At 41.7% G+C, this 72,089-nt stretch overlaps 1 protein-coding gene and 1 long non-coding RNA gene across 2 annotated transcripts; both read right to left on the bottom strand.

The window, feature by feature from the left end:
* Positions 1-14,924: 14,924 nt before the first annotated feature.
* Positions 14,925-16,039, bottom strand: LOC306914055. Its single transcript, XR_013788638.1, has 4 exons — positions 15,921-16,039; positions 15,793-15,808; positions 15,594-15,691; positions 14,925-14,978 (listed from the first exon to the last, which is right to left on the bottom strand). It is a non-coding gene; the product is annotated as an uncharacterized lncRNA (long non-coding RNA).
* Positions 16,040-39,589: 23,550 nt separating this feature from the next.
* On the bottom strand, positions 39,590-67,519 carry kcnj10a (potassium inwardly rectifying channel subfamily J member 10a; the record flags this gene model as incomplete). Its single annotated transcript, XM_079491588.1, has 6 exons — positions 67,269-67,519; positions 52,539-52,919; positions 50,786-50,997; positions 49,734-49,865; positions 46,534-46,711; positions 39,590-39,996 (listed from the first exon to the last, which is right to left on the bottom strand). Exons 2-6 carry the CDS (start codon positions 52,915-52,917, stop codon positions 39,590-39,592), a joined length of 1,308 nt encoding a protein of 435 aa, XP_079347714.1. The 5' UTR covers positions 52,918-52,919; positions 67,269-67,519.
* Between the last annotated feature and the right edge of the window lie 4,570 nt (positions 67,520-72,089).

Below are 72,089 nucleotides of genomic sequence, written 5' to 3'. Positions count from 1 at the left end.
TATAATTAGATGTTACCAGCAACATGATTGGTTCAAACACTGACCGTGCTGCAGTGCGCTGTACACATCATCAGGAGACCCACTTTGATTGGTCCTGTGAGCTGTAACTGAGCCCTGATTGGTTGCCTGAGACTGAACCGGTCTGTAATTAAGAGATAATTATATTGAACAGGAATGAAATAGAAAACAAGATGCAAACTATACTGCTGTTGATGAATAAGACAGAGTTAATACTGTACTAACCTGGCACAACATGGAGCTGTAAAAAAAGCAAAAGGCACATACCCGGTAAGTGGTACTGTACAAAAATCATTGATTCTGAATTACTCAGCGATTGTATCTATGCAATACATCTAATAGTATGTCTCACCTTTAGATGTCGTGTATCGACACAGCAGGAGCAGAAGGATGGTCAGCAGAATCCCAACAACAAGTCCTACGATCAACCACACTACATGTTGAGAACTCACTGGAGGTTGAGTAGATCCAGTCACTGGAGGTTTGGACACAGTGAAAAAAACAGTGAAAATGTAATTTGAAAATCCAACTGTTGCTGCGGTGTTCTCCATGTTCCAATGTTTCCTTCCAGAACTTTCTGTTGACAATGTTGTAGCGACTACTTCTTCCTGGGTCGAATCATAGAAGTAGTGCTATGAGGCTGAGCTGTCGGCAGGAACTGTGTGACGCGTTTCAATCAAATCCAGAAGCTTCTTATTGTGGTTAAGGTGATTTATTAAGAAAGTAACAAGGTCCAAAATGTACTGACAAATGTTGATAAATGAAAACGTAGGTATAAACGATCAAAACGTAGATAAACGGTCAACAGAAAATATAGAGCCTAGAGCTCACCCCCATTCTCTCACTGAATGCCACTGCCCAGACACACAGCTGACATAAGTAAAGTGATTAGCAGACACACGGCAGGAGCTCATCAATCAGGTAAGGGAAGTGGAACATCAAAACCAAGCGTGGGGGAAAATAAACAATAAATAGAAACAAACAAACAACAAAATGTATATTTTGGCTCCTACAATAACATTATGACAAAGAATGTCACATGTAAATGCCTACTTTAATTTGCATATTGTTTATTAAATACATGCAATAGTAAATTATGGTAAATTGGTCTACTCACATCTCACTGCCATCCAGGATATAAAATTGAGCGAATACATAAGCATGTTTTTGAATGAGTTCATGGAATGCTGCACTACTTTTAGGTAGTGAATGAAGTAACTGGACTCACCATGTACTGTGATGTTGACCGCATTGCTGTACTCTCCCAATGTAGACTCACACCAGTACACTCCAGTGTCACTCCAGTTTAAAGATATGATCTTCCATGTAAATCCAGTCATTGAAAGTCCAGATGCGATCTCTTCCAATCGATCAGTGTAACTCTTCACTTTCCATTCAGTAGAGTTTCCCTCACAGCTCAGTGAGACAGACTCATAGATGAAGTGTTGAGTTCTGTTAGAACTCACTGTGAGAGAAGCTGAAGAATGGTCTACAACACAACACAACACAGCAGAGGTCAAACAAAGAGCATTGTTACAGTAAACTAAACGTGAGAACATGTTCAGAGAATGTGAAATATATACAAATAGAATGTCCTGTGAGTTTAGAAAACAACCTAGAATATTTAAGAATGATGAATTATGAGTCCCACTCACCACCAGACCACACAAACTGAGGTTCACTGTTCACAGTGTAATAAACTGGATCTCCTCTCCCAGCTTTACACACATATCCTCCTGTGCCTGTAGCACCATGAATGATGTAGGATCCATCTACAGTCCCATTACCAGATAAGAGCTCAAGAGTGTAGGAGTTGTATGATGGTTTAGGAACAGCTCTGTACCAGTCGAACATCCAGCCTGCAGGAGATTCTTTAACCTCACAGCTCAGAGTCACTGAGGCTCCAGGACTCAACCATTGAGGAGACACTATCAGAGCAGCCTTGGGTTTGGCTGTTGGAAAGCACATTTTCTCTGGTTTAAATTTGACATGTTGTGGTTGAAGATATTGTTATTGATGTTTCATGCAACGCCTGGAGGCTGCACAAGATAAACTCAGCAACAAAAGTTTGGAAACTTAACTTTGGTCCATTATTTCTTCTCCACTTTACCTATAGAGGGTATGCGCGTGACATCATCATCATACCCGGAGGTTATGCGGGAACGCCTACTGAGTGGCAAAAACTACTTTCTGGCCTTGACAGCCCATACATCATACCAGAAATGTCCGATCTGATTGGATTAAACGACGTTAAACGACATTAAACTCACTTTACCACTCACTTTGCCACTCGATTTGCCACTCGTTTTTCCATTCACTTTATGCATGCGCATACCCTCTATTGGTATTGAATCATTATAATCGTTGATTGGTCACCTTTACAACAAGGTAGGCTATAGCTTGTAATGATCGGGCGTTCGTGGGATGAGCAACACAGCTAAACGTGTGGGTAGCCTCCACAAATCTTGCCAAAATGACGGTGGTTGGTATTCACCCTTGTTTTGAGTTGCTTAGTGGATTGAATGATTGCACTCTCACACAGTACTAAAAAGCAACACATATTGGCAATTTTTACACTATATTATTTTTACACTCAGTGGCAACTAGCGGGTGGAAGATCCAAACGCAGCCACAACAGCCAACAGCGTACAAGCTATACCTCAGTGACTAATCGACGATTAAAATGATATAAAATACAATACCAATTGGTATTATTAAAGTGGTGAAATAATGGACCAAAGTTAAGTTTCCGATCTTTTGTTACTGAGTTTAGTTGGGGAAGTTCACTCTCCAATTTGCTTGGAATGTTCCCTTAAAACCCTTTATATTAAATGCAGTATATTCTGACTTACCTGACACAGTAAATTTAACAACATCACTCCACGCTGTTGAAGAGAGCAGGTCATCTTTGGGACGGCCTTTACACTTGTAGTCTCCAGTGTGAGACTCAAAGGCAGGGCTGATCTTGAATTCAGCTTGGTTCCATGGACTATATTGAGACGAACTGGTTGTGCTCCATTCATAAATCCAGTCTCTGTCCCCTTTCTCCTGTATCTCACACTTGAGAGTGATGGTCTCTCCACTGAAAATGTGAGACCAATTGGGCTGCAGGATCACAGCAGACCTGCCCACTGTTTACATTAAGAAATCCATATTAGCATCGAACATGATTGATTATACTGCAGATCTCTATGTACTGTATGTCTGTCTCTAGAAGTTTGATTCATTCTAAACTAATGTTGAAACCAGAGCGTAGCAACATTGAGTATAAAACAGTTCAGCCACGCCAACATTACATATATAGTTTCAAAAATCACACCTGTATGAAGTGAGGGGCGCTCCTATCGTCGTACATCATCATGACGTAAAATAGACACTATGTCTATTTGCTCAGACACTATGATGTAAAATTGTCCATTCATTGTCAATGGGAATTTAATGCTTGTGTAGCACAAAGTTTGTGGACACACACCAATGACTGGACATAGGAGGGCCATTATTTATTCGGCTGAGATTTATTTGATGAGATTTAGCCTCTCAAGCCCAAAACTAAAGAATATTTTCTTATTGTCGGATAAGATCTTGTCCACAATTCCAGGCTGTTGGCAAACATTATAACAATTCTTCTACATTCTTTAATTGTGTAGACTTTTTGTAAATTAAGTAATGCAGATGTTTAACAATAATGTAACTCTTGAGTTAACTCAAGAGTTAAAGATCTAGGGTCCATACAAACTCTCCACCATTTAGCTGGGGACCGCCTGGGAACCCCTCAAGGACCACTGGTTCAAAACCACTGCTCTACAGTACAGACGAACACTGTTCTAGATGACGTGGTCTACAGCTATGCCGAAAAATGTATACAAATTAATATTTCAGCCAAATATATATATTTTTCCCAATAACAAAGCAAACTATATTACTCACCAATTGTGTTTATGGTGACTGCATAACTGTATTGGGTGTAGTAAACAGGTTGTCCTCTCCCTCCTCTGCACCTGTACACTCCTCCTTCAGACACACTGATTGGTCCATTAGAGTAAGGCTGCACAATATGGAGAAAATGTCATATCTCTGTATTTATGACAAATATTGCGATATCGATACGATATACAATATTACCTTTAAAAAACATTGAAAACTAAACATTATTAAAGTGTGTTAGTGAGTTCGCTAACGCATTGGACCAGGGCTAAAAAGTATGAAAGAGGGAGAAACTGAGTGGTGGTTTATTTACCGAGGGGCACGGGCTAAAACAGAGGGATGTTGCTGGCTTTAGAAGCGGACGTTATATCGATTAATTGATATATCGACAATATTGCGATACCGTTGTCTTTTTTAGATACTGATTTTGTGCATGTTCATACCTCGATAACGATACGATAACGATATATTGTGCAGCCTTACATTAGAGTGTTGAGCATCAACTTGTATGATCAGTGATTGGTCATGTTGGTACCAGTAGTATCTCCATCCAGATGACTCCTCTACAGAGCAGGTCAGCATAACACTGCCCCCTACTGGTAGCTCTGTTTGATCAGCTGTCAGTTTGGCCTTTGGTTGATCTGCTCAAGAAGAAGACAAAAAATCAGGTTCTTTCTGGAGAAATCTGCAGAGAAGAGGCTATCTGAAAGCTACATTGGGTATACAGTATATAGTCTTTTAGTGGAATGTAGCTTGCTTTAAAACCATAAAGAGACTGACTCAGTAATACCATTTGACAAGAATAACTTACATTTAAAAGCCTATACTGTAGCAGAGATGCAGGGGCTTAATTTAATCAAAAGGGAACAATAATTTAAAACACCATATACACCATAACTTGTTTTCACCATAAATTGTGTGTGTGTGTGTGTGTGTGTGTGTGTGTGTGTGTGTGTGTGTGTGTGTGTGTGTGTGTGTGTGTGTGTGTGTGTGTGTGTGTGTGTGTGTGTGTGTGTGTGTGTGTGTGTGTGTGTGTGTGTGTGTGTGTGTGTGTGTGTGTGTGCATAATCATAGAAAACATCTAAGAATACAGTGAACTGAGCAGTCAACAAGGTGGAAAAATGGAAACAGAAAGAACATAATTGCAATTTTAAACCATCAAAGCTATGCAGAGTATAGCTTTACCTTTAAAAGACAAAGTGATGGTGTTGCTGACTTTAGACCATTGTTGGTCATGCTTGCGTTGTCCAATACACACGTATTGGCCACTGGAATAGATCTCAGAAGGACCTATTACATATTCATGTCCTCTGTAAGTCTTGATGTTGTTACTATCCTTCCCCCATGAGTACACCCAGTCAGAGGCACTTCCTTCATGTATCGTACACCTCAGAGTAACGGTCTCTCCAAGGAATTTCTCGGGCAAGTCAGGGTGTTTGCTGAAAACAGGCACCGGTTGCTCTGTAGAACACACACACACACACACACACACACACACACACACACACACACACACACACACACACACACACACACACACACACACACACACACTTTATTTATGTCCACACAGAGGAAATTGCATACAAGGACATAAATAGTTCAGGTGCAGCAAAGTTACATCAATAACGTCATGCTCAGGACCAGATCAGACCAGACCAGATCCAAAAGGCCACCCTTGGTCCAGAGTATAGACTGGGATCAACAAGTTTAGCAATTTTCTGATCCAGTAGATCCAGAAACAGGAGATACGGATATAGCCTGTGCTTCCAAAAATAATTAGATTTGAAACAAGGGGTGTCTTAGACTAGAGCTTCCCAGTCCGTAGACAGTATAGACACTTCTAAACTTCTGGCCTTTGAGCACAACTTAAACTGGCACCCCAGGACCATAGACCCTACCTCACTGTTTTCGTCTGTGTGTTTTTGAATTTGTTTTTGAATTTGTATTTTAAAGATTTGTTGTGTTAATTTGTTGTATATTTTGCTCTGTTAACTGTTGTTCTTTTGGTCTGTAGGCCTATAGAGCGTCGCTGTCCCGCCCCCTACCAGGGCCCAGGAAATGATTCTCCGTTAATTTTCCTCATAGACATTTCAGAAAGTATTTATTTAAAGACGTTTACGCCACGGACAAAGCCAACTCGAGTCGTGACAAATCATGACAACAAACACAATTTTTTGGGCCGAACAAATAATTAGAAAGAAGAAAAAAACGGCAGGTTACAACACTTTTTTGTTGTTGTTTTTCTTCTTTGTAATTATTTGTTTGGTCCAAAATATTGTGTTTGTTGTCATGAGTTTGTCCGCGGCGTAACCGTCTTTAAATAAATACTTTTTGAAATGTCTATGGGAAAAATGCATTGGGAATCATTTCCTGGGCCTGGCGTCGTCATGAAAGAGGGCGGGACTGCGACGCTCTATAGCACACTGGCTTTCAGCCATGTGGAAAGCCTGGTGATGCGAGGTTAGGTTAAGAGCACTGTCATTAGTATGTCACTACATGTTGTTTGTAGGAGTACATCTACATGTAAACCATACTCAGAAAACGCCACACTCTTGAGGCAGCAGTGCTATCCACTTATCCACTGTTCCATGCACAGAATAACAATGGTTACATTTAGTTAAAATACATGCATAAAACTAAATATATAAAACTAAATTCACATTTGAATTACACAACTAAATGCTGAAGTTGTACAATTTACAATAGGTCAAATATTTGATATTGTCTCAATTACAGGTGTGAGTATAGACCATAACTATGTAAACCCTAGTCCCCCAGGGGTGAATTAGGTCCACTAGAAGATATACAATACAAGCTCGCAACGTGTCACAACTATAGCGATTCTAGGGTTCATGTGGTTAAAACCTTTTAGTTGTTAGTTGTTTCATGATAATCACATTATACAATAGCATATAGTATAACTCACCAGAGACAGAGATATAAACTGTGTTGCTGTAATATGTGTAGTACGGTGGGACTCCTCTCCCTCCGTGACACGAGTAGTCTCCACTCTCCGAAACACTGGAGGGCAACAATGTGTTGGTTGATCCATATGTCATCTTCACTGGATTGCTGCCTCTGGACCAGTAGATGTTCCATGAAGCTGTACTGTCTTCCACAGTACAGGTGAGGGTCACTCGATTTGATGTCATTACACTTGTTCTGTCTGATGTCAGCGTAGTCCTTGGCCTTTCCTCTAATTTGAACAAATTGAACGATGAAACAAAATATTTAACATCGTTTTATCACATCAAGAAATAAAAATGTTCTAAAAAGTGATTTAAAACACACAGCAAAGAGGCAGACTTATACCGTAGAATGCTTTTATAGTTAACAGAACAGACATTAAAAGATGTAAATGTGTAACATTCAGTGGTTTCTTACCAATAACCATCTTTTTCTTATTGCTGTTTGCTGAGGTTGTGGGACGGGACTGCCTCTGACCCAGACACCAGTAGCCATCATCGTCCTGGTCAGAACCTTTCACTTTACTAACGGTGAGGGTGATTCCAGCTATATCTTCGGGTGTCACCCGAGTGTCACCTCTGTACCACGTGTAAGTCCAGTCTCTATAGCCAGGCTGTATGGTACAAGTAAGGGTCACGGTCTCTCCAGTGTAGGCCGGGTCTGGTGAAACCGAGACCGTAGCGGTAGGCAGAGCTGTGGACACAGAGTTGACGCGTTATTTATCAGACAGATGTTTGTCTTTAAAATTGTATAATTGTGCATTTCTCATCGCAACATGGCTGGTGCTGCCTGTACCTTCCACTTTGAGCATGCTCTCTGGTGATTCAGCACTGGCAGGATAGTCAAATTTACACTTGTAGGAGCCTTCATGTAATTCTTTTGACACCATGTTGATGGTCAGCTCTCCTGCTATGGGGGTTGAATCCAGTTCGAGTCCATTTTTGTAGAAAGTCGCACCAGTCTGCTTCCCAGCAGGATCGCGATGCCTACAGCGCAGTGTCACCGTCTCGCGCTCAAACAAGGCAAATGGAGGACTATCAAGGATCACGTCGCCATCTAGCAAAACGGCAACATTGTTATTGTTTTTAGCGATCTGATTGATTAAGACCTGAGACCAGATTCTACTAAATGTCTTCTAAATCATGACAGGTTTTCTGTTAAAGTGGTTAAAAGCTATAATGTGTCACGACAGATGCGTCCTCAGGTCTAAATGAGTTAGGACAGCAATACTGTGTTGACGGGTTGTCTTCCCTCCTTTCATAGACTATTTTTTCCCAGTAGTAATAATGAATACATTGACAACTGTTAGAATTGCATTGTTTGTTGGGTTTTCACTGGAGATACTAACGGTAGGCCTACCTTTTAAAAATAGTGATATTAACGATACACAATCATATCATTTTGGATGTAAATAAACAACTAAACTAACACAAACATCATGGGTATATGGATTTAATATGGAACCTGTACATGTTATGGTTCATAGAAACTCTAACAATTATTATTAATTATTATTATTTTTATTTTTATTTCTTATTATTTTTTTCTGGAAAGGCTCCTCCAGGAGTCTACACAGGAGACAAAAAAATCTAAAATAATTATTAAAAAAAAAAAAACTGTAAATGAAAAACCACGAACCTCTCACATATTAGGACAATATCGGTCACAGGAAAAAAGGGCAGGTATTTTCGAAGAATCTATCATGGTTATAACGGGGTTTGAAGTTACAATGATTTTGTATAGGAAGGGGGCGGGGGCAGCTAAAATGAATATCAAATATCTAAATACTGAATCGAGCAACGTAAAAACTGTCTGGGGTGTTCACATGACATAAGCCTGAGTAGACAATAAAATGACCAAAGAGATTATGGACCATAAAATGGTTTATGTGAGAGTTCTATGATAAAGATCGTAAACATAATGCCAGTGACGATAAAGTGTGTGATGATATGACTTACCTGACACAATCAAAGTGACTTTACTTGCATGTACCTGATGCGCGGTATGCGTTTTCAGATAACCAGTACAATAGTATTCGCCACTGTGAGACACTACCACGTCTTGAAGTTGAATGGTGTTCTGATCAGAGTAAGGGCGAAGGTTATGACCATAGTGGTACATGCTGTACAACCAGTCTGTCTTCTCTCCTTCTCTCATGTCACATGTGAATGTAACAGACTCTCCAGTAAATATCTGGGACCGGTTGGGATCCAGGGTCAGAACAGCTTCTGGTCTCACTGAACAGTCAAACACATAGACCACAAGCACACAAGTATAGGATGATTCCAAATTGCTAGAAACATTCTTATCTCTGGCACTAAATCAGAGTATCAAGCAAGTCGAGTATATACAATACAAAACATGACTTAATATAGCAAACTGATATAAATAATAATATACGTAATAATTGAGAGGATGAAATAAGTGACAGGTGGAAATGTGCTCTTGATTGAGTGAATAAAGAGAACAGATAGTAAATCAATCTTCACCTTGACTGTGTCCATAGGAGAGGAAGCTACTCAGCACTGAAAGAAAGATATTTGATAAAAAGAAATTAAAAAAAATCAAGCAATAACCATAGATTGTATTTTATTACTAATGAACACAACACCAACACGCTACAGTTGACTCAAGTTACTTCAGTGAGAACATAAAACCTAAACAAGCAAAAAAAATGTTATTAATATTAACAGTTCTCAGGAATGCCCTACCAACGCCCTACCACCAGTCATTAAGACATGCAAATCCCTTGACTCCTTCAAAACCGCTCTCAAAGGGCACCTACGGACGGCTGCAATTCGAAACTGGCCCCTGTAAAATCTGAATCCCCCCAACCACCACCCACCCCATTTTCCCCTCACTGTATATGTTTCTTTTCCCTTTTTCCCTCCTTTATGATGAATTCCTGTTCTGTTCTTTGGCTATATAGAAGTGTCTATTTGTACGTCTCTAAATGTTTTGATGAATTGAACAAGGTGGACCCTCTTGTAAACAAGTGTAAAGCTTAATCGGGTCGTCCACTCACAGTTAACAGTCTTTGTATTGAGTTTGTGCTTGAAATGTACTGTAATTCTGCAAACTGTTAATACATATTTCAATCAATCAAAAAAGCTAATAACCAAAATAAATTGCTGAGCACCTTCTTGCTTTCCATTTAAAACTGTTTGAAATAATATGATATCTGGTTTTGAAGCTGGTAAGTAGCTACAGAATCAACTGTTGGATTAGCTTTTACGTCCGGATACCCCGTCCAGGAAATGTGTAATAAATGTTAAAGTAAATACATTGTGGAACTATAGAAGTGGAAGCTAAAATGTGCTGTCTCTGTACTGAATATAGTTGCATCATTACCGTTCTACTCTAGTCTGTTACTTTGGTTCTTCTTGTTTGTCAGTATTTAAAAATATGGTTTAAATTATATTTACATTAAATTGTATAAATCTACAACATTGTGATAACATTGGTGAGACTGGAGAATGGAGATCCTACTGTACATAAAAAAAACAATAACATTGATAACCGTTGACATGTTTTTACTGTACTCGAACTCAGCAGCTTATCTTAATGTTGCTACTGACACTAATCATGTTAAACTTAAAATACTAATTCAATAGACCTACACTACAGTACTACAAATAATAGTGATATACTCACAGAGAAGCACACAGGGAAACGTGTGCCCCATCTTTTTCTGAGATGAACAAAACTTTCTACTTCCTACACACAGTGAGCCAATATAGTAACTGCTTTGTGAAATAGGGAAATACAAAAGAGAGACATGCCTTCTTAAGTAAATTCAGATCTGCTTTTTGTAGGAGATGATCTATAGCGGAGTTCATTTATTGCCAGTACATAGCAGGCCTATAAATAGTATAAATCATGCATACTAATTACTAAGACAACATGATTAAGTAGAATATATACTTAATATATATATAATATAATATAATAGTATATGACACTGAGGCATAGAGAGGAAGGAGGGTTTGGGCTGTGGGGAGTGGTTTGGTATGAGCTCATTGTACACTGCTATGATGGTGTGAGAAAATGAGAGGAAGTGGGGTTAGTCGATGTTATTCTGACCCCAGCTGTCATCATAAAAGCATGTCATACTCTCCATGAAGGCAGATGTGGTTATCAATCTCTCTAAAATTAATGTGGGCCTCCTGCACTCTCCAATAAGCTCCTGTTGAAACACCTTGGCTCCATTAAATCTGTTCACCCCGGCCCAGTCCTGGTGTAGCCTGCTACGTTAGGGTGCCCTGGTACCTCTTTTTTTGTTCAAAGTTCCCTTTTTTTGTGTGCAATAGGCCTATCTCACAGCCCTTCCCCGCCCCATTTCCACACCCCCTTTCCAGACCTAGTGGTGTTGACGTGACGTCACTCCATAGACATTACATGTTAAAAGAGCTACATTCAGAAGCCATAAACAACGCTTTTTCTGAAGGTAAACTTTATTCTATTTATTTTAGCGGTCTTAACGTCTTGTTTTCTTCATAATAATATTATGAATCTTATTTTATGGAGTTGGGCTCCTCTGAAGTTGACACACAGAAAATAACTAGACTGACAGACTAGAATACAACATAACCTTTATTTAACCAGGAAGTCACAATGAGATTAAAACACAGTGAGACCATGGCCCAGACAGGGCCACAGGCAGCAGTATGAAAACAGACAAAAACAAGCAACAGTAACACTTACTCAACAATTAGGCTGCATAAATCAACTATTACTACAGAGTCATTCCTATTTTATTTTTATTCACAACAAATACGGATTTCAGCTTTAATCAATTCCATAACTTAGTACTGTAACAATGATAAAGCTGTTCATTCAATGTCTAAATAACTTGCATTTTGCAATTTGCAATAAGTATTACAAATTGTAACTGAAAGGTGACAAAATAGCTACTGCAAATCTAGCCGACATGCAAAAAATCAATTGGCAGAATTTATCAACTGTAGATTATATAACTATAACATAACTATATAGAGAAATAATGCAGGCTAACCTTTTTTTTTATATAGAATCCTAGAATCTTTTTTTCCCCTTTCATGTAACCAGTGCTTCTACAGAATCAGAGGATAAGAGGTAATGAGTTGGCCTACATCCCAACATTATTTATTCACCAATCATTAGTTAGCTCCACACAGTGACACTACTAATAAAGTCATTAGCCTAATTTACCGTAAAATAGAAATGTAGGCCTATTCTGGGTAGGCCAACAACAAAAACAAAAAGGATTCAGATAAGCAAAACTACAGCTGCAAATACAATAGGCTACAGTAAAATGCAATGTCCCTGTCTACGGCATCTCTGGTTTCTCCAAGTAAAAAATCCTTACAAATTCATCCATATCCAATTCCAAGCTACTTGTTGTTGATTTTTCAGTGACCAATACCACCGAATCGCTCCAAGAATGTATGTAACATTGCATTTGCACAGCAAGAAATATTTCAGTCTAAAATACAGCTGTCTATCAAATGCAAGAGTGGTGTGTGTGTGACCAAGTTTCTTCTGGTAGAGTGAGTTGTACAATGTCATTGTGCTTAGCCAATGAGCACAAAAATATCATTACTGGTCCCATTGTATGTTGTGATTGGTTCGGCAGCCCATACATAAAGTTTACAACCTAGTGAACCTACAAATCGCATCTACAGTTGCTTTTATGACTTACCTCTGTAATGAAGAGCTAACAGACCATGTACAGTACCTTACTACCTCGTAAACATATTTGCTCTAATTATTGAATGGGTCGTGGCAATTATGGGTGGAGTGATCCCACCCCTGCCCCTGTCTGCCTCTGGCCCTGTCACCCCCTCTCATACTGTATTTATGATTATCACTGCACTATGGCAGATTTTCAAATTTGCAAAAAAAACAACTGCATATATCGGCTCAAGGGGCTGTTGAAATGGTCTGTATCTGTTAGGCATGTATATCGTATATCGATATATATCGATATTAATCCCGACGATATGAATCGATTCATTGAAATACAAAAATCGAGGGGGGACTGGTGTGTGATGTAAAATGTGAGCTTTAGTCATATTCCATCATATTCAAGTGCTTTTGGAGAGAAATGATAGTCACTTTCAGTAGTAGAGCACTGTAGAGGGGAGCTGTGTGTGTGCATGTGACTGTGCCTGTGACTGTGCCCAGGTGATGATGGTCGTTGATGCTCATCAAGGAAGGCAATTATGTTTCTGCACTGTCAAAAGTAATGCTACTTCTTTTGCAATGTACAGTAGTTAAATAAAGTTTTAGGTAAAAAATGTGAAAAGCTGCCTCATGGTGGCGCTATAACAGGCCGTTCTGGAAAATGCAGGGCAGAGGTTCATCGTTGGCATCCAGGGACTGTGTGTGCAAAGTTTGGCATCGACCGGGTTAACGGTGCCGGAGATTAGCTGGTAACAGACGGACGGATACACGGACACACACACGGACGGAGTGCAAAACATACTCTCTCCCCATGCCTTCGGCCTGGTGGAGACAATAATGTAATAATTGACCCGTTGAGAGCATACAGTATGTACTGTAACACATGTTAATGTGATCTTGACTGAGTGAATAAAGGCAATATTAAATGTCATACACATACAGTTTGTTGATAACTTCATGTGGGTAAAATTCACGTGCAATCATGTTTCACATTCTCACTTGACTGCCGTTTTAAAATCACGTCTAATTCACGTTCTAATGAAACAAACTGAAAACACAAAGACCTGACACCTTGTTCACATCCAATGATCATTGATTTTCTGAACAAACGGAGGCAAAATGAATCAATTTATTTACTTCACATTAATGGTCAACATTACATACAAACATTAAGACTTTAATATCTACTGTAAAAGAAAATACTTGATGCAGAATTATTTTAAAGACAATCTTCCATAGGTTAATTAAAACTGTATGTATAAAATTGGTAAAGATCGAAGTTTAAAATCTTTAAAGATTTTATCTGATATCTAATGAGATTTCTTTAAAACAGCTAGTCATTTAATTTGATCTTTCCCATATCTGTATTGCTCTACAATGAAGCAACTGTAAAATAGACATTTTCTATAATGAATTGCATTTTTATAGTGCCTTTCCAAGTGCTCAAAGCGCTTTACAATGGTTCATTCATTCATACATTGGGAGGTGAAGCGGCGAACAGTCGACGCCAGCGTCCTCACTTCCCACATTCACACACCAGTGGTGGCGAGCTCACACCGACCGACTCATTGGAGGCAATGTAGGGTTCAGTGTCTTGCCCAAGGACACTTCGACATGTGGACAGGAGGAGCCGGGATTCAAACCGAGAGAGAGCTCCACTGCACAAGTGAGGTGTTGAGTTGTCCTACACAGCTGTATCTAAGGAGACTAAACAAAGTTACAGTAAACATTTTAAACAGGATACTCAACATACAGTAGCCTAATGGAGTCTGCCATTTTATTTTCTGCTTTTACTCAATTTTGGAATATTACAACATGCCTATTGAATTATTATTAGCCTATAAGTATTCCTGTGAATGGCCGGCCACATAATACATTAAATCATTAAGGTTGTCAGTTAACCTAACGTGTACTGTAGTGTATGTGACCTGAAGTCTGTTTACATTAAATAACATAGTAGGCTTTGTGTGTGTGTGTGTGTGTGTGTGTGTGTGTGTGTGTGTGTGTGTGTGTGTGTGTGTGTGTGTGTGTGTGTGTGTGTGTGTGTGTGTGTGTGTGTGTGTGTGTGTGTGTGTGTGTGTGTGTGTGTGTGTGTGTGTGTGTGTGTGTGTGTGTGTGTGTGTGTGTGTGTGTGTGTGTGCGCGTGCATGTGTGTGTGTGCGCATGCGTGTGCGCATGCGTGTGCGCCAGATAGAACTATAGAGAAAGAGAGATGCAAGCAGGAGAGAGGCAGACAATATTTAATTGCTCAAAACAATGTGCTAAACATTGCAGGACTCAGCTGCTTCATACATATCAGCAATTGCGAATTCAATTATATATTTAAATAAATATTTAAAACGTGTATACTGTACCATTTTCATAGTCTGGATTTTGGATTACGCCATAGACACTTGTGTCACCTATAAGGAAACCAACAATCATTAATGTGGTGCTTATTTGTGTTAATTCATAAATGTTTCACATTAATCATTCTGCTAATTAGGAGAAAAAATGACTGGCAGACTTGTAACTACTACAAATAATTTTTTTGTTTAATAAATTAAGATTTACTAGAGCGGTGCCCTGGGGCCTCTACAGTGGTGCCCGACCCGTTACGTTGGAAATGCATGCCCCACCCAGATATTATGTCTGTGTCCCTTTTATTCCCATATATATGTCAGGTATGCCCAAATATGGAGTCTATGCAGACGTCATAATGATGTCAGAACAGGTCAGCTCCATATGGACCCCTGGGCCCTGCCCAGGCTCTGGGCAGGGGCCCTGCCCAGAGCCTGGGCAGAGGCCTTTTTGGGGCGGTTCTGGACAACCGTAGGTCTGACCGACTCTAAACCGGCCACTGCACCCCCTGCGGTGGTATGGAACGCGTGTGCCGAATTTGAAGTCGGTGGAGCGAACAGTTCTCAAGTTACGTGGATTACACACATGCAGACAGACGTACAGACAGACGTACGTATAGAGACTTGGTGCATTTATAATTAGATGTTACCAGCAACATGATTGGTTCAAACACTGACCGTGCTGCAGTGCGCTGTACACATCATCAGGAGACCCACTTTGATTGGTCCTGTGAGCTGTAACTGAGCCCTGATTGGTTGCCTGAGACTGAACCGGTCTGTAATTAAGAGATAATTATATTGAACAGGAATGAAATAGAAAACAAGATGCAAACTATACTGCTGTTGATGAATAAGACAGAGTTAATACTGTACTAACCTGGCACAACATGGAGCTGTAAAAAAAAGCAAAAGGCACATACCCGGTAAGTGGTACTGTACAAAAATCATTGATTCTGAATTACTCAGCGATTGTATCTATGCAATACATCTAATAGTATGTCTCACCTTTAGATGTTGTGTATCGACACAGCAGGAGCAGAAGGATGGTCAGCAGAATCCCAACAACAAGTCCTACGATCAACCACACTACATGTTGAGAACTCACTGGAGGTTGAGTAGATCCAGTCACTGGAGGTTGAGTAGATCCAGTCACTGGAGGTTGGGTAGATCCAGTCACTGGAGGTTGAGTAGATCCAGTCACTGGAGGTTGAGTAGATCCAGTCACTGGAGGTGGAGTAGATCCAGTCACTGGAGGTTGAGTAGATCCAGTCACTGGAGGTTGAGTAGATCCAGTCACTGGAGGTTGAGTAGATCCAGTCACTGGAGGTTTGGACACAGTGAAAAAAACAGTGAAATAGAATTTAACATAATTAGGCATAATTAATTTTTCCCATAGACATTTCAAAAAGTATTTATTTAAAGACGTTTACGCCGCGGACAAAGCCAACTCGAGTCGTGACAAATCATGACAACAAACACAATTCTTTGGGCCGAACAAATAATTAGAAAGAAGAAAAAAAACGGCAGGTTACAACACTTTTTGTTGTTGTTTTTCATGAGTTGTGTTTCATGTGTTTGTTGTCATGAGTTGTCACGACTCCAGTTGGCTTTGTCCGCGGCGTAACCGTCTTTAAATAAATACTTTTTGAAATGTCTATGGGAAAAATGCATTGGGAATCATTTCCTGGGCCTGGCGTCGTCATGAAAGAGGGCGGGACTGCGACGCTCTATAGCACACTGGCTTTCAGCCATGTGGAAAGCCTGGTGATGCAAGGTTAGGTTAAGAGCACTGTCATTAGTATGTCACTACATGTTGTTTGTAGGAGTACGTGTAAACCATACTCAGAAAACTCCACACTCTTGAGGCAGCAGTGCTATCCACTTATCCACTGTTCCATGCACAGAATAACAATGGTTACATTTAGTTAAAATACATGCATAAAACTAAATATATAAAACTAAATTCACATTTGAATTACACAACTAAATGCTGAAGTTGTACAATTTACAATAGGTCAAATATTTGACAGGTGTGAGTATAGACCATAACTATGTAAACCCTAGTCCCCCAGGGGTGAATTAGGTCCACTAGAAGATATAATAATACAAGCTTGCAACGTGTCACAACTATAGCGATTCTAGGGTTCATGTGGTTAAAACCTTTTAGTTGTTAGTTGTTTCATGATAATCACATTATACAATAGCATATAGTATAACTCACCAGAGACAGAGATATAAACTGTGTTGCTGTAATATGTGTAGTACGGTGGGACTCCTCTCCCTCCACGACACCAGTAGCCTCCACTCTCCAAAACACTCTCCAACAATGTGTTGGTTGATCCATATGTCTGTGTCACCTTCACTGGATTGCTGCCTCTGTACCAGTAGATGTTCCATGAAGCTGTACTGTCTTCCATAGTACAGGTGAGGGTCACTCGATTTGATGTCATTACACTTGTTCTGTCTGATTTCAGCGTAGTCTTTGGCTTTTCCTCTAATTTGAACAAATTGAACGATGAAACAAAAATATTTAACATTTATTTATACATCGTTTTATCACATCAAGAAATAAAAATGTTCTAAAAAGTGATTTAAAACACACAGCAAAGAGGCAGACTTATACCGTAGAATGCTTTTATAGTTAACAGAACAGACATTAAAAGCTGTAAATGTGTAACATTCAGTTGTTTCTTACTAATAACCATCTTTTTCTTATTGCTGTTTGCTGAGGTTGTGGGACGGGACTGCCTCTGACCCAGACAACAGTAGCCATCATCGTCCTGGTCAGAACCGTTCACTTTACTAACGGTGAGGGTGTTTCCAGCTATATCTTCGGTTGGAGTGTCACCTCTGTACCACTTGTAAGTCCAGTCTCTATAGCCAGGCTGTATGGTACAAGTAAGGGTCACGGTCTCTCCAGTGTAGGCCGGGTCTGGTGAAACCGAGACCGTAGCGGTAGGCAGAGCTGTGGACACAGAGTTGACGCGTTATTTATCAGACAGATGTTTGTCTTTAAAATTGTATAATTGTGCATTTCTCATCGCAACATGGCTGGTGCTGCCTGTACCTTCCACTTTGATCATGCTCTCTGGTGATTCAGAACTGGCAGGATAGTCAAATTTACACTTGTAGGAGCCTTCATGTAATTCTTTTGACACCATGTTGATGGTCAGCTCTCCTGCTATGGGGGTTGAATCCAGTTCGAGTCCATTTTTGTAGAAAGTCGCACCAGTGTGCTTCCCAGCAGGATCGCGATGCCTACAGCGCAGTGTCACCGTCTCGCGCTCAAACAAGGCAAATGGAGGACTATCAAGGATCACGTCGCCATCTAGCAAAACGGCAACATTGTTATTGTTTTTAGCGATCTGATTGATTAAGACCTGAGACCAGATTCTACTAAATGTCTTCTAAATCATGACGGGTTTTCTGTTAAAGTGGTTAAAAGCTATAATGTGTCACGACATAGATGCGTCCTCAGTTCTAAATGAGTTAGGGCAGCAATACTGTGTTGACGGGTTGTCTTCCCTCCTTTCATAGACTATTTTTTCCCAGTAGTAATAATGAATACATTGACAACTGTTAGAATTGCATTGTTTGTTGGGTTTTCACTGGAGATACTAACGGTAGGCCTACCTTTTAAAAATAGTGATATTAACGATACACAATCATTTTGGATGTAAATAAACAACTAAACTAACACAAACATCATGGGTATATGGATTTAATATGGAACCTGTACATGTTATGGTTCATAGAAACTCTAACAATTATTATTAATTATTATTATTTTTATTTTTATTTTTTATTATTTTTTTATGGAAAGGCTCCTCCAGGAGTCTACACAGGAGACAAAAAAATCTAAAATAATTATTAAAAAAAAAAAAAACTGTAAATGAAAAACCACGAACCTCTCACATATTAGGACAATATCGGTCACAGGAAAAAAGGGCAGGTATTTTCGAAGAATCTATCATGGTTATAACGGGGTTTGAAGTTACAATGATTTTGTATAGGAAGGGGGCGGGGGCAGCTAAAATGAATATCAAATATCTAAATACTGAATCGAGCAACGTAAAAACTGTCTGGGGTGTTCACATGACATAAGCCTGAGTAGACAATAAAATGACCAAAGAGATTATGGACCATAAAATGGTTTATGTGAGAGTTCTATGATAAAGATCGTAAACATAATGCCAGTGACGATAAAGTGTGTGATGATATGACTTACCTGACACAATCAAAGTGACTTTACTTGCATGTACCTGATGCGCGGTATGCGTTTTCAGATAACCAGTACAATAGTATTCGCCACTGTGAGACACTACCACGTCTTGAAGTTGAATGGTGTTCTGATCAGAGTAAGGAAGGTTATGACCATTGTGGTAAATGTAGTACCACCAGTCTGTCTTCTCTCCTTCTCTTATGTCACATGTGAATGTAACAGACTCTCCAGTAAATATCTGGGACCGGTTGGGATCCAGGGTCAGAACAGCTTCTGGTCTCACTGAACAGTCAAACACATAGACCACAAGCACACAAGTATAGGATGATTCCAAATTGCTAGAAACATTCTTATCTCTGGCACTAAATCAGAGTATCAAGCAAGTCGAGTATATACAATACAAAACATGACTTAATATAGCAAACTGATATAAATAATAATATACGTAACAATTGAGAGGATGAAATATGTGACAGGTGGAAATGTGCTCTTGATTGAGTGAATAAAGAGAACAGATAGTAAATCAATCTTCACCTTGACTGTGTCCATAGGAGAGGAAGCTACTCAGCACTGAAAGAAATATATTTGATAAAAAAAATAAAAAAGAATCAAGCAATAACCATAGATTGTATTTTATTACTAATGAACACAACACCAACACGCTACAGTTGACTCAAGTTACTTCAGTGAGAACATAAAACCTAAACAAGCAAAAAAAATGTTATTAATATATACAGCTCTCAGGAACGCCCTACCAACGCCCTACCACCAGTCATTAAGACATGCGAATCCCTTGACTCCTTCAAAACCCCTCTCAAAGGGCACCTACGGACGGCTGCAATTCGAAACTGGCCCCCATAAAATCTGAATGCTAACTAATACTAATACTAATTCAATAGACCTACACTACAGTACTAGTAATAATAGTGATATACTCACAGAGGAGCACACAGGGAAATGTGTGCCCCATCTTTTTTCTGAGATGAACAAATCTTTCTACTTCCTGCACAATATAGTAACTGCTTTGTGAAATAGGGAAATACGAAAGAGAGAAATCCCTTCTTAAATTCAGATCTGCTTTTTGTAGGAGATGATCTATAGCTGAGTTCATTCATTGCCAGTGCATATCAGGCCTATAAATAGTATAAATCATGCATACTAGTAATTACTAAGACAACATGATTAAGTAGAAATACATTTCTTGATAAAAAATGAAAAATGGATTGGATTAAGATTCAGATCAGATTCAGAACGAGTTTCGGCCATGGCTATATATGACACTGAGGCATAGAGAGGAAGGAGGAGCTCATTGTACACTGCTGTGATGGTGTGTGGTGTGAGAAAATGAGAGGAAGTGGGGTTAGTGGGTGTTATTCTTTTACATTTTAAAAATTGGAAACTTTTTTTTCTTATTTTCTTTTCTTATTTATGGAGTTGGGCTTCTCTGAAGTTGACACACAGAAAATAACTAGACTGACAGACTAGAATACAACATAACCTTTATTTATCCAGGAAGTCACAATGAGATTAAAACACAGTGAGACCATGGCCCAGACAGGGCCACAGGCAGCAGTATGAAAAAAACAAAAACAAGCAACAGTAACACTTACTCAACAATTAGGCTGCATAAATCAACTATTACTACAGAGTAATTCCTATTTTATTTTTATTCACAACAAATACGGATTTCAGCTTTAATCAATTCCATAACTTACTTAGTACTGTAACAATGATAAAGCTGTTCATTCAATTTCTAAATAACTTGCATTGCAATTTGCAATTTGCAATAAGTATTACAAATTGTAACTGAAAGGTGACAAAATAGCTACTGCAAATCTAGCCGACATGCAAAAAATCAATTGGCAGGATTTATCAACTGTAGATTATATAACAATAACATAACTATATAGAGAAATAATGCAGGCTAACCTTTTTTTTTATATAGAATCCTAGAATCTTTTTTTCCCTTTCATGTATCCAGTGCTTCTACAGAATCAGAGGATAAGAGGTAATGAGTTGGCCTACATCCCAACATTATTTATTCACCAATCATTAGTTAGCTCCACACAGTGACACTACTAATAAAGTCATTAGCCTAATTTACCGTAAAATAGAAATTTAGGCCTATTCTGGGTAGGCCAACAACAAAAACAAAAAGGATTCAGATAAGCAAAACTACAGCTGCAAATACAATAGGCTACAGTAAAATACAATGTCCCTGTCTACGGCATCTCTGGTTTCTCCAAGTAAAAAATCCTTACAAATTCATCCATATCCAAGCTACTTGTTGATTTTTCAGTGACCAATACCACCAAATCCCTGGTACCAAGAAGGTACCAAGAATGTATGTAACATTGCATTTGCACAGCAAAAATACAACTGTCTATAAAATGCAAGAGTGGTGTGTGAGTGACCAAGTTTCTTCTGGTAGAATGAGTTGTACAACGTCATTGTGCTTAGCCAATGAGCACAAAAATATCATTACTGGTTCCATTGTATGTTGTGATTGGTTCGGCAGCCCATACATAAAGTTTACAACCTAGTGAACCTACTAATCGCATCTACAGTTGCTTTTATGACTTACCTCTGTAATGAAGAGCTAACAGACCATGTACAGTACCTCGTAAACATATTTGCTCTAATTATTGAATGGGTCGTGGCAATTATGGGTGGACTGATCCCACCCCTGCCCCTGTCTCCCTCTGGCCCTGTCACCCCCTCTCACTGTATTTATGATTATCACTGCACTATGGCAGATTTTCAAATTTGCAAAGAAACAACTGCATATATCGGCTCAAGGGGCTGTTGAAATGGTCTGTATCTGTACAAAAATAGTAATTCAAATTATAATATCTCGTCATGAGAGAGAGAGACAGAGAGAGAGAGAGCTGGCTGGCGTTTATCAGTCTGTTTTGCATGCAACAATGCAACAATGCAACTTTAAGACTGTTAAATTAGTTAAATTGGGATTCAAGTTGTATGTCAGTCAGTCTGACTCATAAGATCAGTGCATATAATTATAATTCTGCTTCTTGTCGTCTTCTGATTCTTGTCTTTTCTTTGTGACGTTTTCTTGGCATCTTCATTTACCATCCTGAAACAGAACAGCATACAACTTCAAAACTCTAACCTACAGCACAGACTGTTGTATAAGATGTAAAATGAGATATTAGAAAGGTCTTAAAATATCTTAAATTGTCACTATAGAAATGTGCAGATACCCTGTACACTTTTACTGTATGTTGGTTTGTTTACTGTTGAGTGAGAAAAATAAACAATGTTGCACATTAAGCTGATCATCATCTGAGGACCGCCTATAATCATTCAGGGACCCCCAGTTTGGGAACCACCTGTTCTGAAACAGTGACTACTGTACAGGTAGCAGAATGGATCAAATGGATCAAACCACCTGTTCTGAAACAGTGACTACTGTACAGGTAGCAGAATGGATCAAAATGGATCAAACCTTTTCCATTGACACGTTCCCTATCAAAGTGACCGGTAGATAAAGCAAATTCCAGCCACAGTTAAAAATTAAAACCATTTGGCCAGTGACAAAATAATGCTAATTTCTCTGGAGTTATTGAATATTTTTTACAAAACAACTTTTGACTAAAATGAACGTGAAAGTTATTAATAAGACATTGTATTGTACCGGTCCAGTCTTCACTTCAGAATACAAAGAGCTCTCAAGTGGATCAGCAGGCCTCTCTGTGGAGAAAACTCACTGTTAGGAACAATTCTATTCATAATATTGGCTAGCTACCTTTCCAAATTATTGTACAAACATAGCTTGTCATACAGTACCTTTATAGAATTGCTTTAGTTCGATAAAGATTTTCTTCTGGAAACTGCCCTTGGTTGAGGCAGTGGGTGCTCAGCTTTGAAAATAACTTGACTCATAAACCAACTAAATGGAAAAAGCGGCACTCCAAAATAAAAGGCTCAGATGCAATTTCTCATTTTGCGGTATTTGCGACCGCTGACACGTTTCGGCAAAGCCTTCTTCAGAGACTTGAGAGCAGACTAAACGCGTGGATAGTGTGTGGTAGTTGACTTTGTGAAGTTCATAGACTGCATGATCTCATACACAATTTATTGTGTTATACAATGATATGCATTTCACCTACCGCTCGTCTTCTTTGCTTTGCGTCTGTTTTGGTGGTTAACCTGGGCGTAAGTCTCATCTGGTTCCCCTGCTCCTTCTCCAACACAATCACACAAGTTAGAGAAGTGTTCTTTTAAGCACTCAGGGTTCATTTATTAAAAATCACACTCGTGTGAAGTTAGGGGAGCTCTTATCATCATATAATCATACATCATCGTATCACATTCCGTGCTCAGCCAATCAAATCATTGCTATGGGGTACACACACATTCCGTGCTCAGCCAATCAAATCATCGCTATGGGGTACACACAGACATACAAAGCTGGGTATAGGAGGGGCTAGCCGCCCTCAAAAATATCGCCTGCAAAAATAACTCGACGTCCTTCTTGCACACACTGCCTGAGAGCTGTTATTATGATCATATACTTAGAACAACACACAAGGTAAAATATATATATTCTAGACAATATCAGTTGCTTTAAAAAATATCTATCTGGAAATTACTTAAAATGGGAAAAGTTTTGAAAAGGTAGCAGAATGGATCAGTTCGATGTCGATCTGCAAAACAATTTGGCCAGTGACAAGTAAGTAAATTGTATTTATGTTTGTCCCACCTCAGTGGAGTTATTGGTATACTAATTTGTCAAATATGACCTAAGAAGAGGCAAACATTTTGAAAATAGCCAATCTACAAGCTCACAAACATGTTCAATATTGTTCATGGCATGCAAAACATATTGTGGCTAAAGTTTGTGGAAACTTCTGGAAAGTTATAAATAACCCAATGTACCTGTGGCTCCAGTCTTCACTTCAGAATACAGAGAGCTCTCATGAGGATCAGCAGGCCTCTCTGAGGAGGAAACTCTATGTTAGGAACACTTGTATTCATGTCTGCACTTTGCTGTAGCTACCGATTGTGGTGGCAGAGTTGATAGATTGACATGTATCATTGTGTATGATATGATATGATATATGATATAGTACTTGTCAGTTCACACTGAAATTTGTCTTGCGGCCCAGGAGCCATGAAACACATATACATACATTTGACATGGCACAAAGAACAAAACAATATTACATACATAAAGACATGAAGACAAGAGCAATGTTCAGCATCTACAAATGTACTTCCATTCAATCACATCGAATGTCTAGTCAGCAACTTTTCACACCAATGCGCTGATTCTAACTTGAATGCTGCTGTTGTTATATAGACATATAACAACTGATGCCCGCATGCTGCTTGCTCCTACTACAAGTAAGACGCGCAAACGCGGGAAGCGAACGCAGCTCGTAAATTGCAATAACAACAATTAGAATAAATTACGTACTTTTTAAGGTTTTTTTTAAGTTAAGTTTTTTTAAATTAAATGTTTTTTCAAGTTTTTTTTAGTGTGTGTATGTGTGCGTGCGTGCGTGTTTCTTTTTTAGGTTTTTTTTTTTAAAGTTTTTTGTTTAAGTTTTTTTTTAAGTTAAGTTTTTTGTGTGTGTGCGTTTTTCCTTTTTAAGTTTTTTTTTTAAGTTAAGTTTTTTTTTAAGTTAAGTTTTTTGTGTGCGTGCGTGCGTGCGTGCGTGCGTGCGTGCGTGCGTGCGTGCGTGCGTGCGTGTGTGTGTGCGTGCGTGCGTGCATGTGTGTGTGTGTGTGTGTTTTTGTGTGTGATACAGCTGCGCCCTCTGGTGGTGGGCGGGTGGTGTTACAGCGTGACACACAGACACACAGACACACAGACACACACACACACAGACACACAGACGTGATCTGCTGGGTCTCATAGTAAATGCTCACTGCGTTCGCAACTACTACTGTACTTCTTAACTATTTGAATGTTGACCTTATCTTTAGCACATATCCTTTATAAGACCATTTAGAATAGCATCTTGTTAGTGTGGACAACTACAAGAACTGTCTGAGATGGGTGCTTTGGGTGCTGAATTTGCCCTGTTGGGGCCAGGAGGCCAGGGCTATGATGCTGTAATGCTGTTTTTTCAGCTTGAATCTTCTTCACTAAATTGTACAGCTTGTCTGGAATATTTAATATGTCATACTATACAAATATCTGAACACTGTTGTAAAGACACAGCCTGCTTGATATGGTGGACAGTGTGCACACGTTCTTCTTCTTTATGATGTTCATAGACTGACACTGTGCATGCTCAGACACAATTCATGGTGTCATTTCCTCATGTGCATGAGTAACAACATACTGTAGCACACACATGAACCCACTCATACACACCAGATGTGGGCTGTGTTAAAACAAACCACTACTGTAGATGTCTTCACCTTAATTATAGTTTCTATTCATTTCATGTGTTTTGTTTTCTCACCCTTCTTTTTCTTGCCCATATCGTTTAGTTCAATCTGTGCATATGTCACATCACTGGACTCAGCTGCAAGCTCTTCTGAAAGAATGATATAGACATCCGTAAATGCAATTACCAATTAAAATAATCTCCTAATCATATTTATTTCACATTTTGTCCTTCCTCACCCTTGTGTTTCTTGCCCATATATTTAAGTTCGATCTTTGAATATGTTGCATCACTGGTATCAGCTGTAGGCTTGTCTGAAAAAAAAGAATCAGTTAAATTACCAGTTCAAAATGTATCCACCCAATTCATGTCTATAATTCTGTAACATCTAACAGCTCCCTCTTTGAAGATATACATGTGTTATCATGAAGTACAGTATATATGCTACTCTACCATTTTCTGTCGCTTGAGATGCTTTGATTGTTTCATAGATGGTGGCACCATCTAATGGTAAGGGGAAATAGAGACAGACATGATCAGTGTCTTTCCTGTTGATGTTATTGGTTGAAACTATAACTGTGAACATTCCATCTATTGTTTCGAAACAGATTTAAAGAACACGTTAAAAGACGAATAATTGATCGATTTGTGATTGGTTGAAAGGCTGACCATGCTGAAGTGGGGAGTGTCCATCATCTGGACTTCTTCTCTGTTTGGTCATCTGGTCTGAGTCCTGAGTGGTTCCCAGGCACTTGACAAATCTATTCCAAGATAAATATTTAGCATGTATTGTAAAGCTGTAAACAAGAACTTCTGCGGCCATGTAATAAGCTAGTACACACACACACACACACACACACACACACACACACACACACACACACACACACACACACACACACACACACACACACACACACACACACACACACACACACACACACGACACAATGGTGTCAGCAGTCAGTGGGGGACAGCCCTAAAGACATAGAGTAAACCCTACCTGTCCCAACATTTTTTATTACATTCTGTAATAAAAAAAGAGACAAATATGTTAAATAGTGTTTTACACTAATACAAGCCAGTCGTATGCTGTTCAGTGTCATAATATACTGAATTTAAAATGCGGTCAATGGTTCTCACCTTTAGCTGGTCTGTATCGATACAACAGGAGCAGAAGGATAGTCAGTAGAATCACAACAAGAAGTCCCACAGTCAGTCCCACTACATGTGGAGAAATCTGTTCTGCAGGCCCAGACACTGAAGCTCGAGACACTAGGACGGTATTGAAAGAACAGCATTTTAACAGGTATAGTGTAATACCTCAAACAATAGTGAATTAACTATTGTCATACATTTGTGAGACCACAGTCATGTCTATTAGGTAAGAGTTTACAAAAATACTGAAATGTGTTTTTCTTTTTAAGTACCGGTAATTGAGATATTTTGAATTACCCCTTTCTCCACCTATATAACATTATGACAAAGAATGTCACATGTAAATGCCTACTTTAATTTGCATATTGTTTATTAAATACATGCAAAAGTAAATTATGGTAAATTGGTCTACTCACATCTCACTGCCATCCAACTCTGTGGCGATTCTCCTCCAGAATATTTACACTTGTAGAAGCCCTCATCAGACTTAGATACAGCTGGTATGATCATCTCTCCATTGGTTTTATTTAGGACCAGTTCATCATTTCTATAAAAGTCCACGTTGGAAAGTGACGAGTCTGTTCTGTGTTTGCAGCTTAGAGTCACAGGGTGTCCCTCAGTCACACGGTGGACAGGACTCACCAGGATGACAGAACCATCTGTAAAAAAATTGAGCGAATACATAAGCATGTTTTTGAACGAGTTCATGGAATGCTGCACTACTTTTAGGTAGTGAATGAAGTAACTGGACTCACCATGTACTGTGATGTTGACCGCATTGCTGTACTCTCCCAATGTAGACTCACACCAGTACACTCCACTGTCACTCCGTTGTAAATATATGATCTTCCATGTAAATCCAGTCATTGAAAGTCCAGATGCGATCTCTTCCAATCGATCAGTGTAACTCTTCACTTTCCATTCAGTAGAGTTTCCCTCACAGCTCAGTGAGACAGACTCATAGATGAAGTGTTGAGTTCTGTTAGAACTCACTGTGAGAGAAGCTGAAGAATGGTCTAAAAAACACAACACAGCAGAGGTCAAACAAAGAGCTGTTGTTACAGTAAACTAAACTCAAGAAAAGTGAGAACATGTTCAGAGAATGTGAAATATATACAAATAGAATGTCCTGTGAGTTGTTGAGAAAACAACCTAGAATATTTAAGAATGATGAATTATGAGTCCCACTCACCACCAGACCACACAAACTGAGGTTCAGCTGTTCTCAGTGTAATAAACTGGGTCTCCTCTCCCAGCTTTACACACATATTCTCCTGTGCCTGTAGCACCATGAATGATGTAGGATCCATCTACAGTCCCATTACCAGATAAGAGCTCAAAAGTGTAGGAGTTGTATGATGGTTTAGGAACAGCTCTGTACCAGTAGAACATCCAGCCTGCAGGAGATTCTTTAACCTTACAGCTCAGAGTCACTGAGGCTCCAGGGCTCAACCATTGAGGAGACACTATCAGAGCAGCCTGGGGTTTGGCTGTTGGAAAGCACATTTCTCTGGATTAAAAACATTGATTGCTATTTGATATGAACATATTAATGTTACATGCAATGCCTGGAGGCTGCACAAAAGACAATTATATTAATCAGTCTGCGCTTCAGCAGTTCGCTATATAGGCGAAGCGCCCTCTGGCGGTGATCACAGAAGCATGTCTTATGCACTCACAGCATTTGTCTGGGCAGTCACGCCTCTAGCGAGGTCCCGCCCTCCAGATGGCGGGATATACTCGCTTGTTCCGCATGACCTATACCTCATTCCACATGATAACGCAAGATTTCTTCTCGAGCAGTCAAGAAGGGGATCTTGATAGCGAACCGCTTTTGCTTGACTGTTATAAATCAGGGGTTACCTACGTAACCTAATGTTTTATTAATCAGCCTGCGCTTCAGCAGTTCTCTATATGGGACATGCATACACTCCCTTATTGTTATCACCGAAGTCTGGACTGAAGTCCAAACCCCCTTGCCTGTAAGTCATGCCAGGGCAACGAGTGATTCCTAAGAACCACCGTGCCCTTAGCCAGAAGGAAGGGGTTCCCTGCCCCTTATCTCGGCGCGACGTTCAAAATTGCCTGCGCCACTGGCGTAGCTGAAATGTCCAGCCTGTAGAAGGTGGCAAATGTCAAAGACGATGCCCAGCTGGCGGCAGAGCAAAAGTCCTGAATAGACACCAGGGCCCAGGACGCCGCCATACCTCTGGTGGAGTGTGCCTTCAACCCAATGGGAGGCACCAGCCCCTTGGTGGAGTAGGCCTCCACTATCCACTGGGAGAGCCTCACCTTAGTGATAACCTTCCCAGGTGCCTTGGGGTCCCAGGCGACAAACAACTATCTCCCATATAGCGAACTGCTTCGCTTGACTGTTATAAAACAGGGGTTACCTACGTAACCTAATGTTCTGTGGAAGTTCCCTCTCCCAGGCATTCACAACATTATTTCCTAGACATTTATATGAATGAGATCTGACGTACCTGACACAGTGAATTTAAATGCATCACTCCACCCTGTTGAAGAGTGCAGGTCGTTTTTGGGACGGCCCTTACACCAGTAGTCTCCCCTATGATACATGAAAACCTTGCTGATCCTGTATTCAGCTCGGTTTACTTTGTATGAAGATGAACTGGTTGTGCTCCATTCATAATTCCAGTCTGTCTCACCTCTCCCCTGTATCTCACACTTGAGAGTGACGGTCTCTCCCCTGAATATGTGAGACCACCTGTTCTGCAGCATGACAACAGACTTGCCCACTTTACAGGAAGAAATAAAACAATAGTTAGCACGCACAATGACTGTATAAAGGTCTGTCTGTCTGTCTGTCTGTCTGTCTGTCTGTCTGTCTGTCTGTCTGTCTGTCTGTCTGTCTGTCTGTCTGTCTGTCTGTCTGTCTAGAAGTTTGATTCTTAACAGAATAAAACAAAACATGAGTCTATAATAACGGCCTGTCTGCCCTGTCCAATCTAATGAATATAGCGAGTTATGTGCAGTTCTTGAACAAAGCTGTATAAATTAGTGGGAGTCAGGAGTATGTTTCTAACATTTAGATGTTTTTATGTTGCATGAAATCCACATGGGGAGAACATGTAGACTCCACACAAGAAAAAATTCCACACTCTCACTATGACTGTTTTACCAGTCAGCAGTGGCAAGTATCCTGTTCTGCGCTGCAGTATGAGTATGCTGGGGAGGCAGCGTTTTGGACAAGGATGCCAAGCGGATGAACAAACTGGTGAAGAACTAGGCTGGCTCAGTACTGGGGGAGAGGCCGGACTCACTGGAGTGTGTTGTGGAGAGATGCACACAAAATAAGATGCAGGCCATAATGGACAATGTGAGTCATCCTCAACACAAAACTTTGGTAGACCAGAAAAGCAGTCGCAAGGCCCTGTTTTTTTGTCTCTGAACCAGATGATGTTCCATGAAGCTTTAGGGCAGTATTATGCATTATGTCTTAAGTACCAGGTCTTATTACTTAACTTAAGACCTGGAGGCGTGATCAATGCCATTTGGCTATTCTGAGTGGCCAAACAGCATTGACCACGCCTCCAGGTCTTAAGTTAAGTAATAAGACCTGGTACTTAAGACACGCATAATACTGCCCATACTGTCTTCCACAGTACAGGTGATGTTCGCACTATTTGATGTCAGAACACTTGTTCTGCCTGCTTTGAGTCAATTAAATGGAAAGCAATTAAATGGAAAGCTGTAACTATTGAACCTCAGTTTCTTTGAACTGTTAGAAAGGGGTAATATTGCATCAAGAAATGAAAATGTAGGAAAAAGGGCTCTAGTGAGAAAAACAAACGCACGCACGCACGCACACACACACACAATTTGTCACCCAACAAATTGATCTTGACTGAATAAAGAGAATAGATAGTAAATCAATGTTCACCTTTACTGTGTCCATAGGAGAGGAAGATACTCAGCACTGAAAGATATTTGATAAGAAAATATCAAGCTAAGTAAATGTCTGCATTTGAATCATTCCTAAATTACACAACACCCACATAGACAACACTTGTCTCAAGGTCAATAACAACAAATAACAAACGACAATAATTTGTCCATTCTGTTAATGTATTAAATATGATCTGCTATTTCCAGTACTTGGGTAAGTATACTTCGTTACTATTCACTACTAAATATGATTATATTAACAAGCTTACAATCTGAGGCTGCACATTAATTTAGTTGCTTTACGACGTAGAATTGTAAAAACTATTTGCAATACAATTCTAATATCCCCAAAAAATAAATAAATAAATATATATATATATATATCTCATATTGATACTATAGGGTGTGTATAGTTGCATCACAATGTTAATATTTAATTTCAAATATTGTTGAAATGATCAATCTATAGCAAGGTGAAGACACTGTTGAGATCTTCCATTAAAACTACAACACTTTCAAATACAAGTTCATTAGACTTAATAATAATAGTTATTTACTCACAGAGGAGCACGCAGGGCAAGATATGGCCCATCTTTTCCTGTGATGAATGGCTCTGAGAACATCTTTATACTTTTCTAGTGATCTAATGCTGCTGTGTGAAACAGGGAAATGAAATCTCTCTGCGGGTTAAAAATCACCTGTGGCTTCCTGTGAGGTTAGGGTAGTGAATACTAAACACAACATCTGTGTTCACAATAGAGAGAGACTTCCTATGTTGACTGTGTGTGGAAAATATATTTTCTCAGAGACGGGGAGACCCCTTTTACTGAATATCTGAAAATATTTTTCTTTTAACCAAAAACATAACTTACAGCATATTTAAGGTAATGTTGTAGGGGTGTTGGGGAACCATGTTAGAAAATTCTATTTGTCATGTAGCAGTGTAGTGTATAGCAGCATAATTTCGGTAGAGGTAGCTGGTGCAGGGGACGTGAGATATACAGTATGACATTTAAGTGGGAAAGTAGTTAAAAAGTAGTTAAAGGCAAATATTATTTGGCAGTAGGGTAGAACATTTCTATTTAATCAACATCAACATTCTGCCGGTGTAACAACGGGAGAGAAACATGTTAGGGTTGTTAGGGTTGTGCAGTAAGTCAAGTAACTAACTGCACAATGCTCTTTGTGAAGTATGAGAGTAACTTGGTTGTTCGGTCATGTTGTCCATGGTTGACATAAGCTGCTGTTGATTAGACAAAAGAGGAAATAAGTGTAAGGTGGCGTGACCTGACAATGAGGAAAGGTGTGAATTGAAGAAGTTCCAGATAGCATGTGATGGGGATGTTGGGTTGTGCAGTAAGTGTGATCACTGAACCACATGCTCTTTGAAGTATGGGCGGTTAGGCCATAATTGTTCTGGTTGTTGATAAGATAAAAGGGAAAAGAACAATGGAACTGTATGAATTGTGATATGTGCTACGATCAGCTGTATGATGTAGGAAAAGAAAAGGTACAGGTACGGCTATAGTAATATGGGAGCCATGCTTTTCGGTGACAGTAGTCTGCTGTGGCTTACAGTGTAGTGACAAGCTGCAGCAGGGTATGTACAGTAGCTGTGACTTGGCAGGTGATTATATTACAGTAGGTCTCTGATGTGATGTGCTGGTAAAAGTTATGTTATTAATAATAATACATTTGATTTGTGCTTAAAAACAAAGGCATACAAATAGAAAAGGCCCAACAAAAATATCGGCAACATATATAAGTAGTGCAGTTGTCTGGGCCTTGTTAGGACAAGTGTAGTTGGATGTGCATCCTGTTGTGGTTTACTCATCTCTTCTCAGTCTAGTCCTGTGTTGTAACACTGTTGTGTATAAGACAAAATAGACATCCAAAATACATTACCAAGCTTTGTATATCTGATTGTAATATTTGTTATTTGATTGTAATATTTGTTATGATGACATTTCGAATGTATTGCATGTAAAAATCCTGCCACCATCCGACAACCATGTACTCACACTGTCCATCTCTGAGGATAAGTCCTCTCCAGTCCACACCAATGCAACCTGTTGCAACTCCTTGCAACAAAACCAAAACCATTGCAAAACCATGCAACTACATGCAACCATTGTACTCATTGGCAGTTGCAAGGATTTGCATTGGTGTGGACTGTCCTTGATAATGTTTTGTTGAAAAGAGTTTACTGTATTAGTGGTGCGCAACCGCAACATGAATGCAAAATTTCATTAATTTGACCGCCAACCCACATGGGATTGGTGGTTTCAGGGACCCCTGAAAGCAAAGATTTGAGTTAAAATGTTAGCAAGATTTTTCTAAAATAGCAGCTCTATAAGCTCATAGCTTGGCACAAAGTGCTGCACTATGAGCTTGTAAATCTGTTATTTTTGAATAGCCAAACAATGTGCTATATATAGGGTAGACTAGAGTATATAGCCAAACAATGTGCTATATATAGGGTAGACTAGATTATATAGCCACAATGGAAACAAGCCTGCAGGCTTTCTTGTGTTTGTATCCATTTTAATTCATTTTCAATAAACTAATGAATCAATCAAATCAATATAGCTAAAATCTAAATGAGATGCTCACCCGGTTTGAATGGGTTAAAGTATTCAGATATCACATTTACTCATTTAAAACGTTGTCAACTGAAGAGTCTTATCTGGCGATGTTGTCTTTTGCCTGCTCTCATTTACCTACCTTACACCTGTAACTTTTCAGCTGCAATCCCCTCTTTTCCCCTCTGATGGTGCTCTTGTTCTGCCAGAGCTTTATGGCTTCTGCGCTGAGCCATATACAGTATGACATTTAAGTGGGAAAGTAGTTAAAAAGTAGTTAAAGGCAAATATTATTTGGCAGTAGGGTAGAACATTTCTATTTAATCAACATCAACATTCTGCCGGTGTAACAACGGGAGAGAAACATGTTAGGGTTGTTAGGATTGTGCAGTAAGTCAAGTAACTAACTGCACAATGCTCTTTGTGAAGTATGAGAGTAACTTGGTTGTTCGGTCATGTTGTCCATGGTTGACATAAGCTGCTGTTGATTAGACAAAAGAGGAAATAAGTGTAAGGTGGCGTGACCTGACAATGAGGAAAGGTGTGAATTGAAGAAGTTCCAGATAGCATGTGATGGGGATGTTGGGTTGTGCAGTAAGTGTGATCACTGAACCACATGCTCTTTGAAGTATGGGCGGTTAGGCCATAATTGTTCTGGTTGTTGATAAGATAAAAGGGAAAAGAACAATGGAACTGTATGAATTGTGATATGTGCTACGATCAGCTGTATGATGTAGGAAAAGAAAAGGTACAGGTACGGCTATAGTAATATGGGAGCCATGCTTTTCGGTGACAGTAGTCTGCTGTGGCTTACAGTGTAATGACAAGCTGCAGCAGGGTATGTACAGTAGCTGTGACTTGGCAGGTGATTATATTACAGTAGGTCTCTGATGTGATGTGCTGGTAAAAGTTATGTTATTAATAATAATACATTTTATTTGTGCTTAAAAACAAAGGCATAAAAATTTAAAATAGAAAAGGCCCAACAAAAATATCGGCAACATATATGTGCAGTTGTCTGGGCCTTGTTAGGACAAGTGTAGTTGGATGTGCATCCTTCTCTTCTCAGTCTAGTCCTGTGTTGTAACACTGTCCTGTATTGTAACACTGTCCTGTATTGTAACACTGTCCTGTGTTGTAACACTGTTGTGTATAAGACAAAATAGACATCCAAAATACATTACCAAGCTTTGTATATCTGATTGTAATATTTGTTATTTGATTGTAATATTTGTTATGATGACATTTCGAATGTATTGCATGTAAAAATCCTGCCACCATCCGACAACCATGTACTCACACTGTCCATCTCTGAGGATAAGTCCTCTCCAGTCCACACCAATGCAACCTGTTGCAACTCCTTGCAACAAAACCAAAACCATTGCAAAACCATGCAACTACATGCAACCATTGTACTCATTGGCAGTTGCAAGGATTTGCATTGGTGTGGACTGTCCTTGATATGGTTTTGTTGCAAAGAGTTTACTGTATTAGTGGTGCGCAACCGCAAAATGAATGCAACATTTCATTAATTTGACCGCCAACCCACATCTCAAAATATTTGTTCCAGGGACCCCTGAAAGCAAAGATTTGAGTTCAAATGTTAGCAAGATTTTTCTAAAATAGCAGCTCTATAAGCTCATAGCTTGGCACAAAGTGCTGCACTATGAGCTTGTAAATCTGTTATTTTTGAATAGCCAAACAATGTGCTATATATAGGGTAGACTAGAGTATATAGCCACAATGGAAACAAGCCTGCATGCTTTCTTGTGTTTGTATCCATTTGAATTCATTTTCAATAAACTAATGAATCAATCAAATCAATATAGCTAAAATCTAAAATGACACAGATGCTCACCCGGTTTTAATGGGTTAAAGTATTCAGATATCACATTTACTCATTTAAAACGTTGTCAACTGAAGAGTCTTATCTGGCGATGTTGTCTTTTGCCTGCTCTCATTTACCTACCTTACACTTGTAACTTTTCAGCTGCAATCCCCTCTTTGCCCCTCTGATGGTGCTCTTGTTCTGCCAGAGCTTTATGGCTTCTGTGCTGAGCCATACAGCAGTGGTTCTCAAGATGGGACCATCATGGTTCCTTGAGGGGGTTCCAAATGTACCCTTACAACAAGGTCCATATGTGGTTCCATTTGTACACAGATGTGACTGTGACTGTTTTTTGTTTTTCCAATGAGGAGCTGTCTAGGCCTGTCACAATGAATTTATAACACCTGCCTGATCACACCCTCGATTTGAGCTAATCACAATTATTTTGTATAATAGATTCATGTGTACAATTCATGTGTATAAAACAGCTTGATGAGATTAACAGAAATATCATATTTCCATCATTAATACCACATTGTTGTCCAATGTCCTCTCATCTGGTGTCCCTATTTTTGGTATTTTGAATTTACAAATGTTGAAAAATGTAAAACAAAAAAAATAAAAAAAGAGAGAGAGAGAGAGAATCTACAAGCTCACAAGGTGACGCATTGTTTACATTGTTTACATAGCCTAAAATGCAATTACAGTACTTGTATGACAATTAATCGTCAACTAAGATGTCCTGATATTCACAGCCCCGGTAGTGCTGTCTGCTTCCTCTGGGTGACTCCCTAGTACCGGCTGAATGGTAGAATAGACCATACATGGGCAACAACCGGCCCGGGGGGGCGGGGCCACATGAGCCCCCCACCATCACTTAATGATTTCAGCTGTTGCAATTCCCAACGTCCAAACATGACCCGCTTTAATTACTTCTGTCTATATTAGTAGTATTACAATTTTATTCTTTTCAAGAATCAGCTCTGTCTGTCTGTCTGTCTGTCTGTCTGTCTGTCTGTCTGTCTGTTTGTTTAGGGTACGGGTACCAACAGGGGGCGCTGTTGCACCACTTACTTCAGACAGGTCTGATTTTTATATCAAATGTACTTCATGTTCATAAAGTTAACATAAGTATAACTAAATGCATTTGAAATAAAACAAATCTATTCAAATATAGCAACATTAGCAGATACGCGCTCAAAACGCGACGTAATGCGACACGTTTTGACGTTGTAGATCTGCTATTTTTGATACGACAGTATATGCAATGCAATGTGGCCCTCTGGAGTGAGTGTGGAACTATAGTGTCCCTCTCCATCGTCAAAGTGGCCCACCCCTGGAATAGACCGACTCAACATGTGCTGCTGACTGTGCATCTTCTCCATCAGACGTGGCTGTTGCATGTTGCCTGTCCTCTCATTCTCAATATCGGTATAGGATGTTGGTGACCGCTAACTGTACAGAGCAGTACACTACAATAGCTTGTAGATCAGCTATTTTCGGTATAGAGTTTTGGCGTAGAGGGAAAAATAGGAAAGGGTGTGTGTGTGTGTGTGTGTGTGTGTGTGTGTGTGTGTGTGTGTGTGTGTGTGTGTGTGTGTGTGTGTGTGTGTGTGTGTGTGTGTGTGTGTGTGTGTGTGTGTGTGTGTGTGTGTGTGTGTGTGTGTGTGTGTGTGTGTGTTATTTTTAAGTGAGTTTTGTCATGAAATCTACAATAATATACTATGATTTACCTTTTGTAGTGAGTGCTAATTTCTGATATCTGGTGTTGTGTGGCAGAAGTTTTTGATTGAATATTAGACAGAAATGTAAACTGCGTGAGGTACAGGGGGCGACTGTGGCTCAGGAGGTAGAGCAGGTCGTCCAATGATCCATGGGTCGGCGGTTCGAATCCCGGCTCCTCCTGTCTACATGTCGAAGTGTCCTTGGGCAAGACACTGAACCCCAAATTGCTCCCGATGTGCTGGTTGGTACCTTGCATGGCTACCGCCGCAATCAGTGTATGAATGGGTGAATGTAATGCACAATCTATGTAAAGCGCCTTGGATAAAGGCGCTATATAAATGCACCATTTACCATTTTTTACAGTCTGACATTAGAGCTAAAAGGATAACACAAAAAGGTCCTGGGGACTTAATTGTTTCCATTGTGGTCCTGAGTCCTAACTTCAGCTTTTAGTTTGTTCCTATGTTTTATGTTCAGCTTTTAGTTTTTACACAAAACCAGACACATATACATACATGTAAATCATATACATTTTATTAAAAGGTTCACTTTACAAGTACATTAGCTGTTAGATCAATGGGCTTCCAGAATCAAGACTGATTCACTCTTGACTACATACATACATACAGTATGAACAACCACAACTCCTCAACAAACAGATCAAGTAGAAATGATTCAAATGAATGATCTGAATTTCTGAAACAGGATTATCTCTGGCTGAGACACCAGAGCTGAAGATCTTATGAAGATATTGATTTTAAAATAGTGACATGGTTTAGGAATTATCGATGTCACAAAGTTCATCCTACTTCTTTTTTAATGGGAAGCACCTGCTGTGAGTCCCTGCTTTTATTTATACAATCTGTATATATTTTTTAATTATTAAATGATGAACTTTTCGTAATTACTTTTAGAAAGAAAAATAACACGCTTTCCGAAATGTCCAGTCAAGATAAAGCTAAGTAGATGAAAGCACTGTGATTCAAAGAGTACCCAAATAATTCACTTTTAAAGCTGCATCTGCATTTGATATTATAATAATAATAATAACAAAAAAGATAATTAACTGAAGATCACCATTTTATATTTCTAAAATAGAGAAAGTCTGTCAGCATTTTGTCATTTTGACAACCGAGAACCACCTTCTACACTACATAAAAAGTAGCATGTCTTGTTGTTGTGTGATAGCCATCATTTGTCTATATATTCCAGGAATATCTGTCTGTCCTATCCTTTACATATCTTGAGAACTGGTCATCCAGTCAACTTCACACTTGGCATGTGTATTGCTGAGTAGCCTACCCAAGGGAAATCGGTGTGGAGTGTGAAGTCGATTGGATGACCGGTTTGCCAGAACACTGCAAGCAGCCATTCCGCAGTTCTCGACAGCGTCGCAAGCAGCACTTCCAGGGGGCCAAGCAATCGGCCTGCGCCTCGGTCCGAATGTTTACGCTCTCTCTCCGAATGGATGTGCTTCGAAGTTCGAACAGCCAGGCCCAGAATGGCACTTCACTAGTTGGTTTACTTGGAACACTTCCAGTCAGTCATCATGACAAAGAATAGGCAGTCGATCGTAGACACATCTATTGGCACAACCAAACAATGCCTTCCTTATTCTCTGTATGGGTCTAAAAACAGCAATTAAGAAAAACCTCAAGTTGTATTTTACAGTAGCCTTCATTTATCACATTGTGCGTTAAAAAAAGCGTCATCAGTGTGTTTGCAGATATGAAAGGTTGTGTCGTTTCACCAAATGAAAAGGCACAGATGAGTGGCGAATGAAGGGCGGAATGTATATGAATCAAAGACACATGCATATGTTAAAACACATACATTACAGTGTAAACGCTCTCAACAATTGGTCACTCATACATGCAAGTAACAACGTTAGTTTAATTATTCTCCTTGGATAAAGTACCATTTTCCCAGTAAAGTTAAAGTGCTTTTAGTAAGATTGCTAAAATATCTACCCTCACTCAGTTCATAAAAAACAGTTTCCAGTGAAAACATATACATCAAAAGAGCATACCAACAATGTGTTGGAACCAGTAAGTAATGATCGTTAGAAACTGTTATTTTATACATAATATAAACATGATACATTCGATTAAAAATCCTTCGTGGAGAAAATAAACAAAAGAAAAGTAGGCGATTTTCCAGTAAACTCCACCGCCATTTACAGGTAGAATCCCAAACTGGGAAACAAACAAGACAGTACCATGATCCAATGATTTCCAGTTCTGACTGCCAACTCTCTCTCACGTTGTTTTTGTCCCGGTTACAGTACAACAAGTCCTTGTTGAGCGTGATGTACAGTTATAGCGGCGCTGCCTTCATGGTCAGCTGTATGTACTGTATGCCAAAGACATACAATCATACTATGTACAGTTTCACTTTGTACGGTAACCTCACTCTCACATTGAGAGGCGAGCAAGGTCAGGTGTGTGCGTGTGTGCGTGCGGGTGTGTGTGTGTGTTTGTGCTGGCGGGGTTAGTTACGTCCATGTGTGTCATCGTCGTCATGTGTGAGAGAGACAGACAGTTTGCGTGGCTGAGTTACTTTTGAGTTTGAGCAGCACCTTTTGTGTCGTGATGTCAGTCAGTCACTTGGTTTCCCTTTTGTTAAAAACACGACTCCTCGTCTTTTCTTTAATATGCTAAACTTACTTTGATGCCATCTCTGATTCCTTTTATATTTATTGCGCTCTGTCGCGCACACACAATCATCATTGCTCTCCCTCTTTCTGTCACACACATCTTTGTTTTACTCACACCATACAGTATACAATCTCTCTCTCTCTCTCTCTCTCTCTCTCTCTCTCTCTCTCTCTCTCTCTCTCTCTCTCTCTCTCTAACTCTCTCTCTCACAGTCTCTTCATGGTCTTTCCATTACACGTTGCTAATGCGCACGTTATGCGGGCTGCTATCTCTGACCCGGCCTCTGCTACTCCCCTTCTCCTCCCCCCTGTAGCTCTCCTCCAGCCGCATCTTCTCCGGGTCCGTGGTGCCTCCCCCCTCCTCTTTGGCGTCCGGCGGTTGACGCCGGGACACCTGCGTGCGGGGCGAGCTCGGCAGCACCTGCCTGACCTTGGCCACCTTGTCGAAGAAGGCGAAGTCGGCCACGTACTTTCCCGACGGCGAGAGGGAGACGACGGGCGGGAACTCGTAGCCCCACAGGATCTCGTCGGGCAGGTAGGAGGTGCGCACCTGGCAGGTGGCGGAGGTGGGCTCCACTGTGGCACTCAGGATCACCAGCAGCTCAAAGTCGGCCACCTCCGGGTCGGTCCAGCCGCCACCTATAGATAATAAAATAAAATCACACCCGTGATGTGAAGTGAGGGGCGTTCTTATCATCGTACATCATCATACATCATCTCATTCCGGCCAATCAGAATCTGCGTCCTCACCTTCGTCATCAATGTTTGTGTTGCGCAAGGATTGTTATTTGATCCTATAGTATAGAGTAGACACAGCCTAATCCTTCTGTCTGACATAGCTCCAGTCCACCGAATACACACACAAAAAAACAAGTCTGTCTTCTCTTCAGGCAAATATTAGTTGCTGACTATGGGAAAGTGGATAAAACGGAACAATTACGGCTATTCTATGTGATCACTATTTATTTAATGTATTATATGAGTCATATAACTAATTCAACAGCAATATTTGGTTTCTCTTCCATTCACTGAGCTTCCCCTGAAACTGGGGATGCCCGCCTGTCACTTTGAAGACCTCTGGTCTAGACTCAACATTTCTTTGAAGACTTTAACATTTAGAAGAACTGGGGTAAATGAATAATGTGGTTTACAGGGATATTTAGTGTGTGTGTGTGTGTGGGGGGGGGTGAGGAATCTGAGGATAGGCAGGCGGGATACCCTGCCAGGGTGTTTTTGCCTTATTTGAGGATCCCAAAATCTCCAAAACACAAATAAACCCACGTACCACCCTCATCCTTCGCGGAAAAGGCAACACACAAACTACATGATATTCTGCTGCACAAGCAATTTCCATTCATCATCACACAACCCACATTACACAGAGGACATGCTAGAAGGCATACGACCTCAAACAAACACACACCTGCATCAACAGGCCTCACTCAGAATTCAGACTCGGTCATCTGTCCAAACAGCCCTCAATCTAACCCAGACCTAGTAACCGCTCTCATTCAGGCAACAACACAGGGTTTCGTAAAACTATGTAATGCACTTCCCATTGCAATTAGAACTGCAGACTCACTCCCAATCTTCCGCCATCGTCGGAAAACCCACCTCTTCAGACTCCATCTTCGCCCGTAGCACTTGCCGTATACAGCACTTGCCCTATAGCCTCAGCGAACTTACAGGCGTATGCAAAGGCTAAACTTATGTAACTTAGATAGAATTGTATGTAGACTATAGTGTGTACGCATAGTTTCATTATATAGCTATTCCACTGTTAGGTTCTTAGCTTACGTATGATTCATGATGACTATTTTGATGTATTACCATTTTTGTTCTTGCTTACTGTAAATCGCTCTGGATTAAGAGCGTCTGCCAAATGCCTAAATTGTACACTGAGAGACAGACGGGTAATATGTACTACTAGACAGACACACAAGAGCAGTGACAGAGACGGATAGATAGTAAGACAGATACCGGTATATCACAACCCCCCCCCCCCCCCCCCCCCCCCACACACACACACACACACACACACACAGAACACACACACAAAGGATATAAGGATAAAGGTTACAGTGCATGGCGAGATTGGCGACAGAGTGATGTTCTATCGTTCTAGTCCACTACATGGTTGGATAGCCCGGACACTAGTGCTCTTCTAGACTCCTCTCCTGTCCCTTGGTCACGCCATGACTTCACCACAACATGTCATAGAAACATTCACACTCGGCTGGCAGGGTAAGCTAGCGTTCAACGTTCCTAACAGCGATACAAAGTCTCCATACAAGAACGCAACCGTATGGGGTGTCCCGGCATAAGAGTAACTTCACAGGGAGGAGCAGTGCTAACTATAAGCCCCTGAGCGGATTAGCACTGTGGAGTTCTGTTCGGTCAAGGACATCGACATCAAAGTGCGCCCCAAGAATCAAACGTTTTGGGATGGTGGTCAACCCGTAACAGACGGGCACCATGCAAGATGAATCTCTGCTGCATCTATGTGACTAAGATAGGATATATATTTGTCTGTTGTCACTGTCAGGAAGAATGCATGTATCATTCTTCATAGTCTATATCTATCATTTATAGTATCTTTTCGTATATTGTTTTATATTGTATTCATCTGTGGGACAATGTCTGTAAAAGAAGCAAAAATAAACTTCACAAATAGAACTCTTGTGGGCTCACGAGAGCTTGTAGATCAGCTATTCACGCTACTTTCGAGAGAGAGAGAGGGGGGGAGAGAGAGAGAGAGAGAGAGAGAGTTATAACTTTATTTTTACTGCAGGGCAGACAGACACTGCATACGAGAGTGTTGCGGAGAAAAATAGCAAATCTACTGCAGAAGTTTTGTTTTTGTTCTCTCAGAAGGTGTCTTTTCGACATAATATCCGATTGTAGATTTATAACAGACAACCAGACCAAATGAGGCATTTAGATTTGGTATACCATCAAACTTTACACTATTAGAGTAGGGATTTACTGTATGGAACAGACAGAGGCTATTAGCCTATATATCATTGATACTATCAGGAGAACGGAACACAGTCCCTCGCAATATTATAACTAGAGCTAATTCAACTCAAATTGTGGATTAAGTATAGAGGGACGCATTGTAAACCAGAGAGGGTCAAAACGAGTGTGCTGTATAGGAATGCAGAGAGGGTGGAGAGAGATATACGGGGAGAGGAAGAGAGAGAGAGACATAGCGAGATGGAGTGAGATGAATGGAAACAAGAAATGGAGGGGCGGAAATAAGGGACGTTTAGGTTACAGAGGAGCAGACACGGTGATGAGAGGAAGTGCAGAGAAGAGAGATGTAGAAAGATAAAGATTAAGACAACTTTATTGTCCATTAAATTTACATAAAATGGAAATTTGTCTTCGGCACACCGGCAGTCAGTTTACAACAATTAAAAATGATACTACAAAACTGATTATATTAAAACTGATAATACACAAATGCAATAAAATACTATATAAATGCATTCACAAAGGAAAAGAAAAGACAAAGGAAAGAGTAGCCTACTGATCCTTTTCACAGCAGATGTCTTGACAGGGAAACAGCTGAAGGTTACGACATTAACTGTGCGTGTGTTTCATTTATTTGTGACTGTGTGCCAGCATGGACAGCTCCTGTACAGTTACAGTAACGCCACACTCAACATTCAAGGGCCAATTGGGGCCGCAGCCCAGGGACCCTTTGCTCTCAGGGGCTGGTCTCAACTGGACTGCGCAGTACTTGGTTTTAGGCCCTGAAAAGGGCTCCTGCATGGGGACCTTCATTGGCTGTTGATTGTGTTAAATTTAGGTAAAAAATATGCAAAAAACCACAGAAAAAACCCGAACATTTCGTGTGCACGCGTCCTACAGGCCCCCCCCAAACAATACTGGTCCAGGGGCCCTTGTGGGGGTTAATCCGTCCCTTTGCACCTACATAAAACCCATTATTACCTTCAGCTGTGTTTACCTGTCAAAATGGCTGCTGGGAAAAGGGTCCGCAATTGGATGAAGAGTGTAGCACAGACCACAAAGTCAAGTCAAGTCAACTCGATCCGGAGACTATAAATGGCAATATTAACAAAATGGGCCTGGTCAGCAAATGGGTAGGAAATATAGCGATCAGCACTCATCAGCTGTTACTGAGATGTCTGTAGTGCTGTAACGGGATCTGTGCAGAACTGCACCCTGGACTGTATGCCATTGTGTTCTAATGAGGGGGCGTCTCTGGCAATCTCTTACACACACATTCCATGCCGAGAGACCTCTTCTACTCTTGTGCCAACCCGGCCCATAGATAGCCATGGGCGGGCAAATGTACAGCACGTGATTGGAGCTACAGTGCAAGCGCGTGAGTGAGCACACAGACACGCACGCTCAAAGCCTACTATCACACTATAATCCTACTATAAAATAGAGAAAACTCTGTCTGTCCTCAGTCCACGTTTCTACATTTTCTCCTCAGTGGGGTGACCAATCAATCTGGAACTGCACATGGGCTGGTTAATTTAATCAAATGAATTTGAATTTCCACATGGGCATTGACCATTGGTTGGGCATATGCAGGATTCTGACAAAGCAGATTTTTCACTTTTCCCAAATGTATGGATATATATGAATTTGAGTATACGCTGTGTGTATTTGAGGAGGTGCACACGTCCCAATCACTGTAACCGTCTGAGATTAGGGCTTTCACTTCTAGTGTTTAAAAAAAAAATTATGATATTTGTACATTTAAAAACTGTGTACATTGGTGACAATAGAGCGTTGCAGTCCCGCCCCCTACCATGGACCAGGAAATGATTCTCCGTTAATTTTCCTCATAGACATTTCAGAAAGTATTTATTTAAAGACGTTTACGCCGCGGACAAAGCCAACTCGAGTCGTGACAACTCATGACAACACAAACAATATTTTGGACCAAACAAATAATTACAAAGAAGAAAAACAACAAAAAAAGTGTTGTAACCTGCCGTTTTTTTCTTCTTTCTAATTATTTGTTCGGCCCAAAAAATTGTGTTTGTTGTCATGAGGAATACGAGACATCTCACCCCGGTGAGATGTCCCAAAAGTGAAGACATCTCACCCCGGAAAGTGAAGACATCTCACCCCTAAAAAAGCAGGGGTGAGATGTCTTCACGTTTAGGGGTGAGTTGTCTGGACAACTCACCAAAAGTGGCTTTAGGGGTGAGTTGTCTTGTTACCGTCATGAGTTGTCACGACTCGAGTTGGCTTTGTCCGCGGCGTCTTTAAATAAATACTTTTTGAAATGTCTATGGGAAAAATGCATTGGGATTCATTTCCTGGTCCATGGTAGGGGGCGGGACTGCGACGCTCTATAATCTAGCATTCTAGCTGATCTTGAGGCCTACAAAAAGGGGGGGGGGGGGGGGGGGGGAATCATCTTATCAACTAGTCAACTAGTACCAACAAGGTCGACTAGTGGATTTACTAGTCGACTAGTTGCTTAAAGCCCTATCTGAGATGTGCAGAAGGATCATGGGGGGTGCACTTGTTTTGGTTGACGTGATAACCTGTTCCATCTACTACAGGGGTTCTCAACGTTTTTGGCCGGGGACCCCCGGAAATGCTTTGGCAATGTCTCGGGACCCCCCGCGCTATTGAGAAATAGCAGATCTACAAGCTCATAGCGCTTTTTAAGTAATTTGGGGACCCCCTAAAATAATTTGGCGACCCCCCGAGGGGTCGCGACCATAGAGTATATATATAATAGAGACTGAACTGGCGCGAAGCTCCGCCCCCCCAGCTATTCATGTCAGTGGAAGTTGCTCAGTGGCGTTTTGAAGCACCCGGAAGACTGCCGGAAGTCCCTCCCAGGACCTCAACTTTGAGGTCCTGGGTGACGTAGGGCAACCGGGCGCTCAACGTTAAAGCCCAGCTGCACGGGGTTTCCCGGTCATGAATCCACGGGTCCGCCTGTAGTCCCTCCTCCTACCACTAGGACCCAGAGCTTCAACGTTGAATAGCATCACTGGCCCCTTGGTCGCGACCCACGGGTTGAGAACCCCTGATCTACTACACCTACGGCCTACCAACGCCACACTCGTCAGGCACTGAGTGCTCCTTTAACCCATTTAGACCTGAGACCAGATTCTGCTAAATGTCTTCTAAATCATGACAGTTTCCTGAAAAATCTTATGTTTCTATGTCAGTGGTGATCAAACATTTTCACGTCAAGGACCCCAAAAATTATATGCAATTGGCTGCCGACCCCCATCTGAAAATATATTGTTCCAGCGACCCCCCCCCCCCCCAAGCAAAGATTTGAGTTAAACAAAGTTCGCTCTGAAAGAATAATTATATATTCTAAGATTTGCACTCATTTTCACGATTTTTCAATAGCTATAACATAATTGGCTTATGTTTTAGAAGATGAACAGATTACGTTTTTTTTGTTTAAGGAAGCACCTGCATGTGCAGACAGACTACCTTGTGGATGTGAGATGACGCTTGTGGTTGATAAACATGACGAACACCTCCTAATTAGCCCTTCACTCAATCCCACCCCATAAAGCGATTGTCCAATAAATGTTGTTGAACATTTACACGGCTTAACGTCGGGAAAGTTACACAACTGAACCAGGTGATGGCAAATTGGCAATAATACTGTAATGACCGTAGTTTTATCGCGCAACATGAAAACTCCTGTCGGCCCGTCGTTAAAAGTAGATTTTTCCCTCTGTCATTTCCTCTTATTTCTAGTTTATTTAAACATTGCCCAGTACATAGCCTATAACTGCAGGCCTGGTTGACTAGATTGTGAAGACAATTTGAAGGTTTTGCTTCTGAAATGATCCATTATTTATATGGAGAAATCCTGTCTTAACATGCATCTCAATGGGTGAGAAGGACAGCTTGACCTGTCTCTTCGCTGCCTATTTGACAAGGACTGGTTGGGGAGGGACTTAGCGAAGGGCTAATTGTATCGTTCTTTTGCTTCTACAACTGTGACTGGAGGAATTTGTGACATGGAGCATGTGTTGGATGTTTTTGTTTTTGTTTAAAGTGGACCGGGTTGCAAGGAAGGAAGGAAGGAAAGGACGAAGGAAGCAAGTGAGGAAGGAAGGAAATATAGGGAAGGAATGGAGAGGAGGAACAAAGAAGGCTGAGGAAAGGGGAGACAAGAGGGCAACATAGGAGTTGATGTATGACCTTTGGCAGCCCAGGCTCTGAGGGGGCTCCTGTCATCTATGATGTGGTAGAAGGTGAGGGGGATGATGAGGAAGGGGCTGTCGCTGGATGTGTCCACCTGGAAGGGCACGTTCCTCTGGTCCAGTCGCACAGTCTCCCCTTCCTTGGTCAAGGAGGTCTGGAGCAACTTCCCTGTAACCTGGTGAGCAGAGGTGGGAGTCAGTCACTGAATAGAGCGTTTGATCACAATCTCAATATTATAAGATTCTGAATTAAACATGCCACATATCAGTGAGTGAGTTAGGGAGACGCAAAAGTGGAAAATGACAAAAAGTTAATACAGTTAAACACTTAGTTAAACTACATGTACAGTACATTATTTTTGTGAAACACATTTATACATAAGTTGTGAAGTAGGCTATTTTCATTTGGCCGTTGCCCACAAGCATTCCAGTTTGTCAGCATACACTGTATGTGAAGAAGGTGCCATGTACAGTTGGTGTTTCCTATAGTTTGGCTCCATTAAACACCACATTGCGATTTCTGCAGCTTCGTTCACAGTCTACTCTGCATACCTATAGTAACTTGCTGTTTTTCATTTATTGAGAAATCCTGATAAATTATTAATGTTAATGCAAAGTTATTAGGCATTCTAAAGCATTCTACGGACAACATGTATAGTATGAGCTGACAGTATGTGTAAAGCAATAAATGAACTACATCACCAATAATCATAAATTAACACACTGTGTGCTACCACCCCAGGCCAGAACCAGTGCCAGAAAAATGCGTGAAAACCCAAAGAAGAAGAAAGGCTCCCCGACTAACCACGTGGTGAAGCCCCCATACAGTTGTTGTTATTAGTAGGTATGGAGCGCCCAGCGGTAGCATCAGCTTTAGCTCATCTTGTTTTCAGGTTTTATAAGATCCTAAAGACCCCAGATTGTCTCATTTGGAGCAGAACAAGGACAAATAAGCGCGCGTGCAAGTCAGATCCGTATGTAGCTGTCTAACATGTAAAACCTGTGTAACCCCCGGAAAAATAGAGATATGCGGAGAAATAAAGATTCACGCACGGAGCTTACGCACAACCTGTGCACTGCACCCGCGCTCGGTGTAGCCAGTAAAAAGGGTCTTTTAAAAAAATTAAATTTGAATTACTGAAACGGAATCCCACGTTCTTGGCATAGATTCGGTTAAGGGTTATATTAAATCATTATCCTATATTACAATTGAAAACATGTGCCCAAAAGCACGCACAGGAACAAAAGGCACCAGCTACTACGTCACTGACACGCTGCAACACGCTGCAACACACACTGCAACAACACACTAACACGACACAGCCTTACCCTCCGCGTCGATCCACGGCTATCTCCTCATGTCGCGCCGCACGGCCACACTCGACACCAGCCGCGTAACAATTGTCATCGCACTGCCACTAAAGCCGGCTCCCGTCCACACTCGCAAACAATACCAATATCAATAATAAACACAAACACGCCACAAGCACCGACACCCCCGCCTAATTTGTTGCCACGTCTATGAAAACAAGCACCGAAAAAATGCCATTCAACACGCTACTTACACACACTACCACTCGCTTACAATACGCGGACCTGGCAACACTACATTCTCTCTCCCATTTGCTCAGAGCCCACCACGTGACCCACACAGGGAGGGAGACGATTGCGTGATGCTTCTATGTACAGGATTCTATAGGTCACCACTTTTGGTGTGACACACATACGGCTTCTGTTTACTAATATGCGTTGTCAACACGTGCTGAGTTGACAAACATTGACCGATTTCGGAGAAGACTGATAGTTTCTCCTTTACTACTTAGGCTGTGGAAGTATTCACACTAGGCAACTTTTGCATTTATTGGCATTGCCAATTTGGGGAGAAAAGGAGGACGAGGAGGTGATCAAGCTCCACAACACCACATTGGTAGGTAGCCTCAAGGCTGCATTTATTTGCCTTCTTTTTCCTCTCGAGGCTGCATGGGATGATGTGAACCCCTCCAGCAGGCTAGGGAGCACCGCTCCGGTTAGCGGAAAATGACCGCGGGGTGCGGGTTGCCAGGTTTTTTTATAAGTAAAGTATTTACATTCAATTAAAAAAACATATATATATATAATACATTTTAATTTACGTCATATTTAGCGGCATTTCGACCAAATTTCTCTGTTCTTTGTCAATGGCAAATATTGAGACGTGTGGGGACTAAAGCTGTATATAGGAGGGCCCTCAAACACATTATTTCATAACTTTTCATCGTGCTCCTAAAACAAAATGTGGCATTGCCAATTTGGGGAGAAAAGGAGGACGAGGAGGTGATCAAGCTCCACAACACCACATTGGGAGGTAGCCTCAAGGCTGCATTTATTTGCCTTCTTTTTCCTCTCGAGGCTGCATGGGATGATGTGAACCCCTCCAGCAGGCTAGGGAGCACCGCTCCGGTTAGCGGAAAATGACCGCGGGGTGCGGGTTGCCAGGTTTTTTTATAAGTAAAGTATTTACATTCAATTAAAAAAACATATATATATAATACATTTTAATTTACGTCATATTTAGCGGCATTTCGACCTAATTTCTCTGTTCTTTGTCAATGGCAAATATTGAGACGTGTGGGGACTAAAGCTGTATATAGGAGGGCCCTCAAACACATTATTTCATAACTTTTCATCGTGCTCCTAAAAAAAAATGTGTGCTACTAGCCGCAATTAAATACACAGTTAAAATAATAAGAAATTTGCGCCAACGACTGCGTCGACACCTGGCGTGGAACAAACGGGACGAACCGAGGCGCATATATGGATAACAACACTACACGCGCGCTGCAACACAAAACAGCTGCATACAACGCGTGTCACTGTGCACTTCTGTATCTGTGGACTTCTGTATCGCAACGCGGGCCAACGCAACTCTGGGATGAGCGGGCCGAAGGCCCGCGAAATTCTAGTATAATACAAATGATTAAAATCATCAAAACAATGATTAAAAACATAAAAAATATATCAAAAATAATTTTCACATACAGTACATATTTCAGAGTCGATTTGAGTCGATAGACACACACACACACACACACACACACACACACACACACACACACACACACACACACACACACACACACACACACACACACACACACACAGACAGACATGCATGGGATTCTTTTCTTGCCCACTTTCCCACGCACGCAGTGTGTATACCTGACATCCCAGCAGCAGGCTTTTGCGCATGTTGGCCACTCTGATCATGAGGCAGGTCTGTCCCTCATGACTGGACACCACCGCATGCTGACTGAACTTCACTGTCTCTCCTCTTTTCTTGGGCCTTGCCACCTTTAAGACACAAACAGACAGAAACATTCACTCAAAATATCACAATAACACATTTTTTCTACACTCCCTCTGCCAACCTGGGGAGAGCAACGGACTGACCTCATGCTTCCTTCCTGCATGAAGAGTCCAAGCCGCTTCTTTTCACCTGACAGGGGGGAGTTTCCCCAGTTGGACGGGAAGGAACACGTTATTCATATATATTCCTGATAGATAGATATCTGAGTGAGTGACTGACTGACTGTCATTCATTCATTACGCTCTAACGGGGGGGCTCCACTGGGGGGCTCCACTGGGGACTGAACGGAACTGTACCGTGGGCGGAGCGGAACGGAAGCAGCTAGGTGGCTCCATCGACAATTCGTCCGTCCCACGGGGAGTTCCGTATTTACTGTTTTTTTTCCCCTCTGAAGGAGAGGCGAATGGCTGTGTAACCCCCGCGTACATGCGGAAAAATAGAGCGCTTGCATTTAAAAAAAGATTCACGCGCGGAGCTTATACGCACAAACTGTGCACTGCACCCGCACTCGGTGTAGCCAGGTTCCATTGATTATACTGGCAGCAGGGGCGTTACTAGCGCGACGCAGACAATGTGACTGCGTGGGGGCCCAGAGGCAAGGGGGGCACACGGCCGCCCACCCATGCCAAATTATAAACACACAGAGATGCAATGACAGTTGAGTTGAACAAAGTTTGGTGGGGCCTGGTGGTGGCTGCTGCACACACAGCCACACACCAGTCCATACCATATGCATAGCACACATGTGCCCCGCCTCCCTCCCAACAGCTCTCCTCTAGTAGAGTGTAGCCGAGGTCCCAGGCTGTAGGCTAATAACGTGAAGGAAGTCCGAGATTGTGCAGTGGGCTTTCTCAGTCTCGAGTCCCGACAGTCCCGAGTCCCCCCCCCCCAGGGTGCTATATACCTTGGCGAGGAAGGTCCCAGTGATGAAGATCTCCAACACCATGGTGATGACCAGCTGGAGGATGAGGAGGATGATGGCGAAGGGGCACTCCTCCGTGATGCAGCGGAAACCGTAGCCGATGGTGGTCTGGGACTCCAGGGAGAAGAGGAACGCTCCTGTCAGGGTCTTCACCTCCATCACGCACGGCGTGTGGTTGGCCGGAGGGTCAAACTCTGGACAGACCAAATAAAATGTCAAGATTTCCAAAAGGCTATAAATACAATACAATACAAAAGAATCGGTGCAACAGTTCCTTCGAACTAATTGATTTAATAAATATATTTAATCGGTTTTGATTATTTGGGGAGAATGTGTTTTTTTTATAGTAAACAAATAAACTAAAATACATAAAATGACAGATCAAAGCTCTCAAGGTCGTATCCCAATGTGTACACCATGGTATGATGAAATAAATAAAAATGTTCACTGGTTGATATATTAAAAATATAAAATATATATTTTTAAAACGCAGTTCTCAGTTATTCAGCTGATTGAAAATAATCGATAGTTATAGCCCTGTGGCCACTGGCCACACACATTTGAAAGGGTTTTCTGAATAAACCACTGTATAGCTCCACATTTCAGGACAATAATGAAACTAGATTCTCTGTGGAGAACACAAGATGGTTGACTCGTCAGGGGAAGTGTACAGGACGAGGCCATGTGAAAGTAGGGGAAGTGTACAGGACGAGGCCATGTGAAAGTATAAAGGGTCAGGTTTTGGGGAGTCTAATTCAATTAGCTACCACAGAACATTGAGACTCTGTTGCGTCTTGGCCTGAACGTTCTATTGGCATCTTTCCCTCTGGCACTGGACTTTAAACTCTGATCTACCATGATGTACCATTCACACGCTACACATCTATCTGTGTGTCTGTCTGTCACCATCCTCCTTGTCGTGCACATGAACTACACGTTTTGGCTTTTCCTCAAACAAATAGATCCTCTCTCTGGGATTATATACGTTGTCATTGTCATACAATAAAAAGGATGGACGACAAAAAGTCAATCTACTTCATTAGGATAAACACAAAAGACGTTGTCTTTCTATCACAGACGGCCGTAACTGAGTGGGTAGAAAGGTCGTCTAGTAATCTGAAGGTCACTGGTTTGAATAGACCCTTGGCTCGCCCAGCCACATGTGTCAAAGTGCAAGTGCAAGACACTTGGAGGGGGGGTGGGGGGAGGGAGAGGTATGTATGAGAGTGTTTTGATGTCACTAAAGTAGAAAATGGATCAGAAAATAAACACATTGCTTAATAAAAGTGTGCCTGTAGTGAGACTGTCAGGTGAAAAGAAGATGGTGGCTTGACGGCCCGGGTATCGGAGGAGACCCGAGGCTGTCTTCACCCTCCCAATGACTTATTGTGGGGGTTAGCAGAGATGGCGTACTTGTAGAGAGGCTGGGGAATTGGGAATTGGCTTATTTATCAAATTGGGACATGAAGGGGAGAAAATGTTTGTTTTTTTTGTCTGGGTTCAACAACATAGTCTTTTCATTATTTGCCTGCCCCTGAGATCTCTGAGATCTATATATATACAGTATATATATATTTTGAAAAGAAAAGAAAGAAAGAACAAAAGTGTGCCTGTGCTAGAGAACACTTCACCCCTAACAGCTCCCAACCGGGCGCTCATCAAAAAGCCATCTGAGCAAGCCCTCTGTTGGGTGAATGAAGACAAGTTAAAGTGTGTGTGACCCTCACCCACTCACCCAGTAAATCTCCGTGCACCATGGCTATCAGGTACCACAGCACCCCGAACAGGAACCAGGTCCCCGCAAAGGTGAGGGAGAACAGGAAGAGCTTGTAGCGCCACTGCATGTCCAGGAAGGTGGTCCAGAGGTCGCGCATGTACAGCGCCCCGCGGCCGCTGACGTGCTGGATTTTCACGTTGCTCCGGCCATCTTTGGAGAGGACGCGCCGCCGCCTCCGCAGCGCAGAGGGCCCTAACGTCCCACCGGCAGCTCCGCCTCCTCCTCCGGTCGCCGTCGTCCCCAGCAGGGGCTTGGTGATGTCAGTCTGCGTCTGGGAGTGGCACACCTTCTGCGGGGAGGAGCCCTCTGACGAGGGTGGGGTGGTGGCCGTGGTCATGACTGGAGTAGTGAGAGGGGGGGGGAGGGGGGGGACAGGAGACGTGGATAGTGTTATGATTTATGACCTCGGTGACAAAACATCTATCTGCATAAGCATATTGATAACCATGGCATGATGATTGTCCACTACTGTATTGGCGGGAATATGATGAGATGGATGCTTGTTCCTGCTCATTCTGTTCTTATCTTTGTTTCCATAATCTGCTAGGGATGTCATAGATCCACTGTTCTTTCTTACCGTATATATTTCTCTCTGTGAGTGTGTGTGTGTGTGTGTGTGTGTGTGTGTGTGTGTGTGTGTGTGTGTGTGTGTGTGTGGAAGATATGATACTTGTGTAATACTTTGTTGTGTTAGCATATGTTCTCATATGTAATCTGCTAGGGATGTCATAGATCCACTGTTCTTTCTTACCGTATATATTTCTCTCTGTGTGTGTGTGTGTGTGTGTGTGTGTGTGTGTGTGTGTGTGTGTGTGTGTGTGTGTGTGTGTGTGTGTGTGTGTGTGTGTGTGTGTGTGGAAGATATGATACTTGTGTAATACTTTGTTGTGTTAGCATATGTTCTCCGCGACTCGACGGAACCTCACCCACCACCCCAAGGTTTAGATGGAGACTTCTAGAGGCCTTATAGATGGTCACACCAAATCACAACAAATAGAGGAAGGAAGAGAAGGTGGTAGGAAGTGAGGCATAGGGACAGTAGGCGAAAACAAAATGGGGAAAGCGTGGAATTAAGGACAGCAGGAAGAGAGGTGAGAGGAAATGGGACAGTAGGCGAAGGAGGAAAACATCGAGGGACAAATAATGGCCAATAAAGAGGGAAATTGGAAGAGAGGAGAGGAAGTAAGGAAATAGTACAGAAGGTGAAAGGGGGGGGGGTGGGGGGGTGCGAGACTCAAGGAAGAGAGGGGAAGGATCCAAGAGGGACATTATAGGTGAGGTGAGAAGGAGTAAAGGTGAAAGGGAGGAAGAGAAGGTGGTGCAAGGAAAGTAGGGGGGAAAGGAGACAAGATGATAAGAGCAGTATAGGTTGGAGGGTAAAACATGCAAGAAGATAAGAGCAGTATAGGGGTTGGAGGGTAAGAAGATAAGAGCAGTATAGGGGTTGGAGGGTAAAACATGCAAGCAAATAACCCATCATTGAGAAATGGAGAAATGAATGAAAAGAAATAAAGGGAAAGGAACAATTTGATTGAGCCGAGCATGACACAAAACAATGGCAGCGTACGTAGTGTGAAGCATTTGGTATAGGAGAGGAGAGAAACATTTAGAGAGAAAGGGGGAAAGAGAGAGAAAAAAAGAGGGCTTATATAAATGACAAACATTTTTCAAGCAGACAGAAGCAGTGCTGTGCCTGTCCGAGGTGGTCAATTTAAGACCTGTTGTCCTTTCACTCTCCTCGCATCGGTATAGCAGCTGGCCCTTTCAAAATAAAGGACACCCTTTCAGCCGGGGCGTCACAGCTGCTCTTTCACATTAAGAGTGCAGCGCTGTCGGCTCACTCACGTGTCGTATGCATTGCTCACACACACACACACACACACACACACACACACACACACACACGTGTGTGCGCGCGTGTGTGTGTGCGCGCGTGCGCACACACACACACACACACACACACACACACACACACACACACACACACACGGCAGCTGAATTTGAGATGTGGGCTTCACTCACTATAGTGGCTTTTTCACGATCCAAAAAAAATCAAGAAAGGAGGGCTTTCAGTTTAGAATGGAAGCTTCTGGGAGCAGCCTCTGCTGTCTCCTTTCCATGACCAATGTACCATGATGTACCACTGTCTGAACCCTTTAAAACCGGGAAAGCATCTGTGTAACCACTTCTTTGACCATTATAGCAGATAGCAAAATAGCAGATATACAATCTCATAGCGCGTCACTTCATGCTGCGCTTTGAGCTTGTAGATCTGCTATTTCTGTGGTGGCAGAGTGGTGGGGCTTACCACACCTGCACAAAATCTCTGCATAACCTAATTTCAAATGCATTATGGTTTGCATCAGCAACAGCAAGTGAAAGCAAATGTATTTGATGATTCTTTTATAGTTTTAAATTGAAATTATGACCTGCTAGTAAGGGCCGTTGTACCCTGAACAGCTCAACAGTGTGTCTGTATAGAAACAATTTGAAGAATAATTGCTGACTGCACATAAACACAGTACAAGGTCACTTTACCACAGTGAATATGTTGGTGTGTCAGGGCAGGGGATCAAGTGGTTTGAAGTGTTTGCGATGCACAAAGTCAAGAGTGTCTTTACTAAATATCCCCTGAATGCCATGTACACCTATTGTCACTGCAGGGCTATCCTCTGTGCATGCATCCCCAACTTGAGATTCAACTTTAGTTGTTTTGAGTGAGTGAAATCCATTGTCATAGAAGCTGACAACATTTGCAGTTTCAAGACGGAGTTAGAATAGAGAAAGAAAGAAACGAGGAAGAAATATCAATATAATGCGAGCAATGGTGATACATTATAAAGTGCATGTTTAAACATAGCAACACTAGGCAGTTAAAATAACAGGAGGTATAGAATCGTGTCTCTCGTGCATGAATAGCAATCACATGAGACAGAAATTATTCCAGTGTACAGTAATATAAGGGGAGGAATATTGTAGCAGGTAAAAGAGCTGGCAGACTAGAATAATTATCTTGTGCAGATGAGTCATTATTTAGAAACAGATGATATCAAACATGTCGGTATAAGTCTATGACACTTTACCCTCATCTCTCCCCCCCCCCCTACTCGTGCGTTGGTTAAATGGCCCTTTTGTCTGAACCTGCCTCTGCTTTCCGGAGCCAATATAGGAAGAAATATAGCTGACTAAAACAAAAGCCAGAAAGCTAAGGCGTTCTGCTACGCTCTGACCTCTCGCTCTCTCTCATTCACAGAGCCTCTGCTTCTCTTTCTCTTGACCAACTCTTGCTCTCTCTCTCTCTCTCTCCCCCTCTCACTCACTCACTCACTTACCGAATTACACTCTCTATCTACCCACTTCCTTACTCTTTCCCTCTCTCACTCCCTTTCCTAAATATTTTCTCTCATCCAACTCTGTCTCTCTGTGCCTCCACACACACTCTCTCCTCTCCTCTCCTTTCCTTTCCTCTCCTCCCTCCTCTCTCTCTCTCTCACTCTGTGCTAGAGCTCACACTATGTGAATGAATAGAGATCTGTGTGGATGACTGTGCTCTGAATACTAAGAGGTGAAAGGAGGGCGGGGGGGCAGAGGAGGCGGGGTCAAGGGGGAAGCGCGTGTGATTGGCCGTGCACATACACAGCTGAACTCTGAACCCCATGCGGTCCCTGCCTACACATACAGTAAAGACAATATGCTCATGTATTGGATGCATAGAGTCCGAGGCCTCTCAGTCAATACATACCACTTATTGTGTGCAGTGAAGGAATTAGCGTTCACTTAAAGGGCAACTTTGCCAATTGTTGCACACAAACCCTGTTTTAATGAAGTTGAGGGCATAACAAACATAATGTTGGAGTGTGTTCTCTGTTTTGTCTGCATTTTTGATATTTTTAACCCGATGATCATCGTACAGAATGTCACCTTGTTAAAGGGGCATTCCACTAATTTTCATTAATATACCTTAGAGCTGTCCCCCCATTCTGTGTTTCCTAGAACTGGAGGTCTGAAAAAAATCATTAACATGGTGAATCACGCGACATACCAAAGCCTACACGGGTTGTGTAGTCGACACGCTGTGATTGGCCAGTCGCTGTGATTGACAGCCTAACCTTAACCCTAACCCTAACCTTAACCTCAGTAAAACTATACCTAAACCTAACCCTAAACCTAACCTTAACCTCAGTAAACTTAACGTGCCCGGAGGCGCGGTTATAAACACATTAAATGACGGAGAATTCTGTCAGAAGCAGACAAAGGTTGGCAGGTGATTGACATCAACGGGAGGAAAAGGTCTTGCTGGAACTACAGTATAAACATGAGCACCGAAATCATGTTCAACACTGAAAAAACAAAACACACTCCAACATCATACATGTTTACTATCGTAATGTATAATAATACATCCTAATGTTGGATATTGTGAACATTATATATTGCTAATCTCAATCAGCAATTAACTGAAGGTAGGCTATCAAATAAAAGTAGAGGAGTATAAAGTATATATACTATATATATACTAGCGGAAAATGAAAATACTCTACTTGAGTACTTAGTTACTTTCCTCCACTGGGTGGAAAGTAACTAAAGTAATGTGTTAGGCCTATGGTGTACAGTACGTTGATGCTAGGCTGGGGCCAGTTTGCTTTGATCAATTAAGGGTTTCCAGTTCTCAGAGGAAGTAGCTGTACACGAGCAGAAATAGTTTGGGCTGCGCTCCTAACGTTAAAGTTAGGTAAAAGATCCGGGCACTCAATACTTTCATGTTTTATCCAGTTTGATCCAGAAGTACCTCTGATGCTTTTAACCACTTTTAACTATTGTTTCTCCTGTGAGCACCTGGTTGTGTTGTTGTTGTTGTTGTTGATGTTTTTTCTAAAGTTATTTCTTATCTTAAAAGTAACGTTTAGCATATCAACAGACTGGGCTTATGGAGACCGAAGCAAGGTTACTTCCTCTGAGAAGCGGAACCAAAGTCTGAAAAAGACCAGGTGTTCCATACTGCAGTGCAGTGGTTTTCAACCTTTTTAATATCAAAGCCAGGTCCATTATTTATTCTGCATAAATAACGGACCACCATTTGATGGGATTTAGCCTCTCGGACCCAAAAACGAAAGAATATTTTTTGTCCACAATTCCATGCTGTTGGCAAACGTTGATCAAAATAACAATTCTTCTACATTCTCTAATTGTGTAGACTTGTTTAATAATAATGTAACTCTTGAGAGCATAAATTGATACCACATGGACCCGTACAGGTCCATTTGGTTTCATTTTAAGAGTTAAAGATCTATAAGGGTCCATTTGGTTACCAACTCTCCATCATTTAATTAGCTGGGGACCATACCTGGAACCCCCTCAAGGACCATTGGTTGAAAAACACTGCTGTAGTGAAACTGGTAGAGCGAGGTTAGTGTGACGCTATATTTTAGAGTCTAAAGGCTGATCCTGGTACTCTGTGAGGAAAAGCTTAGCATGCAGGATACATCCTTAGATACATGTATAAAACCAGGCCCATACAGAGAGCACTGAGGGGGCAGCTAGGGGCCCAAACCCAAGAAAACGGCACATCAAATTTTGGGGGTGGTCTTTTGGGTACAGGCTTTAGTTCCGACATACTATTGGTCCGACTCGACAACCTACCTCAAACCCTAACCTAACCATGTGCTGCTCCGCAAGCACGGAGCAGCGCATGTTCGCCTTAACGCATGTTCACCAACCTTAATCCGATCGTCGCATGTCGGTCCTATGGTTTGTCGGATAAGCGTGCGCACCCCGGTCTTTCTGTGGGGTCCGTCCCTACTAGTGCCATTTCACACCAGAATTGTAGTGGCTCTACATTGGATTTCTTATGCTAATGGAGCAAGATGTTCCATGATAACTTGGGCCATGTAATTGGACAGTAAATTTAGCAATATATTCTCATTACAATGTAAACATTAAAATATATAATATTGATGTGCCACTCCCCAACCCCCCCTCTGTCTGCACGTGCCTGTATAATACTGGGTTTTATTGGTTGTCAGGGAGACGTCACAAACAATCAGCGGACAGGCTCCGGGGTCTCAGGAATCAGGAAGAAAAGTGAATGGCAATTATGTCATGTTTTGGCACAGATCAAAGCATGTTGGCGAGGAGGACATTTACTGTATATAGTTACATGGTGACTATATTATGGTCTGGGCAGACAGCAGAAACTGTACCAAAATTAGTAGGGGATTTATTTGAACTGTTATTTGCATTAAGATGAGGGGAACAATTGGTGTTAATTTTGAGACATTTAAGCTGTTTGTTATAGTATTTATTTATGGCAAGTCTGCACATACACTACAGTAGTTGCTCTGTGCACATCAGTGGGTATGGTTTATAATAATAATAATAATAATAATACATTAACTGTGTGTGCGCGCGTGCATATGTGTGCGTGCGTGCGTGCGCGTTAGGTGTAGGTGTGCCCATGAGCAAGCACTACTACTACTTGGCTCGTTTGTTCATTAATGCATCACAAAAAGACACTGGGGATGGGGAAGCGTGCCGTCACTCTCACACGCACTCTTGGCATTCAAATGATCACTCCGGATTTTTGCAGCGCACGTCAAGGTTGGTGTCTTTTCCTCTCTCTCTCTCTGTCTTTCTTTCTTTCTGTGTATCCGTCACGTCGTCCCTCTCCAACCCTCTGTCCCGTGTGTACAAGAATCCTTTGTTTAGGAGGAGACGGAAGAGACAAAAGCCACCATTGAAAAATACGACGGGGTTAGAGTGAAGGAGAGAGAGAGCCGGACACAGAGAGAGTTAAAGAGGGAGAGGAGTGCACGTCAGTGTCACACTGTGTGTGTGTGTGTGTGTGTGTGTGTGTGTGTGTGTGTGTGTGTGTGTGTGTGTGTGTGTGCGTGTGCGCAAGCCTGTTTGATCATGTGTGAGTATGTAATGCTTGACCTTGTGTGTGTGTGTGTGTGTGTGTGTGTGTGGGGGGGGGGGGGGTTTAGAGGAGGGGAATAATAATTGGTTGTACAGAATTGAGCGTGGAAGGGATAAATAGAGAGAGGGGGGGGGGCACAAGACAGACAGAGGCGGCTGGGGGGAGACAGCAATGAGGCAGAGAAGATGAATGAGCAAAAGACAGAGAAGGGGTAAAAATGAACAAAATAGAAAAAAAGAAGGGAGAGAGAGAAAGCGAGAGTGAAAGAGGGGAGAGGAGAGTAACAAAGAGAAAAGTGAAAATGAGTTAAAGGGCCTCTTCACCCCTCTTGCAACCAGATCTTATTTTAATGATGTTTTTGAGACAAGAAACACTTTCCTGGGATTTTTATGTGGGAAATTTGTGTTTTTTTATAGTATTTCAAAGTGTCTGTGATGTCATGGACACTGGTCTCATTGCTGGATTACTACAATCACCATAATGCTTTGCTGCACTCACCCCACCTTGTGGAGAGGTAGAGGGCTGTCTTACTGAGACAACATGTAGTCCAGGAAGGAAGTGAGGCCCGTGTCCATGACATCACTGGCACTTTGAAATACTAAAATATCTAAAAACACGTATTGCACACACAAAAAATCCCCGGGGTGAAGTGGCCCTTTAAGAGAGGAGAAAAGTTGAGAAAAGAGGAGAGGAGTAAAGCAGGCTGTGTGGAATAAAGGTAGAGGAAAGGAAACAGATTGCTGACAAAAGCGTGGTCATTAGTATTCCAGAGGAGGGTTAGCCTGTACACCGGCGCCCCAAATCCACTGTCCGCCTCTACAAAGAACCCTCCAGCACCCTGCACAGTGCGCTGAAAGGACCCCACACAGACCCAACCAACACAAACCTCAATGCATGTGCCCTCTGTCCACAAAATGCACAGTGCCCACCACAGCAGCCACCACAACGACACCAAAAGACTCACACAGCACTGTGTTGTTGAAAGGGACCCCACCACAGACCCAAAACAAACCCACTCAGTGCCCACAGCGCTTCACTGAAAGAACAGAACCTCCACACAACAAACACACACTGGATGACATCTGCTAAAGCTGCAAACCGCTGAAACGGTTTAAGTGAGCTATATAAGGTTCAAATTAAAACCAGTGTAGTGTATTACACTCTAAACCAGTTTGAAACCAAAAAACGGTTCCTTAGCCTTCCTGGCTTTCCATTCGGCCATGACATTAATGTCATTTACCTGCGGTTCTTGTTATTCGCAGTCTTATCAGGGATTAGATAGACCCGGTGGGAAGTCTTTAGTTCATGTACTGTACCGTATATCTTTCACATGTGTCTCTGGGTGTGTATGGTCTCTCTCACACGTACGCACACACACACGCACGCACGGTTTCTCTCACACGCACGCACGCACGCACGCACGCACGCACACACACGTCCCTATTTTGGGCATATTATATTAGGTGTAAATTCTTCAAAAGCCTATGCCTAAATGCTTATAGTCTGTTGTACACCGGTGGCATGCGATGAAAATGGCACATCTACAGTATACAAGCTAACAATCTGTCTGAAATACAGACAGATCTCACAGAAATATGGCGAAATAGCACAGAATTACAATTCCGTACATACATGCCTAGAAGATCCAAAAATCCGTACATATTACACGACTACTGTTTAACCACAACGGAGGCGTGGCTATCACTAGTACGGAAGTGCTATTTCACCGTGGCTGGGTCGGGCTGGGTGAGTTCGGGTTCGACATTATTTACTATTCTGTCCGAGTCGGCTCTACCGAACTTCACAATGCTCGACATGGCAACGTTGGTGTCTCCCGTTACTCAAGTTCGGTAGAGACGGCATCCCTCAGTCATTGTCCATGGGGAGGATTTCAATGTCATATATACGGATTTTGGAGTTTTTCTAGCCGTGTATGTACGGAATTGCAATTCCGTGCTATTTCACCGTATTTGGGTGAGACTGGGTAGAACAAAACAAAGCCCCACCACGGATTCTGGACCAAAACAAATCTAAATCTCATAAAACGTTTCATGTTGTGTTCAACACCACCCTGGGCTTTTACAAGATTAACAATAATTTGGAAGTTGGTGTGTAGGGAGCCGTGGTAACCAGGTGTCTGGCCGTCATCCTCGTATCTCAGCTAGTGTGTAGCAGTCAGACGAGTTACTGTGATGACCTACATGAGACAATCAGCACCAGCTGTTAGCACCATGGAAGGTGATTTATAACTGTCTGTGACGTTTAGCATGTTCTCCCAACTTGGCAGCGACTAAATGAACTGTCCCTTCTTTTATACCATACTGTAAATCAAGCCACTACTCCACTACTGTTGTGAATGAGAGAGAGAGAGGGAGTGAGTGAGAAGGAAACTTGGGATTTCTCAATGAGAAAGTGTGTAGTCTTTGTTAGTAACAGAGTGCATTTTAGGTGACCAACTGTGACTACAGTATATTCCAACTTCTACAGAGAATTAAAGCGCCATGCAGTCAAAACCACAAGTCAATGTCCTTTGTTTTCCTTGCTGTTTTTTTATGATAATAGATAATAAGGCCCGGCTTAATGCATAGGTTTTAGGGGCTGCAGACCAGAGAACCAAACTCGGGCATGCAGGCACCAAATGCAAACACCTGGCCAAAAAAATAAAGAAAGACTGGACTAAGTAACGCCACCTAAATACTGTCTGGGGGTTCTGCCGAAATAGTGCTACAGGTGTGTAAATGCATCATGTGACGATCAATAAAACGATTGCTATTACAACTGTTGTTTTCACATTTCTAAAGCCGTAAGACTTTACGCGTAGATTGTTCGCCCCCCCGACACCAATCACACGACACAACAAAATCACAGGCCTACACGAATATATAAATTATTATTATTTATAATAATAATAATAATAGGAGCACCTACGTCCCAGGCAAAACGAAACGACAAAAACATTGTACCACTGCTGATAAAGATAGCATGAGTCTGTCCCTGCTATTACAACTGTTACTGCTGCGCTGTGCTTACTGCTGTGCTGTACTCCACTGAACTCCATCACCCCTTCCTTCCAGCCTACTGTAATACTACTGAGAGTGTAAAAAATGGACCCAAATGAACCCATCACACTTCATCTATGGTGATCACGGATTTTATGGCTGTGGCTGTCAGTATAAATTATGTGTCATTTAATGAAGTCACAGGATGTGTCTCTCTTGAGTTACAGACCCTTATGTGTTCATTTGGTCCCTATAACTCTGTGGTTCTCAAACTTTTTCATGTCGTGGACCCCTAAATTAATGTGTATTTCGCCATGGAGTGGACCCCCATCTGAATAATGATTTTCAAAGAATGTCAATTGTTTTTTAAAATAGCTGATAGGTGTATATAGAGCCCTGGGGTCATCACTTTGAGAACACCTGCATTGGACCGTGGACACCCTCAGAGTTACAGCCACAGGATCCATTTGGTTCCTAACTATAGATAATTTGTCTGGGGACCCCCTGGAACCCCCTCAAGGACCCCTGGGGGTCCCCGGATCCCAGTTTGAGAACCAATGCTATAACTATAACTATAGCTATAACTGCATTCACACGGGCTCAGGGAAGCGGTAGACGGAAAACCGGAAGTAATTTTAGTGGATGGGAACAGGACGTTAAACTGGACGAGGCGGCACGGTAGCCCGGTGGTCAGAACCAGCGACGGTGCCGTTCAATGTTACGGATGTTACGTAGCTCCATATCGCCGGACAAATATCAGCATATACCGTAGATCTACGGCAATTAATAAATACCACGCTTAGCGCCAATAACGTATAGATCTACGACAATTGGTCTTTTATAGTGCTTACGATCGATCAAGTCGATATACGTTGGCATTGGGTTGCTGGCTGATGTTGTCAACAGCGCGGGAGCGCACCATCTTGTATTGCGCATGCATCCACGCCGACTATCTGTTTCTTTCAATCGCCTTTATCTCCAATTCCTTGTCCCAGATGGCATGTCTGGTCAAAACAAGCTTTATTCCACGGCCCATAGCCGACGCTGTGATGGTCTCGATGAGACTTTCTCGCCGTCGAATCGCAGGACCAGGAGTGGATGCGACAACACACACAGTAGTATAGTAATATTTGTAACATCCGGTTGCAGGTTTTGGCTCTTCAAAATAAGGGTTGAACGGGGGGAAATCCTGGCGTGAATCTAATCTAATCCCGGCGGCCAAAGGGTTCAACTGCATGGGGAACCCCCTGGAACCCTTTCAAGGACCCCTGTGTGCCCCTGGACCTCATGTTGAGAACCACTGCTAACTTATAGGTAATTTATGGTAATGGGTGATGAAATGGATATAATAGGCTCTCCTAAAACTCTTTTCATACGTGTTTGAAATAAATTATTTGAATCTCTGGCCTGATTGCGTCATCCGTCTCCAAATGCCTCTCAATTAGATCAGCGGAACTATAGTCAATGAATTGAATGTCAGCGGGAGTTCTCCTGATTGTTTTAATGGCATTAGCATAACGAGGTGGATTATTTACTCTCTCATCACCACAAACCACCTGACTTCAATGACATGGTGTTTCCATCACAGAAAGGTTGTCGATTGGAGCTTATCTTCAAATAAGTTACAGTATGTCGAGACTTTGACTTTTTTTACCCTCCAAGCCAAATCTCTTATAATGTTCAGAATGTTCTCCTATTTTGATCGAATATTCACCTGTTTTGAGATTATGACACGCCCAGAATAGGGATGCTAGGGTTCATGTATGCTAGGGTTCATAGAATCCTGCACACTGCCTTCACTTAACAGCAAAACATGGTTTATTGCAGGTACAATATTTTGGTCGCTCAGTCAGACCTTCATCAGGGTTCATGTGGTTAGGTTACAACTTATAGGCTTCTTAAACCCTCCCTACTTACTTGGTCTTTTTTCCCTCTACAATAACAGATGCATAACAGACATTGGGCCCTATCTTACCCCTTTTCCCTAAACTTATTTGCCATTTTTACTATTTTGAAAAACCTTTTAAAATAGTTCAACTAGCCGATCTACATCAACACGTTGTGAGCTTGTAGATCGGCTATTTGAACTATTTAAAAAAAGGTTTTTCAAAATAGTAAAAAAATGGCAAATGTAGGGATAAGGGGTCCAAGATATAGGGCTCCATCTTGCGTTACCCCTTATCCCTAAACTTATTTGCCATTTTTTACTATTTTAAAACATTTAAAAATAGTTCAACTAGCCAATCTATACATCGACACGTTGTTAGCTTGTAGATCGGCTATTTGTACTATTTTAAAATGTTTTAAAAAATGGCAAATAAGTTTAGGGATAAGGGGTAAGGGGTGGCGCAAGATATAGGGCATATGGGGCTCCATTTTCGTCACCGCTAAACCCCTTATCCCTAAACGTCTTTGCTTTTTGTCTCCACCAGGCCGAAGGCATGGGGAGAGAGTATGTTTTGCACTCCGTCCGTGTGTGTGTCCGTCCGTCCGTGTGTGTGTCCGTCCTTCCGTCCGTCCGTTACCAGCTAATCTCCGGCACCGTTAACCCGGTCGATGCCAAACTTTGCACACACACTCCCTGGATGGCAACGATGAACCTCTGCCCCACATTTTCCAGAACGGCCTGTTATAGCGCCACCATGAGGCAGCTTTTCACATTTTTACATAAAACTGCACCGATCTGCGTGAAACGTTGCATGCACACTCCCTAGAGGCCAAGGACAAACCTTTGACCTGCATTTTCCGCATCTGCCTTTTATAGCGCCACCAGGAGGCCGACTTTTGTAAAACACATTTTTTGTTATTACTCTTCCAGATTCTGTTCAAAAATCTCACAAATCGTTACACATTATCTCTATGGTCATGTGCTCAAGTCGGATCTGTCCGATATTTCATATTCCATCCTAATTGGCTATAATTGGCTTTCACAGTTTGCAAGATTGCCCCGTTTTGAACAAAAGCCTCAAATCATGAACGCAGCATGCAATTTACGTGAAATCTTTCACACATTTTCTTACTAGGCTGAGGAATATATCCCACCCTTTTCACATTGGCCTGTTATAGCGCCACCAACAGGTTGATTTGTGTTCCTCAACAAAATGAAGAAAACTGTTGCAAAAAACAACACTAGTCCTAAACATTTTGCCAAACATCTCACACAGTCCTATCCTCCTGGTGGAGACCTGTGCCCAGAAGGGCACTTTTTCTAGTTTTTACTATTTTGAAAGACATTTTTGAAAAGTTCAACTAGCCTCTACATTGACACGTTGTGAGCTTGTAGACTGGCCATTTTAACTATTCAAAAATGTTTTGCAAATAGTAAAAAAAGGCAAAGAAGTTTAGGGATAAGGGGTTTAGCGGTGACGAGCCCATAGTCTCTAAAGCTTACAACGGTCATCATGGTAGGGTTCAAGTGGTTCAAAGGTCATCACACACATGTCCTTTACCTCTCCTGTCTACATATCTCTCTTCTATAATGAGTCTGACCGCTATTGTTGCTGTGTGCATACCAAATTAGTTTAATCGGACATGATTTGACATGATATGTTGAATAGATGTGTGTGAGAGAGAGCTTTGTGGCATCAGGCCATTTGTGGGTATTATCTATTATTGTTATAGAGCAGTGGTTCTCAAAGTTGGTTCTGAGGACCCACAGGGGTCCAAATACATCATAATTTAGGGATCCTTCTTGACATGAAAACGTTTGAGAATCAATGTTAAAGACATATAGGGCACTTAATTGCTAAGCTGTATAGTGAATAGAATAGTGCATGTCATTGCTTTAACTTTTCATCTGGGATGTGATGGTCTTGTTGCTGCAGCAGCAGCACCATGAGGCACCATCACTGGTCATAATGATGCACATGGTGTGATGGGAGGTCTTTCCACAGGTAGCAGGTTGGCTAATATATACCTTTCATTACCCCTACCTACTACTGCACTGGTTCCCAAACAAACATCTACCTACTACTGCACTTGTTCCCAAACAAACATCTTTGGGTCACGGACCAATTTTTTGTGGGTCGCAAGTCAATCATTTTCATATTCATTCAGATGAAGACTCAATGTTAATCTATATAAAGGCTTGACTGGGACCTTACAAAGTTCCTATACATTTTTATTTTAGCTATTGTTATTTTAAGAGTTTCAAAAACTAACTTTTTTTTTGTCTTTTCATGAATGAAAAACAAAAGTCAAACATTTTTCAAAAGAATTGCATACAAAATCAAAGAAATTCCATTTTTTTAAATAGTGAAAATATAGCTGATCAACAAGCTCACAACACATCTTGAGCTTGTAGATCTGCTATTGTCACTATAGTTTGGGTCCGGGGGTCTGTCTGTCTCGAGCTAAAATTTTGGGAACCACTGAATTCTATACTCTGATCCTATTGCATTGCAATCTCTCTTGCATTGTATTGTGGACATGTTTGAGAGAATGTGTGTTCCCCCACAAGCAAATCATAAGATGCACTGCATGCCTACTGTACTTCTGCAGGTGTAACGGCCTGAAAGAGACTGTAAAGATGTTCATCATCACACTTGTTTCTATATTTTTTTCTTCCAAATTCCAATCCAATCTGTCCTATGGGTTTAGAATCAACTGAAAGATTAGTCAGTGCTGTTTGGGATTTTGAGAATATCCAAAACAACTCAATCAAAGACTGTGCTTTGTTTAGGCTGTTAATCCCATTACACATTAGACAGAGTTCAGACCTGAAACTATGAGGCCTTGAATAATAAATTGTGCTGCTGATGTTGTCTCTCTTACCTTATTGTTGACCTTGTTGTGTGGCGTTCACGCAGAGTGCATGCAGTTCTGATACTTCGAGGTCTGTTGATTTTACGGTCCAAATGAATACATAAACACAAAGCAATTGTTGCCTAGCAGTTGTTGCCTAAAGTTCTGCGTTTTTTTTAAATGAACAAACAGACGTCACGGTGCGGAGATTTGCGCACTTGTTGCCAACTCTGCCATGATGAAGCGCGCGCTGTTGGCGAGACGTTTTGCATGCGTTATCATCAACAGGCCTACACTCATTCTACGCGTTGTCATTTTAGCCTACTATAACTGTTCTAAAAGAAAAATCAAACACTGCAAAAAATCATTTAAAAAGAAAACAAGCTTTTATAGGCTATAAAATCGATCTAGGCCAAAAAAAAGACGCGCAGAATTGCTCAGTGAAGTGAATCCCCTCTCACTCCGGTGCTAAACGTTTTAGTGACACTGGCGGTACGGTACCGGTTCGGGATGACCGTTAGTGGGCCGTTATGTAAGAAGATGACAGGTTCACAGCATCTCTTCTCCACTTGTTGAGTCCCTCTGTGTTCAGTTCTTCCTTCGGGGGGGAGAAGAAGTTCTTCTTGTTCAAGTTGTTCATCCTTCTCGCCTCATGTGCGCATGAAGCAAGGCCATGCCGTCTCTCTCTCCCCCTCTATATAAACCGGCAAAAAGTATTCAGTCGGTCACTGTTGTTTGAGGACATTTTAATTCATTAATTCAACTCTCCTCCCAGCCTCCCTCCCTCCTCCCACCCACAATTTCTTTCTGTGTGTGCGACATCTCTCTCTCTATTTCTCTCTCTCTCTCTCTCTCTCTCTCTGACTGTACACACTATAAATGGGACCCTTGTTGTGTGGCTCCTCAACTGTTCAGCCCTTTGTCAACTTTGTCATGTAAATTTTTGATGGTTATAAGATACAAGCCTGGAAGTTATTTCACTGTAACACACAGAGGTATTTACAAATCGCACTCAAACAATAAGGGCCTTTATTTATTGTGCGCCTTTTTAACTTGGCCGCTCGCAGTTTTTGCGTCGGCTTAAAACAAGTTGGCCTTTGCCGCGACTGAATGAATAATGTCGGCAATTAACATCCCTGTGAGGTAGTGCCATGATGTCCGCCTGCGACGAGAGAAACGTGGGGCTTTTACACATGTTCATGCTGAGGTTGTTGGACTGACTGCACTGCACATGACAGTCCCCTGAATAATAATTCAATAAAAACAAACGCAAAACAACAATTCCATTTAGACCGGGCCACGTTACCACGCGTGGTGGAATGTCTCTCAACTTTTCAACTTTTAAGCCCACTATATAATATAGTTCTGCCTAACTGTCTATTAGGTCTATATGCCAGTTGTTTTTTTCTATTTCCTTCAAAAGTTAAAGGGGAAACCTGACACATATGCCCCCCTCCTCCCCATGTGGGGTTTGTTTTGTCGGGACTGGGAGTCAGATTTACCGCATGCTTTGATGAGCGGCTCGGCGTTATAGGGGAGGGGGAGAGAAGGGGGGGGGGGGGGGGGGTCACCGGGGCAGACGCATCTGAGGCGCGCGGCACAATGAACTCATGCGCTGCGCGATATTGCGCTGCCAGGATGGATTCACACGCGCATCAATCTCGCCTCCCCTCAAGACCTGCCACCCCCAACCAACCCCCCGGAGTCCACACGTGCATGATGTATCCCACACAGTCCTTGACTATATTATCAAGTCTGTCATTTTCTCACCTTAAATTATATGATGATATATAGGCTAAGCAAATGTCAGACTTTTATTAATGTCAAATACAACTTTTAATGACTGTCTGAAGCCCTGTTTCATATATAGTTTTTCAACTGTGTGTGTGTGTGTGTGTGTGTGTGTGTGTGTGTGTGTGTGTCAGTGTGTGTGTGTGTGTGTGTGTGTGTGTGGGGGTCATCGAATTTGCGGACATTAATGAGGACATTAATTCGCACAAAGCATACTGATATTACATTTAAAAATAATTGATATGATAAACCTTTTGCAGTATTTACTATTTTGCAATAAAGTCATATAAATCCCAAGGCACATCATGGACTTGTGGCACACCAGTAGGCCTATACCTCGGCAGATACATTCTAGGCCAGAGGTTCCCAACCACTGGTACGTGTACCTGTGCTGGCAGAAGGGAATCCCAAGTTTTCCCGACCGTGAATCTATAATGTGCGTCACCATCAATTATATGGTCAATGGCAATGATATAACATTATGTTGTGATATAACAACAGTAGGCTACTTGAGACCAGTGAACTGTCTTACGTGCTTTGGTATACAATTATGCACAACCGCGACGCACCCCTCCCCCCCCCACCTCAACCCAGCCAGTGTGAAGCTCAACAGCGCCACTTCAAGGTATAGGCCACCCAGCGGTATTGCAGCGGTTCCTACTCCAAACAGACAAGGGACATACGGACACACATTGGAGTGGTGTGCACCGCTCAAAAACGCTAAAAGTTAAATCGTGGAAACTGGAAATAGGAGGTTTCTGCATGGCAGCAAACATATATATATATATATACTATTACTAGTTCGCGTGGCCAGACTGTTGCCTCCAATGATTTTCAAATGCTTCCGGTTATACAGTCTGGGACACGGAAGCTCTTTTCATGACTAACGGAGAAAGCGAATATGAAGCCTCCTCCCAACTTCCATTTCAGAAATTAAATAAAAACCATCAAAGCATATAAGCTTGCTGCTTAGCAGAAATGGAAATATTTAAAAGATATTTTTAAATATATTTTCGTGAACGGAATTGACAGCTTCCTTTAATTAGATTTTGGGAGGTGTACTGTAGTTCCAGACTCTATATATAGCATTTGAAGATTGTGGAATAATTGTCTGGCTATATAATATGCAGCGAGACTATGCTATATTACTATAGCTGTTCCCTCATATTGAATGAGGTATAAACAACACTATACCAGCATTGCGACATGCATAACAAGGGGCTGCACTTGCATCACTAGTGGTCCTGCTGTGTGGGGTGTCCCATATCCGGGGCCAGGCTTGGGGCCCCCTCAGAGGTGTCAGCCCGTTTACTCACAGCGTGAGGATGGCCCTTGGTGGGGGTCAGCCACGGTTTCCTGGGCGGACGTCCGAGGAGGAGGCAGGCATTTTTTTCCCCCCCTGCTTTTTTTCTTTCCAAGAAGTGGGTGCGTAGAAAGGAAAGGGAGAGAGATACATGGGGAGGTAGAGGGGGGGGGGAAGAGAGAGAGAGAGAGAGAGAGCGAGAGCGAGAGAGAGAGCAGTGAAGAGAGATAGAGAAAGGCAGAAAAAGAAACATTCATTCACAAACCACAATCGGAATGAATTTTATTGCCACCGCCAAGGTTTACAGGTGTAAATAAGTGGGTGGAATTAGTTTAAGCTCCTACATTCTTTTCAGATAAGAAAAAGGGGGCAGAGAGAGTGAGGAAAAAGGAGAAAAACATCGGAGAGAAACAGGCCAAAGAAAAATCTAAGATATGTACATATTACATACATTTATGTAGGCTATATGAAAAGTAGTGGGAAGCCTATGAGGTTAGACATAAGCAGAACCGTATCATGTCTACAGTATTTGGTCTTGTCTCAACTGTGACTGTGACGCTAACTGTCTAGTGACATCACATAACAAACTGGAATGAATTGAGCTTGAATGTATATCTGATTTGATATATCCCAGTATCAAAATTGTGTCATATTTAAACTCATCATAGGACACGATGAAAGAATAATTACAGACATCAAAGATACTGTAGATGTGCAAGCATTCTTCTGATTCTGGATTGGACAGAGTTTTAGCGAAACAGTGTGTCGTAGTGGTCGGCTGAGAGACAACAATGCTAGTGAAATCAGTGTGGCACTGTGGTAGTGTAGTAATAGTATGGACAGTGTGAGGGATAGTCAGTGATAGTATTATATATTTTATGTTTGGCCTTTATTGATAGATGTACAGTAGGTAGACAGGAAAGGGGAGTGAGATGGGGGGGGGGGGGGGGGGGGGGAGAGACACACAGCAAAGTTTGTCAGGATCAGGACTCGAACCCACGACACAGTACTGTCATACAGGACCACCAGCCAAGGTGCCCGGACCGCTAAGCCGGCCAAGGCCAGTCAGTGATAGTATTGCACACCGTTTTATTATGGTTCTATTTTTCTTGACATTTACATGTACAGAGTCATAATACACAACTTTTAAAGTATTATGTTGATCCTAGAGCAGATTTTTCCAGCTTTCTCCCTACTACTTTACGTAGAACTCCTAAGACAAAACATTTTTTTTAGGCCCATATTTGCTTTAATAACTATCTGGCCTGCGTGCGTTCAGAGACACCTAGAGCTATGCCAGCAGGGGCATCCTCCCAGTGGGGTCACCCAAGTTGGGACCGGTCAAAGGGTTAGAGGGCAGACACAGAGCGATCCACTTGTTTTGCAGGTTTCATGGGGGTTGGGCACATGGTTAAAAACCCAGTACCGTAAAAAAGAAAACAGATCCTTGTTACAGAAGCAGCAATGGAGGAAATGTATATTGTATATTGACCGTATGGGGCTTCCAGATTAATCGAAAAATACTCACATGAATGACAGTAGTGAAAGCTGGAAGGAGGCTACTCACTTCCAAGAAAGTTTGTTTTTTGGTTATGTCTGACTCTGAGGCATGGGAAACTTGTCCCATGCAGTAACATCTGAAATGACTCACTACAACCTGTGATAGCTTAATTTAACCTTGTATTAAAGTCCCGGCCCATATCTATCTGACAGTATATAAATTAGTTACGTCAATAATCGAGGAGGAAATATTATTT

Source organism: Electrona antarctica (assembly GCF_951216825.1).
Source record: "Electrona antarctica genome assembly, chromosome: 21".
Classification (NCBI taxonomy): domain Eukaryota; kingdom Metazoa; phylum Chordata; class Actinopteri; order Myctophiformes; family Myctophidae; genus Electrona; species Electrona antarctica.
This window is presented reverse-complemented; position numbering and strand designations above follow the sequence as displayed.